Source organism: Arvicanthis niloticus, chromosome 23 (genome assembly GCF_011762505.2).
Source record: "Arvicanthis niloticus isolate mArvNil1 chromosome 23, mArvNil1.pat.X, whole genome shotgun sequence".
Classification (NCBI taxonomy): Eukaryota; Metazoa; Chordata; class Mammalia; order Rodentia; family Muridae; genus Arvicanthis; species Arvicanthis niloticus.
The window spans coordinates 7,327,852-7,399,257 of record NC_133430.1 but is presented as its reverse complement, the minus strand read 5'-3'; the positions used below and the strand labels follow the sequence as shown (position 1 = coordinate 7,399,257).

The 71,406-nt window shown below is 46.1% G+C and overlaps 2 protein-coding genes and 1 non-coding gene across 5 annotated transcripts; 2 read left to right on the top strand and 1 right to left on the bottom strand.

The window, feature by feature from the left end:
• Nucleotides 1–331: 331 nt before the first annotated feature.
• On the bottom strand, nt 332–2,091 carry LOC143436747 (ras-related protein Rap-2a-like). The gene has a single exon (XM_076921097.1). It carries the CDS (start codon nt 1,804–1,806, stop codon nt 1,204–1,206), a length of 603 nt encoding a protein of 200 aa, XP_076777212.1. The 5' UTR covers nt 1,807–2,091; the 3' UTR covers nt 332–1,203.
• Nucleotides 2,092–53,588: 51,497 nt separating this feature from the next.
• On the top strand, nt 53,589–62,726 carry Eif5 (eukaryotic translation initiation factor 5). Of its 3 annotated transcripts, none has more exons than XM_076921095.1 (12): nt 53,589–53,729; nt 54,432–54,626; nt 55,502–55,781; nt 55,895–55,976; nt 56,225–56,397; nt 56,549–56,660; nt 58,184–58,323; nt 58,614–58,772; nt 59,102–59,263; nt 59,528–59,692; nt 60,119–60,253; nt 60,564–62,726. In XM_076921095.1, the coding sequence occupies exons 3-12, from the start codon at nt 55,710–55,712 to the stop codon at nt 60,651–60,653; spliced, it is 1,290 nt and encodes a 429-aa protein (XP_076777210.1). In that variant the 5' UTR covers nt 53,589–53,729; nt 54,432–54,626; nt 55,502–55,709; the 3' UTR covers nt 60,654–62,726. The 3 variants fall into 3 exon arrangements, with proteins under 3 accessions (XP_076777210.1, XP_076777209.1, XP_076777211.1); XM_076921094.1 differs by lacking the exon at nt 53,589–53,729 and adding an exon at nt 54,062–54,316; XM_076921096.1 differs by lacking the exons at nt 53,589–53,729; nt 54,432–54,626 and adding an exon at nt 54,864–55,239.
• Nucleotides 57,189–57,314, top strand: LOC143437225 (small nucleolar RNA SNORA28). Its single transcript, XR_013106837.1, has one exon. It is a non-coding gene; the product is annotated as a small nucleolar RNA SNORA28 (small nucleolar RNA).
• Nucleotides 62,727–71,406: the final 8,680 nt, after the last annotated feature.

Below are 71,406 nucleotides of genomic sequence, written 5' to 3'. Positions count from 1 at the left end.
ACCCCACCATGCAGGTGTTCAGACCAAAAAAAAAATCTGAATCTAGAAAACAAAACAAAAACCCTTTGGCTCCTGGCAGCAATTCTGCAGGAATACTCCAGGAGACAGGGGCCCCTCCTCCTTACAAACATTCATTTCCTGGAAAATAACTCAAAGACAAGGTATGTGAACACTTCAGGAGTTAGTGGCTGGGAGTTGGCTCACTTGTTGCACAAAGCTGAGGTCCCTAAATCTCAGCCAATGTCTGTAATTCCAGTTCTCCTTCAACAAGGTATCACAGGTGAACCCATGAACAACAAAAAACTGACACCCTGTCTCAAACAAGAGGAGAGGACCAAAGCCTGGTCGCCCCCTTCCACATGTGTCCACACAGAATGTACTCACAGAACAGTACACACAAGAAAACGGTTTTTAAAAAGTAAAGCTTTAGTGATGACAGGTGTACTCACACACTAGAAAGGCACGTGTTAAAAAATTACTAACTTATAGTTTTATTTCCAATGCAAGGATGTGGAAACAACTAAATGTCATTTACAAGGTAGGGCCGAGCTATCTTTGTGTGTGTGCACAGTTGTCCCCCGTGCAGTATCCCCTTTCTTTTTTTTTTTTTTTTTTGGTTTTTCGAGACAGGGTTTCTTTGTGTAGTCCTGGCTGTCCTGGAACTCACTCTGTAGACCAGGCTGGCCTCGAACTCAGAAATCCGCCTGCCTCTGCCTCCCAAGTGCTGGGATTAAAGGCGTGCGCCACCACCGCCCAGCACAGTATCCCCTTTCAAACCAACATGGTATAAGTCATAACTATATTTAGGAATTAAATGTTGAGGAAAATCTTACTGCTGAACTCAAGGCTATAAAGGAGAAAACCCTCCTAAAGCGAAGAAAACGTCTCTTCAGTGCACACTTCCCAACCAATCAAAAGTTCACGAGTTGCTATTTACAAAAATTAGACGGGTGGGTGGGAGTCCAGAAACAAACGGATCGAACAAGGTTGTAAATTCTCTCTGCAGTAAAATGTAAATTTTGGTTTCTTCTTGTAGCACAGTCGAAGGTCAAACACAGGGGATGTTGCAAAGTTTTTGTCTAACGTTGAAGAAAGACACGCAGGCAGACTGAAGCACCAACACCCTTTGCGGTGAACATTCAGAAAAGCAGCTGCCACTTGTTTACGGTTGGATAACTTTCTGGGAAAAGGCACCGTGGCGCGCTAGCCAATGAACCTCTCGGCCGGCCACGTCTCCAGGGCGTTGGCGGGGATAAGGGGAGCCTCCTGCCCCGGCGGTGCCAGGGCCTCCATCTCGCGTACCACCTGCGTGAACACGCGATCCACCATCATTTTGCTCTTGGCCGTGATCTCCAGGAACGGGCAGCGCCACTCGCGGGCCAGCGCGCGTCCCTGAGCCGTCAGCACCCGTCGCTCGGCGTCGAGGTCGGCCTTGGTGCCCACCAACACGAGTGGGACTGCGCGCGAGCCCCGCAGCCGGCCCATGCGCTCCCGCAGCGGTCGCACGGCCTGGAACGAAGCCTCGTCGCACACGCTGTAGAGCACCACGAAGCCGTCGCTGTTCCTGATGTACAGGTCCTTAAGGGTGACCAGATGCTCGGCGCCCACCGTGTCCACGATCTCCAGCAGCGCGGGAGCCCGGTTCACCTCGATCACCTTGCTGAACAGCTCCTCTACCGACGGCTCGCAGCGTTCGGGGAAGCGGCCGCACGCGAACTGCGTGGCCAGCGCCGTCTTGCCCACCGCGACGCTGCCCAGCAGCACCACCCGGTAGTCCTTGGCGGGGCGCAGCACCAAACCCTCCATGGCCGGGACAAGGGGACGCGGGGAATGGCGCTGGGAGGCGGCACGGGGAGGACCAGAGGGCGGGGCGCGAGGCCGAGGGCGCGCGCGCGTCCCCGTGGCGCCCGAGAGGAGAGGCCCCGCCGCCGCCGAGGGTCCCTGGATCTCAGCCCCGCGAGTCTCTTCGCCTCAGCTTTGCGCGCTGCTCCCGATCCCACCGCCCCACGCTGCGCCCGGGACTCAGCCTGCCCCACCAGCACCTCCCCTGAGCCTCCTCTCTCCCCTAGGTCCTGCCCGGCCTCCCTCCCACACCCCGCAGACCAGCTGGGACCCCCCCCAGTCAGTCCTGAACTGGCTACCCCAATGAAGGAGCCCCTCGCTTGACAGAACAGAAGGTAATCTGATCCCTTCCTGGCCAACCCATGAAAGACTGGGATTTCGGCAGCATTCCAGATGCGGACGTGCCCTCTGCTCCCTACCGCTGGCCCCTCCAGGCTGGGAGGACCCCACGCTCGGAGGCAGATGAAGAAGCTGGTCAGAGAGGGTCCCAATTCCCTCTTGGTCCCTTCTCCTTGAACTCTGTACAATGCAAACCACACAGACTCTCCCACTTCCCCACCCCCGCTTCCTGGTTTCCCATCCTGGTGAAGACTCCTCACCTCGGCCATCCATACAACTGTGTCACTTTGTGGAAATGAGAACTCACACAACAGCAAGTAGAACCTGGGAAGCGCCAGGCAAAGCCCATGGCCACCTTCTCAGTCCCCTTCCACTCTGGGCTCCCTCACTGACTGCAGAGGAGAAAGCCTGGGCCCCATTTCTGTCGTTGTTTCCCTGAGTGAACTCCCATCCATCTCCTGCAAAACCCAGCTGCCTAGGCTGCCCGCAGTGCTCTGGTGAAATTGAAGTGGTTCAGCAGAGGAAGGTGCTCTTCTATAAATTGTGCAACACACGATCATCCCCAAAAGAACTCTTACAGGGCATTCTGGGACAGGAAGTCAGCAAAAGACTAGCAAGAATGATGAGTAACTAAACAACCCCTGAGACGCTGGAGCTCCATCCAGGTTCACAAGCTTCCTGCAGACAACTTCTGAAGGAACACAGAGCAATCTACAACCTCAGATGTCATACAACAGGCAAGGAAACCCCACACAGTACAACCACACCCCAATCTGTGACCCTGACATCGTCAGGAACAAAATAATAACGTTTTGTCTGAAGAAATAAAAATAAATGACAGGAACTCTCAAGAGACTAGTTTGGGAAAGACTCTACAAGAAAAATGTAGAAGTGAAAATTCAGGGTCTTGTCTTAGTATGTGAACTGACAGATCGTGTGATGTAAGAAATAGATATCCTTCAGGGTCTTTGTCTGGGGGTCTGGAAGCTGGAGGTTAAGAGGTATGGAGCTCATTCCACAAGGAGCTGACTTTTACAGGGCTCACCACCACTACCAAAGGAACATCCAAGGAGGCTCCCATACCAACTCCCCTCCCCCCCAGTTCCCACCCTTGAACATAGCCATCTATGCAACAGGACTACTCACAAGAGTGCTCAAAAACCATCCTGCTGACTGTTGGTGTTCCTTCATAGACTCCAAAGACGCACTTCTGCACCTGTTAGCCCTATGTAATTGCGCATGACCTTGTGGTCTTGGGAGGTGCTTAACTAAATAGTGTGTGCAAGGAAACAGAAGGTAAGTAGGGGGACCCCATCTGTGGGGGAAATTGCTATCCATGCTGGGTGGCTGCTTTAGGTCACCCACTGTCTTGTAGCCCTTTACCCGGGCTCTGTCCCCAAACCAAAGGAACTCCTCGGTTCCCCAAGTTGGGACTTTGGTGGAATCATACTTTGGTTTGCTGTTAATGCCCTATAAGGAAGGGGTAGATGGCTGGGTGATGGTGTGCACACCTTTAATCCCAGCACTTGGGAGGCAGAGGCAGGCGGATCTCTTAGTTTGAGGCCAGCCTGGTCTACAGAGTGAGTTCCAGGACAGCCAGGGCTACACAGAGAAACCCTGTCTCAGAAAAAAAAAAAAAAAAAAAAAAAAAAAAAAAAAAAAAAAAAAGAGAGAGAGACAAACCCAACAACAGAAAAGGAAGGGGTGGATAGTCTATGCCTCTCCAGGTAGAGCTCCTGAAACACACATGAATAAAATGCACACAAAGACATAAACTTGAAAAAGATTTACATATGAATATCACCAGGTTTCACTAGAGCATCTGAACCGTTGAGATTGTCCTGGAACTCACTCTAGACCAAGCTGGCTTTGAACGCCCTCAAGTGCAAGGATCAAGCCCGGCTGCCTTTGAGGTTCCTGTTTTAAATGCACCTCCCTTCACTGGTTCTTGAGTATGTATTCATGCATTGACTGGAGAGGGGACAATCTGTGAGTAGAAGGCTGGGGATCCCAGCCCCATGTGAAGCTCAGGGTGTTTAAGGGCCTGGCAATTGAGTCCTGTCAGTGGCCACTGACTTATTAATCAAGGCTATGGAATAGGACCGTCATAAAAATCTTATCACAAGGGATTTGGAGAACTTCTGAGCTGATGCAGGAGAGTGGGACACCTCCAACATCTGCAATAAGTACCCTGTGAGACCTCACACCTGCACCTCCACATTTCACGAGATGGAAGGTAAACACATGGAAAGTGCTCCCTGGTTTCTATGAACCTTAAAGAGTGTATTTGTAGATGCTGTCCTATGAAGTGTGGAGGGCCCAGTATTGCCACTAGTTCTGAAATGGAGGCAGTGCTGTGGTCTGGACCCTCCAGCTTGCAGAGCCAACAGTCATCGTGTCCGGGATCAGAATTAAATAACAGCCCCTGACTCACAGGCGTGTGGGGAGCTAGTTGGTGTGGAAACCCCCACCGCACTGGAAGTGGTGTGAACAGCAGTTCCTTTAACAGGTTATGGAGTCACTGGAACACTGCTAACAAGATAAAACATCACGTGAAATTATGGACGACGCTGGTTCTCAGCAGCAGCTGCCCATACTGGGGGATGGAGGGAAGGCAGCAGGTCCCTGCAGCAGGACCACAGAAGGTCTTGAATTGATGGGTGGCTGTTTCAGGGTTTGTTATTGCTGAGGCTTTGAAGACCACTGATAAAAGCCAGCCCGCCCCAGTCATTCCTTTTACTATTGGTACAGTGGCTGTTTATTACTTGTCACTGATGAAGTGAAACCATGATCCCACCATAAAGACACAGGCTGCACCTGGCAGTGCCATCTGAGTCCACCTGGGCGCCTGTGTAACAGACTGAGTCTCCCCGCAGATCCTTCACCCTACACCAGCAAAGTGGACTTCACAGGGTAGCATTGAGACATGCGGTTGGCTGTTCATGCAGCCCCGTCCTGACCTCTACTCCCTAATCAGAGTTCCCCGAGTTCACAGCATGGATGTTGATGGCAATATTTATCAATATTTATAACAGCAGCACCCGATCTGGCTTGTAGTTATGGGGCCACCATCTTCCCAACTAGGTAAAGCCTGAGGCCACGAGCAGCCGTGTTTTCTTGCTGCTGCTTGGCTCAAGCCAGCTCAGGCGAGCAAGATGCATCGGCCCTGCCACCCACTAGACATCAGTGTGGGAGATGGCTCTGCCAATCTGCCACGCTGTCTCCACAATGCTTGGCTGAGCCCAGACCATCCCACAATCCACGAGGTACCCAGTAGAAATGAGACTCTAATGATTAAAGATAATCCAATAGCTTTATATATTTGGTAAAGCTCAGTAACAAGATGCCCACGCAATTAGAGGTGTTAACCAATTAACTAACCTATATATAAGTTGTTACCCAGGGCTGCTCTCGATTCATGCATGCGTGGCTCTCCGTGGCTCTCCGTGGCTCTCCGTGGCTCCTACATCTCTGCCTCTTAGCTCTTCCATTTTCTCTCCTTACTCCTCTGACATTAGGTCCTACCAAATTACTGAGTTTATGGTAATTGTTGTGTGTGTGTGGGGGGGGGGTGGATATCCCGCTACACATGGAGCGTGATCTGGGTACAAGTAATCCATCTTTAGAAGTGGATTCAGGGACCAGGAGTGGGGCCCCTGGGCTAGTCAGGAGCATAGCACAGAGAATCCAATGCAGGAATGCACCTGAGCTGGACACTAGAGTAAAATGTACTTTAAAATTGCCCACTGCTCCCCCAGGAATGAAGCACACTTGCTCACAGCATGCACACACAGGCCACATTCACAGCGTGAGCTGGAGAGCTTCTGGGTAGTGGCTGCAGAGAGCCTGGGCTGGCCCAGGCAGGCCACACCTGTGCAGTTAGCCGACTCCTGCAGCCATGACCTGGGCACAAGAATGAACACAATGCATAAGGGGCTGAGCCAGTAGTTGTGCTTTGAAAATACCCCATCATTTGGGGGTGTGACGGGTACTGTGAAGGTCGGTCTCACTTGCTAGTTTGATGAGACGTAGATCACCTGAGAGACAGGCCTGTGGGATGGCTGTGGGTGCCCTGGACTGACATTCCGGGCTGTATAACAGGAAACGAGAGCTGAGCATCTGCATTCTGCTTGCTGGCTAAGGATGTAATGTGAGTAGCTGCCACAAACTCCTGTCAGGTGCTTCTGTCAGGCACTTCGTTACATAGTAACAGGAGACAGGCGTAAGCCCTCAGGTCCTTCCCTACTAGCTTTAGCTGGAGTCTGAAACAAAAGCAAGCTTCTGCATGGCAGTGGATTTGATGGGAATTACTGTTCCCTGACCAAGGTGCCTACACCCCAAGGATGTGTTACTGTACACTTCTGAATCAGAGTTTTTATTGGGAAGGAGCACTAGGTTTTTAGAATCAATAAGTTAAATAAAAACATCCCACACACTTAACGTGATTCATGGGAGTGAATTCCCCACTACTGAATAGCACTTCTCTCACCTCTGCCATCCAGACCATCTTCTGTTTGGGTTTTTGGTTTTTTTTTTTTTTTTTTACTGTGCTTAGCTGTGTCATTCTTAGACTGTACACACTGGTCCCTCCTTTGGACTGCTGTTCCCTCAGGATTCTGCATGATTTGCTTGCTCACTGAATTCAGGTTTCCTGCTGCAATGTCCCTGCCATGCCATGATCATCCCATGATGACTGTTACATGTGGACTGTGTCTCCCTGTAATTCATATGCTGAAATTCTAGCCCTCAGGATCTCAGGTGACCTCTGATAAACAGCCTGGTGTTTACGTGTCCTGGTGGGAGGAAGAAATTGTCCACACCATAGTTGCTAAAAGGAATCCTGCAGCAATATATATATTTAGGAATTGCCAGAGTCTGCTGATCAGTCAATGCAGGAACCACAACTGGGGGAGTATCGTGGTTTTAATGTGCTTGGCCCAAGGACAAGACCCTCATTCTAGCTGCCTGGAGGACAGTATTCGGCTAGCAGCCTTCAGATGAAGATGTAGAACTCTCAGCTCTGCCTGCACCATGCCTGCCTGGATACTGCCATGTTCTTGCCTTCATGATAATGGACTGAACCTCTGAACCTGTAAGCCAGCCCAGTTATATGTTGACTTTATAAGAGTTACCTTGGTCATGGTGTCTGCTCACAGCAATAAAACCCTAACTAAGACAGAGAGTGAGGATGATTATAGGAAAGGCAGAAAGAAGATGTAAAAGACAGATATAGGAGGGTTGCTGGTCCATATCGAACCAGCTGCGAGTGTATTTTTTCAGTGTCTTTTAAAGGCAAGCAACAGAAAATATGACCAATTCCAGGAATATAAACAATGACCACAAATGCTTACATGTAAAGTTTATGGTACACAGTATCTATGTTTCACTAAGGCCATTTCCTTCAGGCTAGGACAGTCTCTTAAGAATGTATGCATAAGTGAAGGAACTTGGAAGAGTATAACACACATCTTAACTAAAAACAAAGACAGATATTGGCAGACTCATTCATGATTAATCACAAGTAAGAAGTTATCCAAAGTTAACTCTGGATGTGCTCCCCACATGTTCCCCTTTTTTTTAAAATCAATACAAGCCAAAGCTGTCTCCGTTATTGGCATAGAAAGATTATGCCTGTCTTAGGAGTCCCCTCAAGAAGTGTTTCATCAGTACATGAATCCTAGGATTCATGCCCTGTCTTCAGTTGATCCACATCTGAGAGAAGTGGTGGTCTTTTTTTTTTTTTTTTTTAATCTATAAGAGCAGCATACCTTATCAGTCACAGAGAAGAAAGTTGTGCCTGTCCTAGGCTGCCATCTGAAAACTCAGCTCTTATCCATCATTGGCACATGAATAATCTTGTATTCATAGTCTGTCTTAGGTTGAAAAAGGTTTTTCAAGATAATCTTACCTGTCACTGACTACCAACTTCTGCTAGGGAAGACATTGGTGCTTGAATTCATGTAACTCTGCTTTGATATCTGTAAACACTCTAATGATTCCTCTCAAAAGAACAAGTAATAGACATGCCATAAAAAAGCCAAATTATGCTATGCCCAATAAGAGAGATATAACAATGACCATGAAGGGAAAACAGCTTGTAACTTTTTCAAAATATCATTTGCAATGCCAGCAGCATCAAAATACAAAGGTCTAGTAGGTTGGCCTAACACTCCTTGTATTCTAATGCTAACTGCTGGCCTCCAAGATTTGGAATCAGCACGTAGCTTCTAGGAACCTGCCCCTAGTTAATTCTAATTGGTAAATAAAGATGCCAGCAGCCAATATCTGGGAAGAAGAAAGAGAGGTGGGGTTTAGGTGTCCCTGGCTAGGGACCATGAGGAAAGAGAGCAAAGGGAGTTGCCATGCCTTAGGTGAGGTGCAGGAGGGAGAACCAAGGCCACCATGTAAAAGGGCCAAAAGAACATGGCTCAGAGGGCTGCTCAATTGGGTCAAGAGCAGCCAAGATAGAACATAGAAATTAGTAAGTAGGAACTCAAAGTTATTGGTGGAAGGTAGATTCTAACAGCATAGAAGTTAGGCAGTTCCCCAGCTATTGTGCTGCTTAAGGCATACTAAAATATAAAGGCTGTGTGTGTGTGTTTTATCTGAGAACATAAATGGTCAATGGCAGGAAGGAACCCCATCCCAGGATCTATTAAAATATCCATACTACATAAAGACTTTGCATTTCTTAAACTTACAACCTCCTTATGCAGGGCTAAGAAATCTAAAGAAGTATTAGTATTATGAAGAAATACCTTGAAGGTGCCTTTTTACTCTGGTCCAATTAGACTGACTTCCATTATACATATTTGGAGTTATACAAATCCATAGATATTGTGCATGACATTCCAAATGGCTCTGACTTGCATTCCTAGTACCTTATCTCCCATTATCTGTATTATGTTATACAATGTATCAATTCTTTGTTCTAGTGGTCAGTCCAAATCCTCTTGTATGCTTGGTTACATTTTCTGCAAGACGATTTAAAAAACTAGCTATTTGTAACTCTTGTGCTAAAGCTAATGCAGAAGTAGTAGCATTGGCTATAAGAGTTATTAGAGCAACAACAGGCAATGATCTGCCCAACCATATCTTTGCTCCTTGCCAGAGTATAATCTAATTCTTCCAATATTTTTTAAGCCTTTTTCAGAACACGAGGGTTCAGATGAATTTACAGGAATCATAATAAAAGCTGCTTGGTGTACCACCATTACAGATAGACCATCATCTAGTACAGAAACACAACTGGACAAAAGACAATTAAAACAAGAAACATTGAACTAATTATCAGAGCCAATAACAAAGGTAACACTCCCAATTAATAAAAGATTAGGTGGGGTAACGCAGGATGCTACATTTACCTAAACCTCAGAACCTGTTCCATTTTCATCCACAGCAAACATAACATCAAACAAGGCAGCTACCAATTTCCACGTGTCTCTGAAAATGTTCATAACCAGCTCTCCAAATGCCCACTGTTGTGGGACTGTGCAAGGATAGCTTGGTTCCTGGTCAAGCGCAGGCCTCAAACCGGGGACCCTAATGGGACAATGGCAGGTGTTTAGCCACGCCCCAAGACTCCAGGCTCCTGACACATGACCAAGACCTCCATTGATCAGTGCCTTGCCCCTACCAGACCCTCCACAGGTAGAGGGCATGACTACAGGCCTCAGGCCCTCAAGAGACTTCCATATTAATGAGATACCTAAAGGCCAGAGGGTGTAGCCAATTAAATATTCCTTCCCAGACCCTCCTCCTTACAAATGGTATTTAACCAAAGGCCCGCCCTGGGGATGTGGGGGGGGTACAGCAAGATTCATCTACCATCCACCATGAAAATAAAGCTTATAAAACCATGGGCTTCCTCCTGTCTTTGGGGTCTGCCTTGGGGAACTGTAGAGAAGGTCTCAACTATTGAGCTGCTGCCTAATCCCCCCCAGGAGGACTTCTCTGCATTCCAGCCACAGGGACTGTCAATTCAACCAAGCTAGCTGACCCTGCCAAACGAGTACAACAACCAAGAGTCTCTTTCCCCCAGGGTGCTGTCAGGGCCTCTCTTTCCCCCTTCCTCTTGAGTCTCTGTTCATCCTCAACCCCCCAGCGGCATCTGGGAGCCCCAATGGAGACCACTGGCCTCCGGGTCCACTCAAGAGCCCTGCCCCCCCCCCCCTGTGGAACTTCAGACTGAGACCAATCCACCCCTGGGTGGAGCCCCGAGCAGCTGCTTAGCCCAGAGTCTGCCCACACCAAGTGGAAGAAGCTCAGTCAAAATTCCCGTGCTTTTGCCTCTCTGATCCGTGGCAGACACGCGGGAACCACAACACAGCCCAACAGGATCCCGCACCCACGCAAGAGCTAACAACACCACACACTGTCATTTCCTTCTGTCCAATATTGGACTGATTTCCAGACTAGCACATGACTGAGTCGGGATAACCGGTCACATTAAAGGAAAGAGGAAGGCCATTATAACACTTTCTCCATTTGATTGGTTTTTCAAAGGCAGGTTCCACAGTCTCTGTGTTCTCTCCCAAGGTCTAAAAGCCTGAGGCAAGGCAGCTTGTCCAGTCTGAGATATAGGTATTCCCATCTTTTTTTTTTTTTTTTTTTTTTTTTTTTTTGGTTTTTCGAGACACGGTTTCTCTGTGTAGCCCTGGCTGTCCTGGAACTCACTCTGTAGACCAGGCTGGCCTCGAACTCAGAAACCCACCTGCCTCTGCCTCCCAAGTGCTGGGATTAAAGGCATGTGCCACCACTGCCCGGCTTAAGTATTCCCATCTTAATGCTTTGCACTACAGTCTTCGAGATATTCTTCTTCCAAGTCTGAGGGCGCACAGAAACACATACTACATTGGTCCTGTTTCTAGTCAAACAAATGGATAGGCCCTGAGCCATAGCAGTATAATTCACCAGTTTGGAATACTTTCTACTCTCAGACCAAGGGAATCCAACAGCTGAGAATTATTAGAGGTCACAAGTTCTTCTGGCCTTGACCATACAGAAGAATGTAGCAAAGGTGGGTCAGGCACATATGCCCAGTACAGCTTCCTCATCACCATCATCAGGGCACTCAGCAAGGTCACATTCAGCATCATTTTGGGGCCAAGCATCAGATGTCTCAACAATCGCTCTGCCAGCCACCGTGCTCCTTCAGCATCCTGTGGGAAAACACAAACATGCCCTTGACCCCATATTAGTACCGGATCAGGACCATGCCACGCCAATAAGCAGATCCTTCCATTTCACTTGGGCATAAGTATGCCTATTGTAGGGTGTTATAGACACGCAGCAGCAGAGAGTCCTTTGGTATCCAAGGTCAAAAACTTCAAAATAAAATTCTGTGTGAAGAAGTGTACAGTGCCTCCCCCTTTTCTGTAACTGATTTTTAGAGCTCTATGGGCTCAATCCATAATTCCATGTCCTTGAGGACATGTGAAACTCTACATATTATATAGATTATAACTTATATTTTATAAATATAATTCATATTTAATTCATATTTTAACATATATAATTAATATTATAACAGTATTTAATTTTTATCTAAGGTATTTAATTAATATCTAATGCCTATTGTTTATATTTACTGTTAATAATACATATTAATGTACATAAATCATATTCAGTGAATATAATTTAGATTTAACTTATATAATTTATATCTAATGTATAATTTATATGTAATGTGGATAATTTATAAGTATACATGCATGTGTGAATATCTATGTAGTTATTAGGGATGGATTACCTTCTGATAACACATGAATAAAATTACATTTTATATACTTTTTCAATGTATATAAATTCTAATAACTTTATAATATGTTATTTTATATAATTTATGTTTGGGGCTACCTGCTGGATTGGATCAGAGCAGGCAGGTGTACTTATCTGAAGTCCATTTGATCTGTGATAGGTGGCTCCAAGTCTTGGGACTCTTGACTCCCTGAAGCTTATGTGAACTTTAGTTTGCAAAAGGATGTACATTAGCATTTACTAGGGTATTGAAGTCCATATTTTAGAAATATAATTAACAGGGTCTGTTAGACAACAGGAGTAGACTCATGCCTTTGAGACCTAGTAAGAGCTATGCGTTTGGGTTAAAAGGAGCAGAACATGTTTTTCCTCAATCCAAAGGGCTAGATATACAGATTGAACAGAGGTGTTTTTAGCATGATGGGAAGCATCATACGTTTATATTCAGAAGACAACCAAAGGGACATTAAAATCTTGAGCTCGTGACTGACTTGTAAACTGCCAGTCTTCCATTAGCTTATCAGAACTCCACTGATCAATGCTAAAACTCTGAACATTGAAATTACAGTAGCATGAAGGGGAAATATGAAACATGTCCCCCTTCCTATATCTTAAATCACTTCTTACATCTCTATTACTTGCATTTATGTGGCTTAAAACATCTTTGTAGACCCTCTGACACTTATGACTTGCATTTATCAACTTTAAGCATCTTTCATCTGAAACAGTTGTTTCTTTCTGAATCAGCATCATCCAACTTCTTTTACACCCTCCAACCTTCATCATTTACATTTACCAGTCTCAAACATTTTCCAGAAACATTTTTTTCTTAGACCTTAACCTGGTGGATTGGATCATGAATCACCTGAACCAGAGCTCACGCTTTCCGCTTGAGAGCCAGTCGCTCAGGACTCGCTCAGCAACCTGCTCTGCTCCACGGAGGCGCATCCAACCCTGCCTGGCAGTTCCCTCCATGCTCATCCAGCCTCCGGCCATCCTGCTGGCTATCATTTCTGCTCCTACAGGGGTCAGCAGGCATGGACACAGGATTTAAATTTTGAAAATTGATTAACCGACGGGCAGTGGTGGCGCTCGCCTTTAATCCCAGCACTTGGGAGGCAGAGGCAGGCAGATTTCTGAGTTCGAGGACAGCCTGGTCTACAGAGTGAGTTCCAGGACAGCCAGGGCTACACAGAGAAACCCTGTCTCGAAAAAAAAAAAAAAAAAAAAAATTTGATTAACCTATGATCTAATAATATCAGAGAACTTCCTAGAAACACTTTGAAAAAGCTGAAATATTGAAAGACATTGGCTTTGGTTTTATTTGTGTTTGTTTCAGCTGCAAACAGGTTTTAGTTCAAGTTCACTTCATACCAACATTTTCCTAGCTGTGCCTAGCCTAGAACACTAGAAAATAACCAAAACTGAGGCTGTATGGAAAACTGTAATAGAAATATGATACTTTCTGAATTAATGTAATACAACCGGGAGAACTGGAGAGATGGCTCAGTGGCTTAAAGCACTTACTGTTCTTGCAGAGGACCTGAGTCTGGGTCCCAGAACCCAAAGGGCAGCTCAGTAACTCCAGTTCCGGGGGATCCAGTGCCCTCTCCTGGCCTTCTCAAGCACTGCATCTAAGTGGTGCACAGACATACATACAGGCATTCAAACGTAAACATAAAGTAAACATATACATATATATCTATGCATGTGTACACACACATACACACACATACACAGTTAGGGGGGCTGATGGAGAGATGGCTCAGTGGTTAAGAGCACCTGATGCTCTTGCAGGACCATCTCTAACACCAGTTCCAGGAGATGAGATATTCTCTTTTGGCCTCTTTGGACACTGCATGCATGTGGTAGACATGCATACATTTAGGCAAAACATATGATAACACATAGACATATAATAAAATACATGTACATATAATAAAAATAACTAAAAGTTTAAAATCTTAAACACACACACATGCGCACACACACATACACGCAATGAGATAGCTCAGCATGTAAGGACACTGGTTGCACAAGCCTGAGAGCCTGAGTTCAGGCACCAGAACCACATAAAGTTGTAATAAGAGAACTGATGCCAGAAAAAACTAAGCTCCTGAGAGAACACCACTTCCCGTTCAAAGGCTTTGGCTAACACCTCAAGTACTGAGGGCTACCTGGAAACTAACAAGGGCAGCAGCTAGAGACACTCTACATGACAAGAAGTAGGCAAATCTCATGCAACCTGGCGTGTTCTTTAAAGATTTGTTTTAAGCCAGGCAATGGTGGCATGCACCTTTAATGCCACCACTCAGGAGGCAGAAGCAGAGGCAAGTGGTCCTCCAAGTTTGAGGCCAGCCTGGTCTATAGAGAGAATTTCAGGACAGCCAGGGCTATACAAAGAAACCCTGTCTCAAAACAAAACAAAGCCAATAAACAAATAGACAAACAAATACTTGTTTTTATATTTGTGTATGTGTGGGTATAACTGTGTTTGTGTATGCTATGTGTGTGGAGGGTATCCATAGTCATCAGAAAAGGGCATTAGATCCCTAAAACTGGAATTGGAGTTGTGTGCTACCAGAAGTGTGGGACCCTAATGGCTATAATCCACCTTATGCGCCCCACCTTCACCATACCAGGCATTCCCCAATGTTCAGGCGCCAAAAATGTTGAGGCCCAAGCTGCCCTACTTTAGGCAGCCAAAAATGTTGCATCCCTCTCCACTCCACGCTTGGCAGCCACTGTATCCCGGCCCAAGCTGCCACTCCGGTATGTGGGTCAGGGTTCAGCAAGAGAGAGAGTGAGGACGGACTCGAAGAATGGAGACCAGACACAGTGTGATTCAATCCCATTTATTCTTCAGTCTCTCTTCCTAGTCAAAGTCCCAAGTCTTAAGTTCCTAGTTCCTAGTTCCTAGTTCCTAGTTCCTAGTTCCTAGTTCCTAGTTGTACTCCTTTTGTTCTCTTCCGGGTGTCTAATGTCTACTCCTACCCCTAGTGTCTGAATCTCTGTTACTCCAATTGTTCTGAACTCTCTTGTCTGCCTCTCGCCTTTTATATGTCTCACTTCTAAGCCACGCCTTTTGGTCACACCTTTAAGTCATGCCCTTAGGTCTTGTCTCCAAATCTGATCTCTAAGTCACACCTTTAAGTCACACACCTTTAATCTTACACACCTTTAATCTCACACACCCAAGGGAAGTCCTGGGTATCTAAACCAAGATGTTATCAGAGTGTTCTCAGCTGTTGTAGGCTATTGTAATACAAGTCTCATGTCAGGGTATATGGCTCAAGATGGCTGCAAAGCTGATAGCCGCTTTCTGCTAAAAGTCAGCTCCCAACACCCCAACAGATAAAAACTGATAATGGGCCTGCCTTTACCAGCTCCCAATTCAAAACCTTCTGCTCACAGTGAGAAATCCCCCACTACACAAGGATTCCTTACAACCCCTATAGCCAAGGGAAAATAGAAAGAACACATCAAACCCTAAAAGCCCATCTGAAAAACAAAAACCAAACAAACAAAAATGCTTACCCCCCCCCAACATATAATTGGTGATGGCTCTGACTATTCTAAATACATTCAATATTTACAAGAGCGGCAAACGTCTCCCCCATCTCCCTCCACTGGCACTCACCAGGGATAACTCCTCTCATTCTAGGACAATGGTGTGATCCCTCGGATGGAATTTGGAAGGGACCAGACCCCTCCTCACTACTAGAAAGGGTTTCATTTGTGACCTTCCACAGGACCAGCTTAGGCCTACTTGGGTCCCGGTCAGAAATGCTCAACACCAGCCCACCAACCAAGAGGATGGCCCACCTCTCACTGACAGATAAAGGACTGAGGAGGCAGAGGAGGCGCCACCCCCAATAGAACAAGATCTCCTGGCAGGACATCCATGACCTAGCTGTGCTCTCCACGGGCTTCCCTGTCCTCTGCTCTGTAGCCAATATACGTTATTTTTCTTCAGTCTAGCTCTCTAGCACCCGGCCTCTTCCTAAGCCCACAATACCCACCAATGGAGATCCTTAGCTAGGGAGACCTATAACAGACACACCAAAATCATAGGCACCCAGGACTGTCCACTTGAGGGTGCCGGACCAGGACTGAGATTCCCCTACACCCTGACTCCATCTCCCTCCAACTACCCTCAGCCCTTTCCTCTGCTTTCCTTACCAGGACGCAGGTGACTGCCTCCAGAAGGCCTCCATAGACGGAGGCTGCAGATTTTGGAGTTGCTGAATTGAATCCACAGGTCAAGGTGGCACCATGCTCACCAACATTATTAATACTCATTTTCAGCTTTCCATTGATGATCCCTGGGACAAGTGATGATGAATGGGAGTTGTAGGTACGTCCTACCCTAACAGCCAAGCCAAATACCCAGTAGCTGACCTATACTCCTGCCAGCGCGCCCTCTGCCTCCGGGTTGGTCTTTACCCATGTTAGCATTCTTTAACAGGAGAAACAAACTCAAAAGGAGGGTCAAGCGACCCTCTCCCGGCTACAATGTATCCAAATATACAGCCCGCCTCCTCCCCCTAACCCTTCCCCCTAACTCTCTCAATGCCTTTTCTTCTGCACTTTCCCCTCCCAGCCACTATAAGCAGCTTGTTCCCATTAACCCCCGTGGCCCTTACCCACACAAAACTTACTCCTTTTAATATATCCTCCCCCTTTGCCTCCTAGGCCCTCTTCAAGGTCCTGTCCTACACATTCCTGTAACATCACCATCACCAAGCCAATATGTGTTAGCTCCCCTTCTCCCACCCCCACCTCCCATCCCCCGTGCTCCTCTCAGGTGCAGTAGCATTACCAGCTTCTACGTTACCACCCTCCCCCCCATTCAAGGGTTCTGCACCCTTGTAATGATTGTTCCCCAGGTTTATGAGCCCAAAGGACGCACTTTACAGCTAGTAGGGGACTGGAAGAGAAGGGAGGTCTTCATCCCTCTGCTCACAGGACTGTGTTTCACCATCTCACAGAGCGGCCACAGAGCCGCTGGAGCAGCTTTTGGCCTAACACACCATCTGGCTGGTGATTTCCAGGATACGCTTCTCCAGGCTATACCTTCCACCTTGGACAGTCTCGAGTCCCTCCATCGACGGATCTCCTCCCTAGCAGGGGTTGTTCTTCATAACTGGACTTATTGACTGCTGTGCAGGGGGCGTGGCTTGCATTGGGGGCGTGGCTTGCATTGTGTGGGGGGAGGAAGAATGTGGTTCCTCTGTCAATGAATCTGGGCTGGTGGAACAAAACATACACATGCTCAAAGATCTCCAGCGAGATCTCTGGCCATGCTATGCACCTAGCACCCCTACCCCATGGTATTGGAATCCCCTGATGGTTTGGCACCTCCTCTTCCTTGGTCCTGCATTGGTTCTTGAGACCCTTCTCCTCCTAGCACCCTGCCTCATCCAATTTCTAAAACGACAGATAAGTAGCACTGCAAAAAACACTGCCAATCAGGTTCTGGTCCAATATCAAACCATTCCCAACGTGGATGTTGACTATGATGATACTGCCCCTTTAAGGGAGGAGCTGTGGGACCTTAATGGCCCAGGGTTACAGAGAAAGGGTCAAGGGGCCTTCAACCCTGAATACCTCAAACTTGAGGACAGCAGGAGTTGGCTCTCTCCTGCCTCCCAATCTGTTCCATAAATCCAGCTCCCCCCCCCCCATCCTAGAAAGAATTTATTACCCTGATAGTTATTAAGTTTCACTCCTTGTTTGACCTTATAGGGTTCCTACACACACACACACACTAATAGCTCCTGAGTATGCCCCTGCCCCCTGCTCTGGCCAATAGTACACACACAGCCACATAAACCTTGCCCCAGAGACCCGGGCCATCCCGCCCCAAGGGGCATAAGCACCCCTCCTCCATAAATGGAACCATTTCTCTGAAGCTGTTCCCAGGCCTGTCATTGCCCAACCCAGACCCTGCACTGCACTCACCTGCACCCAGCTAGGCTTCCCCCGCTTTAGTCCAGCTGGTTGCAGAATGGGCCTAGCTACCCTGAGGGGAAGCAGACACAGGGTGGTGCAGAAGTGTGTGCTGAGAAGTAAACTCGGGTCCTCTGGAAGAGCAGTGTCTCCCACTTAACCTCTAAGCCCTCTCCCCTACCCCAGGCAGTTTTTAAAAAGGTAACCAGGTATGGTAGCTCACACCTCTAGTCCCAGTACTCAGGAGTCAGAGGCAGCTAGATCTCTGTGAGTTTGAGACCAGCCTGGTCTACATAGTGAGTTCTAGGCCATCCAGGGCTACAAAGTAAGAACCTGCCTTTTAAAAAAGAGTTGCAGGTAAGTCTCTGCCCAGGGTACACGCCTCATAATGCTCCTGTAGATAGGCCCTTCTCTCCTCCCGCCCATGTGACTATGGCATTCAAACAGCACTACCGTGAACCACCAAGGGGACCCTAGAGACCCCATCAAGCAACAGACTGCAAAGGGCAGCATGTCAGAATGACCCCCACAAGTTTAGGCATTGTCTCCCTTTCTTTTATTCTGCACTTCTCCCCACACAGGGTTTTTCTGTACAGCCTTGGCTATCCTGGAACCTGCTCTATAGCCCAGTGCTGAGATTAAAGGCACGCACCACCACCACCGACCCCCTTTCTATCCTAACTCTACTGACAAATACTATCCAACTTTGACACTGTGCTAAAACCCAGGGAAATGTGAGCTTTGTTTAGTGACTTCTGTCTCTGCGAACACACACATGGAAGTAGGAAAAGCAACAGCAGAAGGTGGAGACCAACAGGGGCTTTACGAATTTTTCAATTTCCTAGTCAATGTCAATCATGCAGAGGTTAAGAGCATTTGCTACTGTCTCAGAGGACCTGGGTTCTATCACCAGCACCCACATGGTGGCTCACAGCCATCAATAACTGCAGTTCCAAGGGATTTGATCCCTTCTTCTGATTTCCTTAGGCATCAGGCGTGCACATGGTGCATACACACACACACACACACACACACACACACATGGTACACACACACACACACACACACACACAGTGGAAACTTAAGGGTCCTTTGGAAAGTCAAGTGTGTTGGATGATGTTTTGCTGGGGCGAACAGGTGAAGGAGTGTTTTCCTGAAGTGGACACAGGTGAAAGACTAAGGCAGACTCGTGAAGGAACGTTTCACCGAAGCAGACACAGAGAGAGGATGTTCTGCTAAAGCAAGTGTCAGAAGCCAGGACCCTCACCCCCTACTTCTCCCCACCTGCACAATGTCCCCTGCAGCTTCATCTCCCTACCAACCACAAGGTTCTGCTTAATAGTTACAAATAGATTTTTAGATGTAAAGCAGTGTACCGTATCTTTTGAAGTGAGCAGTTAGACCTCCATTGTTTCAAGGCACAGGCCAAGAAGATTCTGTACTTTCCCATCACCTGGATCCCTCTTACCCCTCCCTTTGAAAAATGTATTATAAATAAGCACTTTGTGCCCAAATATATGACTATTGACAAGCATTTGCTTCCTTGAGTCCATTCTCTCTCTCGCCCGTTCTTCTAGGTTGTAATTCTCCTCGTCCCTCACGAATAACCTAGGACCTGCAGGTCGGGTCAAGCAAGCACGTGAAAGGACACACGATGAAGAATTCTTTGCTAATGACACGCATGCATTAGTTCGCCTTACATTTCATAATTGAGCACATTTGTCAAGATTCCATAGAGAGAAATGCACAAAAAAAAACTTCTGGTGGTGTGCTGCAGTTTCTTGCCACTTCCTCAGACTCAGGCTGATTGGCAAAGTGATGTCAGCTGTGACAGATGCATGTGCTGAGGCAAGACCCCTGGAGGACAGCAGTGCTTGGAGGATGCTCTGCCCATCACAGCAGAACAGGAAGCAGGAAGCATGGGGCCAGAAGCTTCAAAGCCCGGTGATCTAATTCTCCCAGCAAAGCTCACAAAAGCCAAGGCTCAAACACACCAGGAGGAAAGGACTCTGGTAAATTGTTTACAGCACTCAAGGCAGTTCACGCGCGCGGCACTTCCACACAAGGCAGTTCTGCTGCACACAATGGACTGTCCCCAGCACAGATGCCGTGATGAAACAGCTACCAAGAGCCGAGTCTGAACTGCTGATGTCTGTGGGCCAAACAATCCCTAAGCAAGTTACAGTGATGAACTGTGCGCACGCTGTGGTCTGCGGCGAACCCTTCTGGAAAGACTCAAAAGTGAACAGAACTTAGCTCTGGGGTAAAAGACAAGAAGGAAGACCAAGCTTTTCATTCTAGACTTTTCTGTACTATAGAACTCTACCGTGTGACTTCATTTCCCTTAGGCACCAATGTGCTGCTTATAGGGAAAGACGAAGTCATTTCAATTCCTTTGTACTTCCTGGGTTTATTTAAAAAAGAAGGAAGGAAGGAAGGAAACGAAACAAAACCAAAAACGGGAGGGGACAAAGCCAAGTATGGTGGCACATCAAATCCCAGTACTAAGGAGGTAGAGGCGGGAAGATCAGGAGTTCCAGTTTGTTCCCGGCTGTACAGCAAGCTGGAAGCACACTGAGCTCTGCTTGGTCTCAGGTCCTCCACACTCAGGGTCCCTCCCACAGGGTACACTCTCCCCATGGACCGTCCAGTTCTTTCCCCGACTTTCACAAAGTCAGCTGCTTTGCCAGGTTCCCTCACCTGCCAACCATCCTTTCTCTAGAGGGCATCCCTCCTTCCCCATATGTAGAATGAAGGGAAGACTCCCCCCGCCCCCAACACACACACACTACTGAGACAGTGACAGGGATGTGTACTCAGACCTGTCGGCGTTCTCAGAAGCAGGCAACAGAAGCAGCCTTGCAGAAGATGGTTTATCTGGAAATTACCTGGTAGGGAGGAAAGAGCAGCCAGGGCCTCAGCTTTGCCGGGGTTACTCCCTGACTTCCCACACCCACCCAGAACTCACATGACAACCACCACAGCCGCTGACAATCCTCCAGAACCCACACTTCCCAACAGAGTTCACTGCAGACATCTCTGTGACAGAGGTGAAGTAGACCTGTGACTCCCAACCTGGTCACCTGAGACAGTCACAGCAAGGTCTAGTTCTCTGGTGTATGATATTGGGAGCTGGAGAGATGGCTCGATGGTTAAGAGCACTTGTTGCTCCCGCAGAGGACCCAGGTTTGGTTCTTGGCATCCGGAGAGAATCAGAAAAGAAAAGTACAGCGGCGCTCTCCCTGTAGCTGCCCTTGGGTCTACGGATCACAGGTTACCACAAATCGGATCACAAGAGCACACTCTAATAGCGATGGATGTAGGTAGGTGAGCGATGTCCAGTTCCTTCCTCAAAGGATCCCTAAGCCTCTCACAGTCACTACTGGGGTCACGATCAACCAAAGCTCCTGAAGCCCATTCTGTCAAGCAAACACCCAAACCAAAGCATGTGGGTCCTGGAGTCAAACACCCGATGACAAAACCAGTCAGCACTAAGCAAGTCTCAGGAATGCAGCATCAATTTCACCAGGACTACTGTAGTGGATTCGTTCTCTGGTCCCACACTCCAGCCCAAAAGTACTTCTTACATATGCCCACAGAACTGGGACACGACTCCTGGAAGATAATCCCAGGGAACAGCCAGCCAATCCCTGGCTGCGCAGCCAACAGCCAGCAGTAGCTAGAAACCAGAGGATTACAGAGATCACAGCCTGCTTCGCCACCTAGTGGCGAAGGGTTGAAACATCTGTGGGGTTTGATTCACGGTGAACCTGGCTAGGACTTGGCCCAGGGAACCCCAGAAAGCTGGACTGTGTCTTGGGCTTGGAGGGAAGGGGGAGCAGCTGGGAACATTTTTAAAGAATCAGGATGGTGGACATTCAAAGACTCGGAATTCTTTCTAGAAGAACCCTCTGGGGAGAGAACAAAGACAGAAATGACAGTTCTTAGCACTCCCTGGCACTATGGGGCTTCAGAAAATGATGTCATCGTAGTCTCACAAGAACCCTCACAGACAAATTAGTACAGTGCCTCCTCACCATTTACTCTAACCTTTAGCAAGGTACACATTTATCAACTGTGACTCAACACACACCCACAAATTTGAATGAGACCCCACATACTCCCTTATGAACCCTCTGAAGGTTTTTAAGTGTGTATTCCACCTGACAACTATAAGAGTACTCATTTTAAAATAACTGCTAAGTGGTGGAGTCGCGAGGTGGCGCATACCTTTAATCCCAGTACTCAGGAGGCAGAGGCAAATCTCTTGAGTTTGAGGCCAGCCTGGTCTACATAGTGAGTTCCAGGACAGCCAGGGCTATGCATGGAGACCCTGTCTCAAAAAATACAAATTATAAAGGGGCCCAGAGAGGTAGGTAGGTCCGTGTTTTTGAGCTCTTGCTGAGCAATTGTGAAGACCAGAGCTCAGCCTCCTGCACCCACATGTTAAGCTAGGTGTCCCTGGACGCCAGCAACCCCATCTGCGAGATGGGAGGAGGCAGGAGGATTGGTGGGGTTTAACGAATTCCATCCTACCCAATAAAACTCGAACTCCACGTTCAGGAAAAGACTCTGCCACAAAGGATACATGAAGGGGACTGGAGGATACTATCCCTCTTCTAGACTCCTTGAGAGTACCGTTCTCAACCTCCGAGATGTGGTGACCCTTTAATATGGTTCTCAACGTCCGCGATGTGGCAACCCCTTAATACAGTTACCACAGGGGTTGTAGTGACCCCCAACCATAAATTATTTTATTGCTACTTCATAACCATAATTTTGCTACTGTTAGGAATCCGATGTGATTACTGTTATGCACATATCTGATATGTGATCCGAAGGGGGGGTCTTGACACACAGGTTGAGAAACATTGGTATATTGCTATTCACACATATATAACTATGCCACACACATACAAATAGATAATTTATGCTGATGAGGTGATACAAACCTGTAACACAAGCTCTCAGAAGCTGAGGCAGGAGGGTTTCACGTTTTAAGCCCTCGTCTCAAAAAATACATTTGTTATTCTGTTTATAAGTTCAGGTGAGGGGCTAGGGAGATGGCTCAGCGGTTAAGAGCACTGTGTGCTCCTACAGAGGTCGTGAGTTCAATTCCCAGCAACCACATGGTGGCTCACAACCATCTATTATGTGATCTGGCGCCCTCTTCTGGTGTGCAGGTGTACATGCAGACAGAGCACTCATATATGTAAAATAAATAAATTTTAAAAAATAAGTTCCAGTTGATTGTATGAGGGATTCAGTCTCATTTATCAGCTGTTCTAAATAAAAACTCTTAAATCTTTTTGTATATTTAATTGCTTTAAATACAATTGAACAGCTGACAAAATATTCTCTAATGTGCAAGACAGGTCTCTTTTTTAAATTTTATTTTAGCCGGGAGGGAGGCAGAGGTAGGCAGATCTCTGAGTTTGAGGCCAGCCGGTCTACAGATCAAGTTCCAGAACAACCAGGGCTACAAAGAGAAACTAGTTTGAAAAACCCAACAAAAATATCTATGTTATGGCTGGGAAGTGGACTCGATGGTTAATAGCACTGGATTCTCTTCTATAGGACCTGGGTTTGATTCCCAGCATCCACATAGTAGCTCACAAGCATTCATAGGTCCAGTCCTAGGGGATCTCCTGGCCTCTTCTGGCCTCTGTAGCCACTGCATGTATATGTCATGCAAACACACATGCAGGAAAAAACACTCACACATATAAAAATTAAAGAGGAATACATTTTAAAAGTTTATATTATTTTTCACACGTGCGTTGGGGGTAGAATATATACATCTGAGTGTAAGTGCCCACAGATGCTGGAGGCATCAGCTCTCCCTAGAGCTGGAGTTACAGGGGGTGGGGATTGGTGCTGAGTACCAAACTCAGGTCCTCTGCAAGAACAGTAGACACTCTGTTGAGAGCTTTTGGTGCCGCTTCTAGGCATTTGGCACTGGGCTCAGACAAGGAAGTAGACTCAGGTAAGAATATTAGAAACAGTGAGCATGGGGCTTTGTTTACTGCTTTGCTTAATTACTACCTTGTGTGACCTCTTGACTTACTACTTCGCTTGATTACTTTGTCTTTGATCTAAGAACTGACCGTGTGCTTTGGATGTACCTAGAATGATATCAGACTGGGAAGGAATAAAGCTGCTTTAGCCGCAGCTCTGGCGGGAGTCATGTTATAGTTTTGTCTAATTGGGTTTTTTGTTGTTGTTGTTCAGGCCTCACTCCCTCCTTTGAGACCGGGTTGGGTTGACTGACTAAGCTGGCTTGATCATACTCTTAGCTTCTGAGCCATTTCTCTAGACGCCAGGATAGATCTTAAATCCTAAAACACTGGCCAAATTCTCCTAGATCCCTCAAATCACAAAAGCATGAGACCCAATGAAAGTAGTCATTTTACCTCCCCCTTCCAGGGATGGGGCTTCGTGTCTACAAGAGGCAAAGGATTGGGGGCTGGAGGGATGGCTCAGCAGTTAAGAGGACTGACTGCTCTTCCGAAGGTCCTGAGTTCAAATCTCAGCAACCACATGGTGGCTCACAACCATCTGTAATGGGATCTGATGCCCTCTTATGGGTGTCTGAAGACAGATACAGTGGACTTACATATAATAAATAAATAAACCTAAAGGGAGGGGGGAAAAAGAGACAAAGGTTTCATTTCAGTGGTGCTGGTCTCAGGTTGATCACAGCTGATTCTTCTGCCCAAGATGACTAGAAACCACAGATTCTTAATTCAAAAATATCATAGGAACGATGTTAAAAGTTGTTACGGGACTCTCACACTTCTCTCTGAAAGCTTCCCTCTGAAATGCCACAAGTCTCCATCTGTCTGATCTCCACAGAGCATCTTCCAGATTCCACAGAGCAGTCATCTAAGCTCTGGTACTCAAGGGCTTTTCCAGCCCTATGCTCTGAAATCCTTCCACAAGCCTCTCCCAGAACAACACACTCGGGGCCTTTCCAGCAATATCCCAATTAATGTGTGTGTGTGTGTGTTTATGTTATGTCAGGGTGTGTACCAGTTCTGTTCTAGTTTGCTTTCTGGGATAAGGGATCTAAAGCAACTTGAGGGGAAAGGTTTTGTTTCACCTGTCATCTTACTGTCCCTCATAAGGGGGAATCAGGGCAGGAATCTGAGGCAGGAACCTAGAGACAGGAACTAAAGCAGAACCATGGAGCAATGCTGCTCACTGGGTTGCTTCTTTCAGCTTGCTTTTTACCTATCCCAGGACTGCCTGTCCAGGGTGGCACTGCTCACAATGGACTAGACCTTGCTGTCCATCATTAACCAAGAGGATGCACTATGGACTTGGCTCGACGGCCAGTCTGATGGAGGTGTTTTCTCAGGTGAAGGTCTCTCTTTCCAGGTGACTTGGCTTGTGTCCAGCAGGGGTTGGTGGGAGTGAGCAAGGATGATAATAAAGGGTAATGGGGAGTGTGAATACGATTACAAACATTACACATGTCTGCTAACACTTCAGAGTAAACCCATGATTAAGAATAATTAAAATGTGATCATTAATACGTCATAGCACAGACAACCTCAAAAGGAAAATGTCTTGATTATGAAGCATGAAAAATAGTGCCTCCAACAGAAGGATAGGCCAAAGATTCCAAAGGCTTCTCCCAGATGTCACAAGTTGACAGTGCTGACACAAGGCTGGAGCTGGAGAGAAGTGTGCTGAGGCCTGGGATCAGTACTTACGGGATGGAACGCTGCAAGCTCATACAAGACAAGTGATGAGCAGACAGTGGCATCCAAAGGTCACCGCTGTCAGATCCACAGACACGACACTAGGCTTGAGATGTTCTTTTGTTGTTTAATTTTAAATGTTTTTAACTTAATTTTTAAAAGATTTTATTTTTTAGTTACACGTAGATGTGTATGGATATGTGCATGTCAGTGCAAGTGTCTGTGAAAACCAAAAGAAAATAGCAGATTTCTTGTGATCTGCCTGCCTGATGTGGGTGCTGGGAATTGGACCCAGAACCTCAGAAAGAACAGCCAGGACTTTAACCTCCGAGCCATCTCTCCAGCCCCTGAAATGTTCACATTCTTATCAAGACATCAGTGACCCTGGGTGTCACTCTCCCTTCATTTTACTTCTTTATTGGTTTTCTTTTGTTAAAGATTTTTTTAAATATATATGTTGCAGAGCGATGGTAGCATATACCTTTGATCCCAGCACTTCTCAGAAGGCAGAAGCTGACAGATCTCTGTGAGTTCGAAGCCAACCTGGTCAGCAAAGTGAGTTCCAGAACAGCTAGAGCTACAAAAAAAAATCTTAAAAATATGTGTGTGTGTGTATGCGTGTGTGTGTGTGTGTGTGTGTGTGTTTGTATGTGTATAAATAAGTGTGTATGTGTGTTTGTATGTGTAAATGTATACATGTATATGTATGTATGAATGTGTCACCTGCATATCTGTAGATGTACCACATATGTGCAACGCTCATGGAGGCCAGGACAGAAGAAAGCCTCAAACAGAGGTTCAAGGTGGTGGGAGCTCCCAGGTGGGTGCTGGAAACCAAACCCCAGTGTCTGCCAGAGCAGTAAGTGTTTTCAACTGCTGGGCTGTCTCCACAGTCCATGCAGATTGCTTCTAAGATGGCTGGACATGAGAACGCATGAAGGATCCACTGGATCCAGGCAGCTAGCTGGATGCTAAGAATGAAGAGTGTGGCCTGGTGGTCGTGGTGCATGCCTTTAATGCCAGCACTCAGGAGGCAGAGGCAGGCGGATCTCTGAGTCTGAGGCCAGCCTGGTCTACAGAGGGAGTTCCAATTACAACTGCGGCACTGCCATTACTTAAAATAATGTTTTCCTTGCAGTACACCTATTTATTTATGTTTGTTGTATGGTAGCACTGTGTTTCTGAGCGAGTCTCCAAGTGCACACTGGATTTGATTCTCCTGTCTCAGTTTTAAGAATAGCTGAGACTACAGGTAATCCAGGGCTCAATGACAAGTCAGGCAAAGAGCAGGTGACCATGACAACCAAAGGCCTTGGTGCATCTGTTTGCTGTGCTCCTGTGACTGTCCAACCCAGTTCCACAACAAACAGTTTTCTTTCAAAACTAAACAGGGGGGCTGGAGAGATGGCTGTGCCTGAGGACCTGAGTTTGGATCCCCAGCTCCCACATAAAAAGTCGTATGTGGTGCGGGACACTTGTAATCCTGGCTGCCAGGTGGAGCCAGGAGGATCCTAGAGGCCTTGGTGGTTAGAGATACTGTATCCAAAAAAAAAAAATGGTGGCAAGAAACGGAGGACACCCAGCATCAACCTCTGTCCTCCAGCACGCAAACCAAACAAAAGAGTGAGTCAGCACTGGGAAGTTACACACCTAGGACATGTAGATCACACACACACACAGGAAGTTACACACCTAGAAATATGAACATGTAGATCACATACAGAGGAAGTTACACACCTAGAAATATGAACATGTAGATCACATACAGAGGAAGTTACATACCTAGGGGTGTGAACATGTGGGTCCCACACACAGCCACCCCCATCCCCCATTCTCACACCTAGGAGTGTGAGCATGGTGGGTCCCCAACATAGCAGCCCCCATCCCCATTCCACACCTAGGACTGTGAACATGTGGGTCTCTCCAAAACAGCAACCCCATCCCCCATTTCTCACCTAGGAGTGTGAACATGTGGGTCCCGCACACAGCAGCCCCCATCCCCATTCTACACCTAGGAGTGTGAACATGTAAGTCTCCCCACACAACAGCCTCCATCCCCCATTCCACACCTAGGAGTGTGAACATGTGAGTCCCCCACACAGCAGCCCCAATCCCCCACTCCACACCTAGGAGTGTGAACATGTGAGTTCCCCACACAGCAGCCCCCATCCGCATTCCCACACAGGATGAGTTTACCTTGCTCACCTGCCTTGGTCCTCAACAACCTTTTTTACTGCCTCTCAACAGTGGACAGGAAGAGCAGGTACCCAGGGATGGCACCATGAGCTAAGCCATTCTTGCTCTGAATCCCTTCCTTGAATTCAGAAGAGAGCATCCGCCAGGAGTCCTGAGATCAAGGCTCTGACCTAAGACAGCAGTACAGCAGGAGCTGGCTTGGCTTTTCCCTTTAGGTAGACCTGACTGAGGTCTGGCCTGTCAAGTGTGGTGAGATCTTCCTCAGGCCCTTCCACAGTGACCAGCTAGCTCTGCGCCCAGCTAAGATCAATGTCCAATAAGCAAGGAGCAATGACCCCAAGTGATTCTTCCCCCTTGAGAAGCTCTCTGCCAGAAGACCGATGCAAGTGCATCCACACACCTCACCATACACACAGATAGGCCCAAGGCTGAGTCCCTCTAACGCTTTCCCAAAGGCTTGAGACCCAATATAAGATGTACATTTTATAGTATCGCTCAAGAACTGAGTGTACACACTCTCACGTCAGAAAACACTGAAGCCTTGTGGACAGTAGCAGACCGGGGTCTGAGGTCATACAACTGGGCCTCTTACCAGGGCCAACAGCACAGTGACGTCCTATGAAGAATAGGGGCCAGTTTTCTGGAAGGAAGACATTGGGACCTAAGCCACCTGCCACCTAGGGGCCTGGGGGTCCCCTCTTCCAGGTCAGTTGGAAATGTGGAAATCCAGGACCCAGGCTCAGCCTCTGTTCCTTATCCTAGGCTGAAGACACTTCTGCGGGGGTTGAAGGCATTGACTCCTGAGTGAGTTTAAGGGGGTGCAGGCAGAGCATAGAGACGTGTATGCTAGCCAAGTAGCCTGTGTGACATGTAACTATCACAGAAGTCCTCCTACATGCTGCACCTTACTGTGCCCTTTCTTTCTATATCCTCCGGCGATGGCAATGCTTAGAACATGCCACTCTGAGAGTTCAGATAGTAACATTACAGAGAAAGCCTATATCAAGTCTCATGTGGTTGGGCAGAGCTAAAAACCCAACACTTGGGAGGTAGAGGAAGGGGGAGTCAAGAGTTCAAGGCCACCCTGAGCAACATAGCAACCACGTGCCAGAAAGCCAAGAGCTGTCGTTGGAGCTCAGTGCTAGGTGCTTGCCTGGGGCTGAGGCTGGAACAAGCTGGGTATAAAGGTGCATGCCTGTAATTTGAGCACTCAGGAGCAGAGGTAGCAGAATCATCATGAGTTCAAGGACAACCTAGGCTATGTAGAAAGACCCTGTCTTGGCTCCCCATCAAGAAAAAGTGGGCTGGGGCTATAACTCAGTTGATAGTGTTTACCAAGCATGTACAAGTCCCTGGGTTTGGTCTCTAGTATTTCATATAAACTAGGCAGGTGTGCACTGTGTGTGATCCCAACACTAGAGAGAGTAGTAAGAAGATCAGGAAGTTCAAGACCATCCTTGGCTATATAGTGAATTTGAGGCCACCCTGGGCTGCATGAGACTCCATTTCAAAAACAAAAATAAATAAACAGTATAACTCACCAAATAGTAAAATTAAAAAGCAAATATCGTGCTGGAGAGATGGCTCAGTGGTTAAGAGCACTGACTGCTCTTCCAAAGGTCCTGAGCTCACAATCATCTGTAACGGGATCCAATGTCCTCTTCTGGTGTGTCTGAAGACAGCTACAGTGGACTCATATACATAAATAAATCTTAAAAAAAAAAAAAGCAAACATCGAAGGCCAAAACTTGTGCTAACAGTGATGTCACACACCTTTAATCCCAGCACTCAAAAGGCAGAGGCAGGTGGAGCTCTAAGTTCGAGGCCAGCCTGGTCTACAGAGCAAGTTCTAGGATAGCCAGGACTGTTTTGAAAAAGAAAAAAAGAAGCCTAAGCTTGTGGCCAAATCCACCCCTGCCACCTGACAGCCCTCCTCAGCATTGCCCACTGCCTGCTGCCTGAGCTAGAAACGTCTTTGAGCAAATAGCATGTTTGTGAACAGCTGACCCAAATTCCCGACCTGACGGAGGACATCTCCCAGGCAGTTGAGGAAGTGCTCGGATGAATTTAAATGTTACTCTCTGAAGCAGAAAGGCTGGATGGCAAGGTCAGGCTGCTTTTCCCAAGGGCGGGGGGGTTGGGTGAGGACATCAGTGCCAACACTCTCCAAAGGCCGCAGCCCTAAGCTGGCAGTGCCCCATCAGCTCATGGCCACTCCTTCAAGCTCGAGGCCATCTGCAGAAGGATATATGCTTTAAACCTTAATTATCCTGTGTTTTATCCAGTCCCTGTGACCTGATTTTTTTCTATCCTCAGAGACCTACAAGGTAGAAGTAGAATTTTCTGTTTTAATCATAACGCTCATCAAATGAGGGCATGACCCTTAAGCAAAAGACAGGCACATCGGGAAGCAGGAAGGAGGCTGTGACAGACATAACAGCCAAGGCCATTGTCCCCTTGGCCTTTCATCTACCATGTGGAATCGGGGATACAGACAGGCCCAGGCCAGTCAAATCTAAGGGTGTGTGTTGGCATGAGATTCACCTCCCTCCTCCCAAGCTCCAGGGAATGTAAATGGTCCAGGAAATCCACACTTCCCACAGCCAGTGACCTAGTGTGGCAAGAATACTAAGACTGGCAGCCCTGAGGAGTCACGATAGTCAATCCTGGGCCCATAATTCGACGGTGGCCTTGCTTAGGTGGCTTGACCCCTGAGGATACTGCCAACCTTGTATCCTTCCTTGGAGGCTAACCTAGTCTCCCTCCCTAGGGAAAGCACACCTTGACCTGCAGGCATAGTCTGGGCTCAACCACCTACTCCACCAAACAAGCCTAGCAGAGTAGCTGATATCTCTGCGTGTGTGCAAAGCCAAATACCACACAGGGCAGGACTAGTCTAAAGGAGACAGGCCATGGACTGTGTTCTACGTGATGCTGGCTGCAGTGGAATGTCAGGACCAGACTACTAAACAGAGCAGGCAGGGTGAGGGGAGATATGAGCAACCCACAAATAACAATAGGAAAGTGTGGCAGAAAAAGGATGCAAGGAAAGCACAGCTGGAAATTCAGAATACAACAAAGAGTACAGGGCCGGCTGGACACTGCCGAGGCACACATCAGCAGATGGGAAGATCTCAGGGAGGACACTTCCTAGAAGAAGGACTAAGATGGAAACAGAAACTGAAAGTGCCAAGCAAGAGATGGAGAGAGAAGGGCAGTGCCAACCAGGCGTGGTGACTCAGGTTGACACAGCGTAGACCTTAAGGCCAGCTTGGCCTATGCGTGGCCCCATCTCAAAACAACAACAAAAGGGAAGGAATGCTGGGAAAGGGGATAGAGAAGGAACACAAGTCCCAGCCAGCCATGGCGGTGCACACCTCTAATCCCCCAATTTGGGAGGTGAGAGCAGGTGATCACAGGCTCTAAGCCAGCCTAGCTCCATCGGGGATGTTATTTTGAATAGAGAATTTCTCTCAATCCATTTTCTTTTTTAGGTGTGTGTGTGTGTGTGTGTGTGTGTGTGTGTGTGTGTGTGTGTGTGTGTGTGTGAAGGTTCCCACCAGTTCCCACCAAAGCCAGAAGATGGCAGTGCATCCCTTAGAGCTAGAGTTAAGAGGCAGCCGTGAGCCACCTAATGGGGGTTCTGGGAACTGAACGCAGGCCCTCTGGAGGAGCAGCAAGTGCTTAACCACTGAGCCATTGCTCCAACCCCTCTACCAATCCCTAAGATAAAGATTTTATGCTGTAATTTTTTTGTTGTTGATTTTTGAGACAAAAAAAGTAGACCAGGCTGACCTGAAATTCGCTGGCTTCCCAAGTAAGGTGTGAGCCACCACAGCCAGCATTGCAAAAACTTTTAAAGCCATACAAATTAGTTTACACTGAGGCCAGCCTGGGCTAGGTAAGACCTGGTCTCAAAATAAATAAACAAATAATAAATAAATGGATTTATTAGGTTGGCTTGTATAACAGGACTGAAGAGTCCAGCAGTGGCTGGCTGTGCTCTGGAGAGGCAGAGAACCCAGAAGTTTCTCATCCTGGGAAGTTGGACACCTCCACACTCCTACTGAGATGCTGAAAGTTTAGAAACTCCCTGGAGAGCCACCAGTTTTGAGCAGTTTTGAGTCCATATTGGACCACTGAAGAAGCTAGAGTCTGATGTCAGCAAACAGTCTGTCACTCCAGCCAATCAGGAAGCAGCAAAGGTAGGTACCTGCCACACTGCTTTTTCCTAGAAGTCTTTATCTGGGCCACTGGCTGGAAGGTGCCACCCATATTCGTTATGGGACTGGCCTTCTAGGTCACTGTCCCTTGGGGCAATTTTCTCTAGAATCTGTCCCCCTCAGACATCCAGGGGAGTTTCACTGATGCTAGGTACCTGCTAGCTCAGTCAAGCTGACAGACCAACCATCATTCCTACAGAATAAACTGAAGAAACAGAAAAACCCTAGCGAAGGCCAAATGGAGAAACATCTAGATGTTACTGAGAAGCTGAGGCACTGAGCAAAAAGGAAGGCTGTGGACAGTTGTCTCTCTTGCTCTGCATGGGTTATCCCACAGGTTTTAAACATCAGAAGACTAGAAAGAACAACAGAAAAGAGTTGGACATATTTCCTGTCTGCGATCTCAACACTTGGGAGACAGAGGCAGGTGGATCTCTGAATTCAAAGCCAGCCTCAAAACAAACAAACAGGAGCCCACTGTGGTGACACAGGCCTTTAATCCCAGCACCCCAAGAAGCAGAGGCAGGAGAATCTCTGTGAGTTGGTGGGCAGCTTGTTCTATACAGTAAGCTCTAGAACAGCCAGGGCTATGTAGGGAAACCTTGTCACAGAAACAAAAATTAACAAAAACAAACCAAATCAAAAACCAAAAAGAAATACAGAAAAGGTTCTGCAAACTGCTCTCACAGTTAATGTGGTAGAGAGGTCAAATATTTCAATAATTACAGTAGACTAAGCCGCAGACACGGGCAGACACACTGAATGGTTTTTTGTTTTGTTTTGTTTTGTTTTTTGTTTTTTGTTTTTTGTTTTTTGAGATAGGGTTTCTCTGTGTAGCCCTGGCTATCCTGGAACTCACTCTGTAGACCAGGCTGGCCTCAAACTCAGAAATTCGCCTGCCTCTGCCTCCCAAGTGCTGGGATTAAAGGCGTGCGCCACCACCACCCGGCCACACTGAATGTTTTAACCTGATACAGTTATGCTGTTGGCCGCAGACACACATGAAGGATGTGTATGGAGACTGAACAGTTCTGAACCAGCAGGAAGCAGGTGCTAAGCAGATGAAGCAATGTCAGCCCAAAGAGACGTTTGCAGAGTTTGGTTAGGGACAGAGGCAACTCACCAAGATGATGAGGTAGTTCAAAATCAGTGCGTCCCAGTGATATAGCCTCACAAAAACATGACTGTCAAAAGGCCCCGATGGACACAGCCATCACTTAGTGGGAGACTGTTGTTTGGTTGGGTTTTTTTAAAGTTTGGTTTTTTGTTTGTTTGTTTTGTTTTGTTTTGTTTTGTTTTTTTATGTTTGTGAGTACACTGTTGATGTCGTCAGACACACCAGAAGAGGACAGCAGATCCCATTACAGATAGTTTCAAACCACCATGTGGTTGCTGGGAATTGAACTCAGGACCTCTGGAAGAGCAGTCGGTGCTCTTAGCCACTGAGCCATCTCTCCAGCCCAAGATTGTTGCTTTTGTTATTTGTTTTCTGATGCTAGTCTTGTTATACAGTTCTGGCTGGCTTGGAAGTCACTATGTGGCCACAGAGTGGCTTTGAACTACAAGACATCTTCCTGCCTCAGCCTCTGGCATGTCAGAATTATGGGTGTGAGTCACTCTACCTGGCTTGGATTTCAACACTTCACACTACAGTGGCTTCATTATTTCTATTGGATAATTACTTTCTAGTGCTGTGGATCAAACCCATGGTTGTGTATATGCCAAGCAAACATTCTACCACTAAGCTATAACATTTAAATATCAATCGTTCAAATATTACATCAATCCTAATATTAAAGGTGTATACCACATCAATCCTAGATCTTGGGAAGCAGAGACAGGAGGATCCCAATGAGTTCCAATCCAGCCTAGCTGGTCTACATAGTGAGACTCTGTCTCAGAACCTTCATTATAATCAAGAACTTATATCTGAAAAGCACAGGACAGTGTGTCCTTCACCTGAGAATCTCAGAACCCACAAAGGAATACACATAATAGGTGCTTTCAAAATCCTGCCCTGAGCTTCCTGGACCTTAACATGTTGCGAAATGTAGATGTCACAGTACCAAGAGCAGATCTGATGGAGAACATGAGCTCAGACCATGTGACACTACATAAGCTACACCTAATACAACAGAGGAACTTAAAACCCTCTCTGCAGAATGGGTAGAGCCTGCCTTTAATCCCAGCACTGAGAGGCAGAGGGAGGGAAAGAACCTAACATGCAGGCATGGGAAGCCACCCTAACCCTCTGAGACCCAGGACAGAGACTATGTTCTAGGCTACTAAGTACAACTGGAAATACTTGTTCCATTCATAGGAAAAGAAGGTGCACTGAGATCAGCCAGGGTGACAAATAAATAATAATACAAATAGCACCAGAAAAGCCAGCTGATGCCTTCCCTGGCATGTGTGGCTTTGATATGAGTGGTTTGGGAGTCGGTAACAGTATCAGACATGTTTGTCATGAGAAGATAAGTGGCCCCCACTGGAGGCTCTCCCAAGGTACACAGAACTCACAGCCCAGAGAGGCTCCAGCTCCAGAATAAAATCACCAGCTCCTCCAAAGGCCCAGCTCAGCCATCAAGTGGAAGCAGCTCCTATAAACAAACCAGTCTCTTTGTAAGCAAGGCAAATTGATCAAGTCTCTTCCACTTTCCCAGAACAGATCAACAGTTAGAAGCTGAGTGTGGTGTGAAAAATGAGGCCTCAGATGATGATGCCACTTACAGCACTGAATGAGGGAGTCCCAACATAAGAGCTGCCCCTTGACTGCCCACGAACTCAGACCTTGGAGGTATGCGGGCTCACAGGACTCTTTCCCAGAGTACAGCCACTGGCTCTGCACTCTGGCTCTCAGCTTTGTTCCAGGGACAGAAGCCAGACTCCTCACTTGCCTGCTGCACCAAGTTTAGCCCCTATCATCAAGTGCAGGCCACACAGGCCTCCACAAAGGACCACGAGGCTTCTCTGTGGCTAGGTGAGCTCTGGAGGTAATCTTATACCACCAGGTTGTCTGTGCCAGAAGACTTTAAAGACCCCTCTGGCTTGCATTCAGACAGAATGTGGTGATGCCAGAGTAAGACTTCGGGTGTCTTCCTCTGTTGTTCTCTACTTATTCCCTTGAAACAATCTCTAACTAAGCCTGGAGTCCACCATTTTGACTAAGAGGGCTAGCTAGTGAGCCTTCAGGATCCAAATGTTATTGGTGCAAGAAATAAAGCTAGTTCTCTGTGCATGTTAGGCAAACGCATGCTGAGATACAGTCTCAGTCCTGTTTTTTGTTTGCTTGTTTTTTGAGACAGGTCTTTACTATATAGCTCTGGCTGTCCTAGAACTCACTATGTGTATCAGGCTGGCCCCTAATTTACAGAGCTCCACCTGTTCTGCTTCCCCAATGCTGGGATTAAAGGTGTGAGCTATCTCTGCCCTCCTTCAGTTTTGTTTTGTTTTGGAGAGAGGGCATCCTTAGATGGCCTGGAACTTGCTGTGTTAGCCAGTCTAGCAGACTTTTGGTTCTCTCTGCCACTTTGCTTAGCCTGTGTCCCATCTTAGTGTGTAAGCAACTACTTTAGTGAACAGAGATTGACCACTGAGCCACTAGCTATATCTGAGGCCCGTGGGAGGGGGGGGCACTGTCTTATTTATGATGCCCAACTCTCTTTGGGTTTCAGAATCACATTTAAAACTCTAGTCTTGGTGAGGGGTGCTTCCTGGATCCACAACAGCCAAACACACTCCAGAAAAGTTCATAATTCAGGCCTCGGTGCTGATCCTGGCGCCCTCAGTCCCCCCTCCCCCCCCCAAGACTCCAGACACAGGGCCATTTCTTTTAATTTTTTAAAAAATTGTTTAATAACATTATGCAGGCTGGGCATGGTGGCACATGCCTTTAATCTTGAGAGGCAGAGGCAGGCAGATATCTGTGAGTCTGAGCTCACTATGTAGACCAGGCTAGCCTCGAACTCACAGAGATCTGCCTGTCTCTGCCTTCCAAGTTCTGGGATTAAAGGCGCACATTATTTATACATAAATTCTTCCCTAATTGCATGTGGCCTCATGCTCTTAGGAGGTTCAGGCTGTAGGAGGTTAACTCTGGGGGGGGGGGGGAAGATGACGACTCTACTCACACAGCTATGTCCTGCTGAGTGAGACTTTCAGATGCACCTGCCTTGGGGTCATGCTTTATAAGTAAATCCAGTAAACTCACTGATTCCCAAGTAAGACTGTGAAACTGTACATTGGCTTCTAGTTGATTCCATGTAAGGAAGGTGTAGGTGCTTGCCTATGTCTCCCCAGAGAGAGAGTTTCTACAGTACCATCCCTCATCCACAGACCCCTCATCATGGCTAACCTCATGACATGAACTCTCCCAGATGCCAGAAAGCAGCCAGTGGGATTGCACAGTGTGAGCAGGGAGCCTCCCATGGGCCCTGGTCTCCCTCACACTCTACCTCATGCCCAGGCAGCTGGAGGACAAAACACCTGTCCCAAGTACACTGCTTATATAGTGTCTAGTCAAAAAGGACCAACTACTTGTCCAAAGGCAGAGGCACACATACCCAAGGCAGAGAAAAGTGTTTTGTTTTCTTTAGTCAACAAGTGCATGGAGTTCCTGTCTTTCCCCAGACAGAGTATAACACTAACTTTTATGTCCCACAGGTCTGGGTCTCTAAAATGTCTCATTGCCATGGGTCAGTTGGGAGAACACTTCAATGTCTGCTTTCAAAAGGAGTATCAGGACGCTGTCAAGCACACGATGGGGAGCTCCCTAAAGCCATGAAGGTGGACCAGCTCCTGACAGCACTCTGACCCAGGAGTGGGTCCTGAGAACCCAACAGTCAGTGTCTGCAGCCAGGCAGGACAAGCAGGGACCTGGAGGATGAGTCTTCCTGCTGGCCACAAGCGTTCATAGTCCCGCCCCCTTTTCCCTCACTAGTGACAAATTCATGCAAACCTCCACAGGGTGAAGCATGTCAGCACAGTAAGAACAGGGTACTGTGGGCGCTACTCGAACTTTCTCCAGGTGCAGGGGATTGGAGGGACACAAAACATTTGCCGCTCTCTTCAAAAGGCCCCAGTGACAAACCAACGTTCAATTCCAATAAGTTCACCCCTGGGAAGAATGACATTATTGGGCTTACATAAAGGTCAGTGTGTAGGGGGTTGCAGGCAGGAGAAGAAAGCTTTTCAGAGGCCACATTGGAAGGTGTAGCCAGCATGGATGGCTCCCCATGGGAACATAGAAGGCACTTCCTAGACTGCAGCCCTTCCCTCAGCCCCAACCATGTGCAACCAGGACAGAACTGCATATAGCAGCTGGAATACTCTAATGAGGGAACCCCAAGAGTCAATAATCCCAGCTATGATGATCTTTTGCACACAGACCCAGCTGCCCTCCTGAAGATGGTGTCTGTCTGACTTCAAGAATTGTCCTGGTGCTGGAGAGATGGCTCAGTGGTTAAGAGCACTGACTGCTCTTCCAGAGGTCCTGAGTTCAATTCCCAGCAACGACATGGAGGCTCACAACCATCTGAAATGGAATCTGATGCCCTCTTCTGGTGTGTCTGAAGACAGCTACACTATATATATATATATATATAATAAATAAAATTTTTTAAAAAAGGAATGTCCTGTACAATAGGTGTTGTCCCCTGCAGGGAACACTGTAAAAAATAGCGTAGCCAACATTTTCCACTTACTACCCCAGGCTAGCCATCCTTCTGAATGGACCCCATCTCTGCCCTCCCAAAGCGAGGCTACAGATGGCTGCCATTCTGAAGCCAGACCATAATAAGAGCAAAGTTGCAGTTTCCTCTTCCCTGTCAGTCACTGTGTTGAGGGTTTCAGAAATTCCACTGATTCTCAAACAAGCTTGCCCAGGTAGGTTCCTGCTGTCCCACCTCTCTACTGGACTTTAGCAATATGCTGGGGTCAGTGAAAGGCCACCCCTCCACAGCACCTGAGGCTCCACAGCACACACACACACACACACACACACACACACACACACACACACACACACACGGTGAGACTTTCCATCCCTAGGACTCCCCATTCAGTTCAAGGTCATCTGGAATTTCTGCTTTGGCCTCAAATGGTGAAGCAGGAATCATCATGGAAGCAGATGCAAATGGCAGAGGCTACTTACCTCACGCAGTCAGAAAGCAGAGAGGAAAGAGGGAGGAGTGAGGGCCACCCCAACAACCCTCTTCCTCTAACTAGACCTCACCTGCCACAGTTCTACCACCACCCAAAGGCTCAATGAAACTTTAATCCATCCATGGGTTAAACCTTGGAAACACCTAGACACACCCAGAAGGTGCTTCTGCAATCTCCTTTTCAGCCCTCAATCCAATCAACTCGACAGTTTAGATAAACTATCAGACCACAGAATGAACCAGCCACCCATTCCCCCACCCTGGGCCACTGCCCATCCTTCCTATGCAGTTCATATACCTGCTGTCCTACAACCCCCACCCTGTACTCTTGGGTCTTCCTTGGTTTCCTCCATCTTTCTGTCTTCCTAGGTCCCCAGAGAATTCCTTCAGAGCTCCCTCACCAACCATTGGACTGCCACACTGTCCGTAAATGTTTTGTCATTCCCTAACCCACAGTGAAGGAAGTTTTTCTTGTTATCAGGTCTCGTGGGCAGTCTAAACCAAGGGTTTTACAGGACACTATTGTAACCGCATGCAGAGCACATACTGTGTCTGCTCCATTTCACTTGTTAAAAAATGCTCCTCTGGGAGTTGGAGAGATGGCCCAGTGGTTAAGAGCACTGTCTGCTCTTCCAGAGGTCCTGAGTTCAATTCCCAGCAACCACATGGTGGCTCACAACCATCTGTAATAAGATCCAATTCCCTCTTCTGGTGTGTTTGAAGAAAGTGACAGTGTACTCACATACATAATATAAATAAATAAATCTTTTTTAAAATGCTCTTTTGAGCCAGGCAGTGGTGGCGTACACCTTTAATCCCAGCACTTGGGAGGCAGAGGCAGAGGCAGGGGGATTTCTGAGTTCGAGGCCAGCCTGGTCTACAGAGTGAGTTCCAGGACAGCCAGGGCTACACAGAGAAACCCTGTCTCAAAAAACAAACAAACAAACCCCCCCCAAAAAAAAAAACAATAAAAATGCTCTTCTGCACAGAACATACAAAACCAAAACTTGACTCCCAAGGTAAGTTACAGAGTGTGGGTAGGTTTATATGTAGTAGCAAATATGCCAGAATTCTATTAACTCCAAGTCTCATAATAGATGCTAAACTGAGAGCCAAAGAAACTTTTGGCTTCTTCAAGACATGTAAATTTCACAAAAGGTCATAGGTCATGATTTCTATATAATGCTAACAAACAAATCCCTTTGGCATTTTAACCCAAAGAACAAATAAAAATAAGTGCAAGGCTGGGCACACCTTTAATCCCAGAACTCCAGAGACAGACAGAGCTCTGAGTTTGAGGGCAACCCAGTCTACAGTGTGAGTTCCAGGACATCCTGGGCTACACAGAAAAACCTTGTCTATAAAAAAAGAAAAAAAAAAAGGAAGAAAGGAAGAAGGAAGGGAGGGAGGGAGGGAGGGAGGGAGGGAGGGAGGGAGGGAGGGAAGAAGGGAGGAAGAAATGCAATTCTAAGAAGCTAGCAAGCACATATAGTAAGTACGCAGATCAAAGTGTCTGCCAAACAGTTTGAGGTTTAGTTGTGAAGTGGCGGCTATTATTAGAAAAGTATCAGGCTCGTGGTAGACAGTAAGATGAAATAAAATAAATTTATTTATGTTTTTAAAAGATTTAAATTCAAATTTGGAAGGCATTTTTTTTTTTTTAAATCTAGCGGGGGAAATATTGCTAGCCAGTGGTGAGGTAGAAGACGGTCCTTAAATTGTCTAAATTGAGATTTCCCCGCCAGCCCTGGCTCAATGCGCTGTCTCTTAGTTGAGTTTCTTTTCTGAAAAGTAGAAGTTGGGACTGAAGGCTCCTGTTCCTCTTTCCAGACGTTAAGTTTCCCATTTCGCATCAGAAATTGCAAACTAGTACCCACCAGCTAGACACCACCCACCTTGTTTGGTCTGTGGACTTTTGTTTTGGTTTTCTTTGTTTTTGGTTTTTCGAGACAGGGTTTCTCTGTGTAGCCCTGGCTGTCCTGGAACTCACTCTGTAGACCAGGCTGGCCTCGAACTCAGAAATCCGCCTGCCTCTGCCTCCCAAGTGCTGGGATTAAAGGTGTGCACCACCACCGCCAGGCTGGTCTGTGGACTTTTAATCTGAGGGTTTGTTTATCTTCAGTAACTGAATGTGATGTCTTATTTAGTTAGATGCTTTTAGAGTCACTCCATAGCTCAGCAGCCCTGGACCTGCGATCCTCCTGTAAGAGCCTCCAAGTACTGAGGTTGCGGCCTTGTCCTGTCGAGTGTAACGCCTGTAGATCAGTCCTGCAGCTTGCTGCTGTCCCTGACATTCTTAGTGTTACACCCAGTCTGTCTCACTCTGACACCACCTGCCCCCAAACCTGGAAGGACTTGAGTTTACAGCACCTGGCCTCTCAGGAGCTGCTGCTGCTCACCAGGTGATGGAAACCAGTTAGCAGCAGCAGGGGGCTGATGGAGAACTTTATCTTACAATGAACTAGCTGGCAATGATGGCCAGGATCCTCACCCCATAGGGCCATCTTGCCAGGGAAGCTGATCTAGAGATGTTTTCTGAGTGACCGCTGACTGATGGGTGAAGTGGAAACTTCTGGGTTCTTTGGAAAGTGGGTTATGTCGAATGATGGTTTGCTGGGGCACACAGGTGAGAGGATGTCTTGCTAGAGCAGACATAGATGTTTTGCTATAGCAAACACGGGAAGAGACGCATGACGCTCAGAGGAAATGTCAATATGACCCCACAAACAATGGGAGCCGAACCATTGGTTTGCTTTGCTCTTCCTTGTTATCCTTCACTAATGACACTCTTGTATTGCTTCACCTTACAATGCATAGCTGAGCTCTGCTTGTGGTGATGCCTTAGAGAGAAACTCACCAAAGAACTTCCTGAGGCTTCTGCGGGCTTCCTGCCACTTCTGTGGCCTGGGGCAGGTTGGTGAGCCTTGTGGTTTCTTCTGGTTTGAACTGCCCTTGCTGGTTCGTGTGTGGTGACTGCCAAGTGGACTGGACTAGAGCTGCTGCTTCGTATTTAGTGTTTGCTACTGGACAGAACTGCTGATCTCCTGACAACAAAGATCGAACTTGCCCTCAAAGATCTATTTCTAAACAGGTCTACTTCCCCTGTGTCCTAATAAACCTTTCTCTTCCATTACCTCTGGTGGGTGGTGGCCTAGAGGAGAGGTTGAACCCTTATTAACGTAGGTTGAGAAAAATGTATGCCTTCAGAAGGGTGCCTACTCACAGTCAGTCATGCACATCTGATCCTGATGGCCAAGGTACGAAATGTTTCTCGGCTTTGCACTTCTCAGTAATAAAGACCATTATTTCTTTGGGCTGTTCTCATTACGAAATAGTTTGCCCACATGCAGTTCCTGACATATTATGCAATGGACAGGTTAGGAGGCCACTAACCAAGCCCTTCTGCTAGTGGCCAAATGCAGGCTAAGAAAAGAAGACCGGTTTTACTTGGTTACTCTAGAAAGCAAGTGAGTTGTTGTGAGGTAACCATAGGATGCAGTAAGATCTGGTCTCAGGGCTCAGCCTCTTTCAGCTTCACTTAAACCTTGCTGGAGACTGAGAATACATCAGCCACTTTCTGTGGCTGTGACAAAATACCAAGACCAGAGGCAACTTAAGAGACTTTGTTTTTACTTACAGTTCCAGAAGGCCAGATGTCCAAAATAATGACAGGGAAGGTGTGTCAGTGGGAACAAGGGGCTGAGAGACCACATCTCAAACACACATTGTTAGCAGAGTGGCATCTGGATAGTGGGGTCAAGCTAGAAACACTAAAAGCTCACTCACCTCTAGTGAGCAAAACTCTACCACTTAAAGCATCCATGACCTCCCTGAACACCACCACCAATGTGGAGGTGACACTGAGTGCTGAATTCTTAAGCCTTTGGGGGACATTTCTCATTTGTACCACTACAGCTGATCTTAATTTACTTGTCTTTTACCTACGTTGCTGAGTAATTTCCTGGCTTTATTTTGTATTTGTTTATCTTACTATGTGTCTGAATGGTTTGCCTGTGTGCACATATGTGCAGTATGTGCGTGCCTGTTGGATCCCCTTGAACTGGGATGACAGATGGTTGTGAGCCACCAAGTGGGTGCTGGGAATTGAACCCTGACCTTCTACAAGAGTAACAAGTAATCACTGAGCCATCTCTCTGGACCAGATTTCATGGCTTTAAAAATAATTTTTGAGGGGCTGAAAAGATGGCTCAGCAGCCAAGAGCACTGGCTGTCCTTCCAAAGGTCGCAGCAACTACATGGTGACTTACAACCATCTATAAAGGGATCTGATATGTTTTTCTGCCATGCAGGCATTCATGCAAATAGAATACTCATATACATACATACACACACACATACATAAATACTTTTTAAAAAGTTTTTTGTATTATCATTGGTATGTGCTGGCTAACAATAGCTCAGAGCACTAACAAGGCTCTTCACAATCACAGGACACTAAAGTGGCCCTTCACGATCACAGGGCACTAATGTGGCCCTTCACAGTCAAAGACCTAAGACAGAGCCTTTTTGCTGTTTGCCAAAGAACAGTTATTTAATATGGAAAAAAAAAAGACAGAAAGCAAATTTTGTACAAATAATCTTTGCACTGTACATGTGTGGACTGTAGAAAGATGAACTTCACCTCCCATCCTCTGTGCAGACGTGGCTACAGTCACTCTGGCTGCTGTTGTAAAGCTGTGACAGGGTCTTAGATGGGAAAATAGAAATATAGGTGCATGACACACACTAGTACTTATCATCAAGTGTGCCTTGTGAGCGCTGCTATGTGACATCCATCCCTTTCCTTCCCAGAACCATTCTTCATCTTGCAAACCAACACTCTGAGACAGTAGAGGACAGTCCATGCCCTGGCCATCACCCTGTGCACTGCACAAGTTTGGTGTTTTAGGGATCTTGTGTGAATGAGACAGGTTTTTAGTTTTTCGAGACAGATTTCTTTGGGTCCTTTCCTAATCCTTTATTTTGTGGCATGATGGGTGAACTTTGGAGATAACCTGCTAAGGAGACGCAGCCTGTCATGGCTTTACAATCAACTGGGATTTTAAGGCAGCAAAAGCATGTGTTAAAATCAGTTATGATGGATCACTGAGGTAGCTCAGTGGCTAAAGACACCTGCCCCCAGGTCTGATGACCTAAGTCCCATCCCTGGGACCCACATGGTGGAAGGAGAGGACAGACTTTCAGAAGATGTCCTCTGGCTTCCACACATGCACCCACACATATGCAAACTAGTAAATGTTAAAAAAAAAAAATTTTAAGGGCCTGACTCTGTATGTTAACCAAAAAATAATAATACATGAACAACAACAAAGAAAAGGCTACGAACTTTGTAAATCTCTGGCAAGAGAGACTGCCTTCTGTACAAAACACCCAGTACAGAAGCAGCCTTGTGAACTGACCCAAGGAAGTGCTCTGAGCACGTAAGCGCCACTCACCCTTGAATAGCACAGAAAGTCACGTTGGGAGAGCTGGACGTGGGAGCTCACCTAATTTAAGAAAACTCAAAGTGAACCCACTCTTTCCTTAAGAATTCTGCAGTCCCATCTGGTACTTGCTATATTTACTCAAGCTGAACCAAAAACTAAAGGCTATTTAGAGCATGTTGTTAGAGCTTCTGAAAGGTCCTTCCATCTACTAGAGACTATCACAGACACACAGAAATGAACTCAAAGACGATGTTTAAAAACAGCACCCCTGGCCAGGTTGAGAGTCAGCTATAGCTTGTGCACCATACCTTCAGCATGACCCTGGGAGGCTCCAGCACCCTGAAGACGCTTGTTCTACCTCACAGGGGTGCTTGGAAATGAGGTTCAGACCCCACTGCGAACACCAGACCTGAGGGTGGTTTCCTGCTGTAACAATGAACAAGCATGGTGGGGAAGGACACGGTTTGCCAAGCTTCACCTTCAGACTCAGAAGCCTGCTTTGTTCATACCAAGTGACCTTGGTCAAACTTCATAACATCTCTGGGCTTCAGTTTCCTTATCTGCAAAGAGTTTAACAAGAGAATTTATACCTAGGAGGACTGTTGCAGGGTGTGTATGAGGTAACATATATGAAGCACGGAGCCAACTGGAGATTGACTAGTCGTGCTTTTAACTTGGTATAGACGAGTAACACGGGGCATCCTTCATGGGGTAAGCCTTTGCCCCAATGGGTACAGCATTCTTTAAGAAGATGAAGTGCAGACAGGTTCACTCAGAAAGAACGCCATGTGAAGACACAGACACGCGAGGACATGCAAACCGCGTGACAGCCGAAGTGCAGAGCGTGGCTGGTTTTTTCAATAATTTAATCTTTTTTTTGAAACAGTCTTGCTTTGTAGCACAGGCTAGCCTTCTAGTCTCAGTCCCTCTTCCTCCTCCCTAGTGCTGGGATCATAGGCATGTACCATCATTGTCAAGATTAGAACTTTAGCTGAGCGTGGTGGTATATGCCATTAACCCCAGCACTTGGGAAGCAGAGGTAGGTGGTTCTCTGCGAGTTCCAGGCCAGCTGGGGTTACATAGTGAGACTCTATCTTAAATAATAATAATAATAATAATAATAATAATAGAGTTTGCATAGATCAGAAAGATGGCTCATCAGTTAAAGGTACTTGCCACCAAACCTAACGACCAGGGTTTTATTCCCAGGACCCCTATAGTAGGAGAGAAATAACTCCCTCAAGTTAAGTTGTCTTCTGGCTTCCACTGATAGTGTGTGTGTGTGTGTGTGTGTGTGTGTGTGTGTGTGTGTGCATGTAATAAATAAATAAATAAATAAAACATAATTTGGGGGAAAAAAAGAGCTTTGTAAATACAAGCAAGGGTCACCAAAGATTGCCAGCCTCCACTGGAAGCAGGACAGACAGCATAGCCTTGAGATCTAGGACCCACTTACCACTTACTTAAGGTAGCTCCAACCTGGGAAAGTTCATTTCTGATGCCTTAATTCCAGCACTACGTGGTGCTTTGTTACCTCTGATGCTTAATCTCAACTGTCAATGTAATGAGATACAGGATCACATGGGAAGCAAGCCTCTGGGCAAGCATCTTCACTAGGTTAATATGATGAAAAGCCCACTGCAGACTTTCCATGCCACACTCCTGTGATCATGCCCACTCTACCAAGATAAACTGTACCCTGAACCTAAAGCCAAAGCAAACCCTTCCTCTCTTAAATTGCTTCTGTCAGGAGATTTTATCACAGCAACAGGAAAGGAAATTAATACGGTGCTCCAGTCTCTCTGGTTTCCTGTTCAGAGGCGTGATCTGCTAATCCCACTATGTGTGTGATCACTTATACATGTTGCCTTTATGACACTGAACTGGTTGGGGTTGGGGATTTAGCTCAGTGGTAGAGCATTTGCCTAGCAAGCGCAAGGCCCTGGGTTCGGTCCTTAGCTCCGGAAAAAGAGAGAGAGAGAGAGAGAGAGAGAGAGAGAGAGAGAGAGAGAGAGAGAGAGAAAATGACACTGAACTGGTGGGACCACTTGTATTTTCAGTTTCCGACACTATTCAATAAATAGATCTCTTCATTCTTTAAAAAAGAAAAAAAAGCTAGCCCGCCTCAGCTATTTCTTTATGTAAGAATATATATACCATATAGTAAGAATATAATATACTATTTCACAGACTGAAATAGTATGTTGAATGTTCAAATTCTGTAAGGCTGGAACATAGAGAACATGTAAGTGTATGAATAAAATGAATAAAGATGAACAGAGGTAAAGCAAGCAACAGTGAATGATGGAGCAAGTGTGGGTCCGTGCACACCTCGGTGGGGACAGTACACAGGTGTGGGTCCGTGCACACCTCGGTGGGGACAGTACACAGGTGTGGGTCCGTGCACACCTCGGTGGGGACAGTACACAGGTGTGGGTCCGTGCACACTTGGACAGGGACAGTGCACAGGTGTGGGTCCATGCACACCTGGATGGACACAGTGTACAGGTGTGGGTCCATGCACACCTGGATGGACACAGTGCACAGGTGTGGGTCCATGCACACCTGGACAGGGACCAGTGCCAGGTGTGGGTCCATGCACACTGGATGGACACAGTGTACATACTTGGGCAGAGCTCAAGCACACTTGGATGGGGACAGTGGTGCTCACGCATGAGCTCTCAGGACCTACACTAGGACTCTGATCGTCTGGTTAAGACAAGACTACACAAGTTGTCTTATGAGAATGTTCATTGTGGTGATGGTTCAAATCTTCCAAGTGCGTGTGTGTGTGTGTGTGTGTGTGTGTGTGTGTAAAATGCTCCATTTTTAAGATTCTAATTTTTACTTTCTGTGTACTGATGTTTTGCCCGCATGTAAGTAAGTGTACCACATGCTTGCCTTTAGAGCAGTGGCTGTCAACTTTCCTACACTACGACCCTTTAATACCTCATGTTGTGGTGACTCTCAAACATAAAATTATTTTTGTTGCTACTTTCTAACTGTAATTTTGCTAGTGTTGTGAATCGTAAATAGTTTGGAGATAGAGATTTGCCAAATGGATCGTGGCCCCCAGGTTGAGAAGCACTGCCTTAGGGGCTGGAAGAGGCATTTGATGTCCTGGAACTGGAGTTAAGGATAGTTGTGAGCCACTGTGTGGGTGCTAGAAACCCAGGACCTTGCAAGAATAATACATACTCTTAACAACTAAGTCACCTCTGTAGCCCCAAACCTCCTAATCTTTAAAATCTTAGCTCCCCGCCGGGTGGTGGTGGCACACGCCTTTAATCCCAGCACTTGGGAGGCAGAGGCAGGCGGATTTCTGAGTTCGAGGCCAGCCTGGTCTACAGAGTGAGTTCCAGGACAGCCAGGGCTACACAGAGAAACCCTGTCTCGAAAAAAAAAAAAAAAAAAAAAAAAAAAGTTAGCTCCCCAGAACCTCTAATATCTGTGTGCATTGCTGGACAGAATGCACAGTGGCCGATGAGTGACATCACCAGTGGTACCCACACAGGATATGCATCCTCACAGGTCTGTAGCAAACCGTAAGGCACTAGGTGCCCAGTCTCCCCCTCCCAGGACTGCACCCAGACCCTGCCTTCCTTCTCATCTGTCTTAAACAGAACATCAGAATAATCAAATCAGGAGTAAGGGAAGAGAAACACACTGCCAGAAGCTGGATGCACCAAGCAGGTCAACCTGTCCCTAACAGTGGGACAAACCCAGAAGCCAGTGGGTGGCAGAACACTGTAGTCTTGCACAGGTGTGTGCTAAGCACACCCTGAGCAACAGTTTCCATGACGTGAAGGGAGAGTGTGCACATGGACCTCACTGGGCCTGGTGACCAGAGCACCTCAAGGTCATGCTGATTCTAACAAACATAACCCAGTCCCCACATGTACCACTAGACATGGGGCTTGCTTCCACAGCACACTGAGTCACAGGCCTGCCTCTTCGCTTGCCTCTCTTTGCACACTGACTGCCCTGGGGGACCTAGAGAAAGCTCCTAAGTCTGTGGTCTTTGGGGGATCCAAAGTTAAAGAACATGGAGCTTTTAGGCAAGTGCTGTCCTGAGATTCATGACACCCACAGCCTCTGGGAAATTGCCAGAGATCTGTTTTCTATCCTGCCTAGGAGAAATACCTTCTGCAAGTCCCAATTGGTTGATTTAACAACATTTTAAATGATATTTGTTTAGTAGTATGGTGGCCATGTACATGCTGCAATGTGCCTGTGGAGGACACACTACAAATGACAACGGGAGCAATGCAGTTCTCTCCTTCAGATATCTGGGTTCTGGGAAGGAGCTGACTTGCAGTAAGCCCAAGATGCTTTTGCCACTGAGCTATCTTGCTAGCCCCCAATCTGTGGTTTGATAAGCTTTGGCCCCAAGAAAACCCAAGTCCCACAAAGGGAAACAGGAGAGCTTTCTTCTAAGAAATGAACCGCTCCTAGAGGCTGGAGAAGTGTGCAGTGGTGCTCGCTGTGCAAGCATGAGGACCAGAGTTTGGTCTCAGGCGCCCACATAAATGGAAGCCAGATACGGCTGTATGTGCTGTAACCCAGCATTAGAGGGCAGAGCTGGGCAGATACTGAGAGCTGGTAAGATTCCACTTCAGTAAGAGACTTCCTCTCGATGGTGGCACACACCTTTAATCCCAGCACTGGGGAGGCAGAGGCAGGTGGATCTCTGAAAACTCAAGGCCAGCCTGGTCTACAGAAAGTGTTCCAGGATAGCCAGGGCTACACAAAGAAACACTGTCTCAACGCCACCCTGCAAAAGAGAGAGACTAAGACAGAAAGCGGCTTCCTCTCAAGGTAACAGAGTAAAGAGTGATAAAGACACCTATCTTTAGCTTCTGGCCTCCCCATTGACCTGCACGCTCATAGGAAAACAACACACACACACACACACACTATGCAGGGGTGTGGTAGGAGGTGTGGAGATAGATCCCAGAAGCTAGCCATACATATTGGTACTTAGTATCAGGTGGAGATGACTCACAGACCCCAGGTACCCCCAAGTGCAAAAATCTATCCAGACATATTCCCAGGGGGTGTAGCCTGATACTCCAATAACAGGGACCTACTTCCCACATATCATTAGGGATCAGGGGTCACCCACAGACCAGTAATGCCTTCATCTGGGTGGGCAAATCACTGCACTCCTGGCTTATTAGGAACGAGGGGAGGAAATGGGTGTGCTGCTTTCCTAGACACTTGCTTGCAGGGGGCTGCCAGACCCAGAATAAAGTAGCAATCCTAGGGTCTCAGGCAGGAGGATTGAGCATTGGGCAAGACCTCCACAAGTGCCTGCAGTGCTTACACCAAGCACTCCTGTGGCCACTAGCAGTGTGGGGGTGGGGACTCAGTCCAGGGAACATGTACCTGAAGCAGTACCTGGCCCAGTGTGGAGCAACGATCAAGCCAGGAACCTTCCTTGTTCCTGAGACAGCCAATGTGAGAGCAGAGACAAGGTTCTCACTCCTGAAGTCCCAGCATCCGTGTGGGAGAGAAGGCTGACTCACACCATTCTGCACTTCTTCCTCTTTCCAGGAATGGCAGACAAGGCTCTGCTTGCAGTCAGAGCCCTGCTTTGGAGGAGGAGGGTACCACTTCACCTGGATGCCCCACAGACACTCCTGCTTCCTGCTCTAGGCCTCCACAAAACCAGATTATCTTGTTCTTCTCAAAAGCAAGATCTCTGACTTCAAACTGTGAGGACTGATAAGCAAAGCTGGCAGGGACAAGTAAACAGAACCCTCAGTGAAGTGATGTGCATCCCAGCAGTTGTGGAATAGAGGAGGGTGGAGTAGGCAGGTCATAAAGGCAGAAGGCATCCTGCTAGGGCAACTGCTGGGTCCTTTGGGGTCTCATGTCACATATTTACAGTGTAATTCATAACAGTAGAAAAATTACAGTTATGAAGTAGCAACAAAACAGAGCCCCACAAATGGTTGGGGCCACCACAATCTGAGGAACTATATTAAAAGAAAAGGGTCACAGCATTGAGAAGGTTGAGAACCACTGTGCCAGAGGGTCAGAAATTCAGGGACAAGCTTTAGTGGGGTGTTCACCAATCAAGCACACACACACATATACAAACCAAATACAGAAAATGAAAAGCAAATGTGCACACTGAGGAAATGGATATGCTTGTCTACCTTTGCATAAAGAACTAAATCTCAGCTAAATATTTGATGTTGTAGGACATAAAGTATCAATGATTTGGATGATCAATATTTTGATTTGATAACCATAATTGCTAAGAATGCTACTTTATATGCATTTGTAGTAAAAAAAAAAAAATGGCAGAAATACATTTACGGCAACTACAAAAATTGGAAATGTTGTCCTAATCCTAAACCATTATTCACTAGGCAGTTTTGTTTTTTGGATTTTGGGGTGGGGGGTGGTGTTTCAAGACAGGGCTTTTCTGTACAGCCCTGGCTGGAATAAGATCTGTAGACCAGGCAGACCTCAAAACTCAGAGATCTGCCTGCCTCTACCTCCTGAGTGCTAGAATTAAAGGTGTGCACACCACTTCACTATGCAGTACTTTATGAAACACAAGCAACTCAATTAGGTTTGGGGGTTGTTTTGTTTTGTTTGAGACAAGGTTTCTCTGTATAGCCCTGGGACTCACTCTGTAGACTAGGCTGGCCTTGAAATCACAGAGCTCTGCCTGCCTTCCACTATCACACACAACCAGTGGTGAAATTACCACACCCAGCCTCAATTTTTTTTAAAGACAGACTCACATGTAGTCAAAGAACAATTTTTAATTTTAGTATTACATTTATGTATTTATTTATTTATGTTATTGGGATTGACACGTGCTGCTCTGTGGAAATCAGCTCTCTCTTTCTATCATGTGAGTCCTCGGGATCAGACTTAGGTTATCAGTCTTTGCCAGAAGCTCCTTTACCTACTAAGCCATCTATCTCACTAGCTCCTACATAGCATTTTAAAAATAAATAAAGCATTCTAGACAGGTGTGGTTGTATATACATTTAATCCCAGCACTCAGAAATCAAAGAGGTAGTTGAATCTCCATGAGTTCTAGACTAGTCTAGTAGTCAGTTCCAGGCTGAGCAGGACTTTATACTGAGACATTTTCTCAAAATAAATAAGTAAATAAAATAATTCTAGCACAATATATGCTCATTTGATACATGAAGAATGGCATTCCTCTGCCAGAATGAAACCATTGTTTCTATAAGAGCAATAACTTTATATTTACAGTGAAAACACTGCCCTTCATAACTCCCGATGTCCTCTAATCTGAGAGGAGGTGACTCAGGCAGCTTTTGTTGACATTGCATGGTGTGTCAGCATATGCAGGGCACTCTGCACACACCACGTGCTCAGCGCCTAGGCTGCGGAGAAGCCGAGCAATGTTAACATGGGCAATGATGTGCCGAGCAATGTTAACATGGGCAATGATGTACCAACACTTCAAAGTCATATGTTTTTAAATTAATTTTTGAGCCTGGTCTACAGAGTGAGTTCCAGGACAGCCAGGACTACACAGAGAAACCCTGTCTCGAAAAAAAACAAAAAAAAAAAAATTAATTTTTGGTCATTTAGGGATCAATGCCTTTTACTGTTGCCATATCTCCGTCCTGTTGTGGCATTGCAACCCACGGTCTAAGAAGCTGTGATTTAGGGTACCAGCCTTTAAGGCAGCCAAGGCTCCTGTACTCACCAGATAATGCTCACTCCCCTTTGGCATCTCTGATGCCTTTCTTCTCTGTGCACACTGAGGTATAGGCCAGTGTGCTAGAAGAAAATTTATTCTCCTGTTCTCTAGCTCCTCCTCAAGCAAAAGTCAGTGTCTGAAGTAAACATGTGTAGCCTTAAAATCTGACAGACAGATGTCATAAAGGGGGTGGAGCAGTTAACCAAGCAGGTGGCTCTTCAAAGTGGCTCTATCTTAGTCTCCTCAATGGCCTGCTACTCAGAAACACATAGTTTTAGCCCAGGAAGAGTTGTTTTTAAAACTCAGGGGATTAATTCAAACTAAACAGACTCAGAGACACCAATGTCTAAACAACTAGCCAGTCAATTTCCTCATTTATCTCTTCAGCAACTATTCATGTCAGCTATCCAGTGCCAAAATGCACAACCGATGGACAAGGATTTCATAAGCACCAAGTGTCCATCACTTAACAAACTGTAAGTACCTGACTGAGGAAATAACATCCAAATGACGTGGGGACAGAAATAGCAGGGGAAATGATGCAATAAGTTTGGCGTCAAACAAGCCGGCGTTCAAAAGCTGCCACCAAATATTAAAGGGTGTCGTCACCTGTAAAGTATAGGTATAACAACACCCTTACCAGACTATTAGTCGGTTACATATAAACTGCCTGGTTACACTTCTGTATTTACTAGGGATAGCTATGTCATATGCTGACCCAGAGAAGCTCTGAGATCCAAGAGAACTGGATACACGTGCTAGTTCTCTAAGTTACAGAGAAAATGACCTTGGAAAAGCAGCTTTGTTCCCCTACTCCTTGGGCTTCAATTTTCTTGGTTGTAAAATGGGGATAAAAAGTCCTCAGTATTCAAAGTCTTATCAAAGTTGTAGGATATAAGAATTTGATAAACAGCATGATTAAGAGTACCTACTAAGCCAGGCAGTGGTGGCGCACGCCTTTAATCCCAGCACTTGGGAGGCAGAGGCAGGTGGATTTCTGAGTTCGAGGCCAGCCTGGTCTACAGAGTGAGTTCCAGGACAGCCAAGACTACACAGAGAAACCCTGTCTCAAAAAACCAAAAAAAAAAAAGTACGTACTAATGTAAGTAAATGAAATTAATTAAAAAATTTAAAAAGCACTTAGCTGGGCGTGCACTACCTATCTATAGTTCCCCTACTAGGCAAGTTGAGGGATGAAGACAGCTGAGTTTGGGGCCAGGCTGAGCCACATAGTGAGACAGCATCAAAGTTATTCTTAGAAGTTGTCCATAATAACATAGCAGTGTAGCATACACTAAAAATTAAAGTCAAAACTAGTGCAAGCTTTTATATTTTCACCTAATCTGTGGCTGTCCTGGAACTCATTATATAGATTAGGCCATCCTTTAACAGAGACATGCCTGCCTCTGCCTCCCAAATGCTAGGATTAAAGGCACATTTGGCTACTACACGCTTTTAAAATGAAATTAAACATCAGGCCATCAAACATACAGAAAAGACTACTTTGTATATCGTTACCAAAAATACTTTTCTGAGACAAGCCTCTTACCTCAGACTAGTTTCACATCCTTTTCTGAGAGTTTCTAAAATATTGCCATTTGAGTTCAGCCAAGCAAAAACTCAATCTGTTCCAATACTGCTAAGTCATGATCCACGGTTCACAGAGATCTATCCTTCCACTTTAGCGACGGGGAACCTGGATAAGCAGAGAGCCGTGTGCGCGTTTGCCTTAAAAACTGTACAAGCATGTACTGTGAAATAAAAGCTACAGAAAGGACACAAATCTTTCCATTCTGCATCGTGTCTTTATTCTGCCCCACGGACACAGTCAATTAGCTTTACAGGGCTCATAAGTCATGGGAAAATAACCTTGGATTCGGGCAAATCAAAATTGATCTTTCCATTTTAAAACCTTCTTACAAATTCGACTGGCTTAGAACAAAGGGCAGCCCCTCTTCCATAATACTGCTCTCTGTCCCCGTGCAGGAAACCACGCAGCTGCTAAGCCAGGCTGCTGCTCTCAAGAAGCCTTAGGAAGGTGGAACAGGTATTTCTATATTATTTTAGCTGGACTCTGGTATGGTTTCAAGGCTCGATAGAAACTTTTACCAAAAAACGAAGTTTTTTAAAACAATGGCAGTGTGTCTACACAACAAAAAAAGTCGGGGATCTTCTTCCGAACCTAGGTTGTCAGTAAATACAACACTGTTGCCTCATCGGGCACACCTGCCCGGAGCCACGGTCACCAGCCTGGACTTCACAAACTGGGTCGGGCTGAACAGAGTGGCCCGACGTGGCGGCTGAGCACCGAGGAGGGGATGGCCAAACGCTGAGGCACAGCCGGACGTTACTGGGGTCGAGACCACACCACGATGCGCGAGGGCCCAAGTTACACACAAAAGGTGGCGTTCCCATCGCGGGAAACCTCAGAGCCACAAACACGGAGTCTCGGCTGGTCAGCGGCCTTGCTTCCCGAGCTCAGGGAGAGAGGCACCATATGGGATGACAGACACGGGCCGGGTAGTAGAAAGGGTGGTAGGGAAGAGGCAGGGGGAGCCGCACTTTCCGGAACTCCTAGCGAGGTCTAGACCAGCAGTTAGGTCCCGCGTGGCCCACAGAGATACACCGTGGATATACGCAGCCCCGCCCCGCGGGGGGAACTAGGCAAGCGCCATATTGCCTGAACGCTTAAGCCCGCAGGGAGCCCTGCTATCGCGAGACCGCGAAGGCCTCTGGGAAGGACAGAGGGGGAAGGGAAGGGAAGGAAGCTGGGACTGGCAGGAGGCGGGCCGAGACCACGAGTGGAGCCCCAGGAAGTGGAGGGCGGGGAAACGTGAGATTGCCGTGCCTCCCAGCCAATGACAAGAGAAGTTGGGAGGGCCTGCGGCCAATAAGCAGTGGCTGCCCGCCGCAGGGGGCGGGATCCGGGGCCGAGGGTAGCTTGAGCGCGGCGGCGGCGTTGTTCAGTCAGAGCGAGAACATTCCAGAGGTGAGTCCTCGGGGGGCGGTGGCCCGTGCCCCTGCCCAGCGCTCCCGCCCCTCCACCCCGCGGGCCGCCGGCGGGGGCAGGCGCCGCCCGCGGCTCACAGCCGTGTCCCCGCCAGGTCGCCAGGTTCGGCGCTGCTGGTGTGGACGCGGACGTCGCTGGGACAGTCCCTCCCGCTGCTCGGCGGCGGCACCTGCCCAGCCGCCCCTCCGCTCGCCGCCGGCCCCGCCGCTCCGGACCCGGTTTCCAGCGCCTCTTCCTCCCAGTCCCGGGCGAGCCGCGTTGGGTTTATGTCTTTATTTTGACGAAAACGGTGAGTCGCGGGCGGCGGGCCATGGCGGCGGCAAGATGGCGGGCGCGGCCGCGTGACCTGCCGCGCGTGTGGCGCAGTTTGGGGGGGGCCGGTCTCTGCGGGAGCGAGCGCGCGCGCGCGCCGTGCCGGGCTGAGTCAGCCCGGGGCGCGTTTGTGACTCAGGGAGGGCCGCAACCTCTGCCCCGCCGGCCGCCGGAAGAGGGAGGCCGGGCGCTAGGCTCTGACTGTCGCGTAGCCATGGGGACGAGGGCGAAGGTCGGCCGTGCGCCGAGGGAGCGAGCGAAGGGAGCCCGGGCGCGGCTTCGGCCGCGTTCCTCGTGCTCCGACGGAGCCAATGGCTCCTGGCCTGGACGCGCCTCCCTGAAGCCACCGGAGTCGCCGAAGCCGCAACTTCGCGGTTGGCAGATCGGGCTCGACGTTTCCGGTTTTCCCACGATGGCAGCCCGGGGAAGCGCCATTGGAGAAGTTGGTGGCCCGCGGGCTTGAACTGAGGGAGAGAAGGGCCCGGATCCCCCTTTTCTTCGGCAGTTACAACGCGGTCGCTCGGCAGGGGCCGCCTATGACTCGCCGCTGGTCTTTGACCTGACAAACTCCCAGCAGCTGAGGGAGCAGGGTTTGTGTTTCGTGTGTTGTTCTCCTCCTTTCGAACATTTCCCTGCCACAGTCACAACTCTTGTCAAGATGGTGGCCTGCTGGGTTCCTGGAGTTGTGCTTTGTTACATGGGAATGTCAGCTGTTTTCTCACAAGAACTGGGGCTTTTTTTAAATCTAGGAGTGTTAGTTCTGTGAGCTGCTCAGGGAACAGGAAGTTATTCCGGGTAGGAATGATACTAAACCTGTAGGGTTGTTGTGTGTTTTCTTCTTTTCTCTTTCAGAGCTGTTGCGCAGCCATTGGTACCTGTATTGGGGAAACATAGCATACAAGCAAGAAGCTTACAGCCTCAGTGGCCAAAATTTTTTCATGTCAGAGACCGAGAACTCTTGCAGTCGTTTATGTCATCCCTTCTTCTCCAGACAGAAGATACCAAAAAGTTGCAATCAAAGATCTGTTCATCTTATTGATAAAGTCACTAATAAGCCAAAATGTCTGTCAACGTCAACCGCAGCGTGTCAGACCAGTTCTATCGCTACAAGATGCCCCGTTTGATTGCTAAGGTAGTGCTGATTTTTATTTTAGTAGTCTGTTGGTCCGCACACTCTTGATAGGTTTTGAAAGATTGCATTTTACAGGGAAGACAGTGCAAAATTGAAATTCTTATTTTCTTTAGGTTGAGGGCAAAGGAAATGGAATCAAGACAGTTATAGTCAACATGGTTGACGTTGCAAAGGCGCTTAATCGGCCTCCAACGTGTAAGTAAGCTTGGAGAAGCCTGAAAAGGTATATTATGGATATAGTTTTTACAGTCTTTGAGCTATATATCTTTCTTCAATCATGTTAATTAGCAAGTTGGAACTGCGGACCTACTTGATTGGGTGTCATTAAACCACCCTGGCTGTATATCAATTGCCCTGTAATTTTAACACATGGTGAGTTTTTAGATATTCATGTGCAGCCAGTGCTTTAGTTAACTATAATGAAATGTCTTGTCTTTATATAGATCCCACCAAATATTTTGGTTGTGAGCTGGGAGCACAGACCCAGTTTGATGTTAAGAATGACCGTTACATTGTCAATGGATCTCATGAGGCGAATAAGCTGCAAGACATGTTGGATGGATTCATTAAAAAATTTGTTCTTTGTCCTGAGTGTGAGAATCCTGAAACAGATCTGGTGAGTGCCTTTAAGGTTTTTTCAAGACTACCATGAAGAAAATTTGGATTAAACTAGTTAGTGTTTTAGATGTCTTCTGGCACTTTTATAATGTAACAAAAACTTATCGTCTTAAACTGTTGATGACACTTGTTTTTACTTTTCTTGATAGCATGTCAATCCAAAGAAGCAAACAATAGGTAATTCTTGTAAAGCCTGTGGGTACCGAGGCATGCTTGACACACATCATAAACTCTGTACATTCATTCTCAAAAACCCACCTGGTAAGTCTTTTTAATAAGTTGACTAGTAGGATTTTAAAAATTAAAATTTTTGTTACTATATAAATGCTACAGTATGAGCTCTTAGTCATAAGTGAATTTTATTGTTTGTGTGTGCATGTGGTTTTTCAAGACATGGTTTTTCTGTACCTCTGGCTCAACAGAAACTTGCTCTGTAGATTAGGCTGCCCTCTGAATCTTTTTTGGTTTTTCAAGACAGGGTTTGTAACCCTGGCTGTCCTGGAACTCTGTAGACCAGGCTGGCCTCAGAAATCCCAAGTGCTGGGATTAAATAAAGGTGTGTGCTACCACTACCCGGTGTGCCCTCTGTATTTTAAGTTCTGGGATTAACTGCATTTACCACCATGCCTGTCTCTGGACTTTGTGACTTTTAACTGAGTATAAATAAGACATTGAAAGATGTCCTATTTTATGTAGCAATAAGAGTGAGAAAAAGGCTGCTAATCCAGAGGTCTGCTGTTGTTAGGGTCAAGGCTTATCTATTAAGTTACAGTGACTTTAAAGCATTGCAAGCAACACTCTGTGGCAGATGAACAAAACTGTCTGACACAATTTGAGCTTGCTATAGCAAGAAAGTCTAACCTATTCCGGTGTTCTCCTCCCCATGAGACAAGCCGTTATATAGGCTCAAACAAACTTTTTATAATTATTGGATTGATCTGGTTTTAGATGTGGTTTCTTTTAAATTCATGGGGCAAACTACCTAATATAATATAAACATTCTAATCTTTAGTTTAGCCCCAATACTGTGTATCAGTGCTGTTTCACCATATAACCTGTGAAATGTAGTTAGTAAATTTATTTGATCCCTGAATCACTTCAGAATTGGGAGGGGGGGGGGGTTGTTTTTTAAAGACAAGGTTCCTCTGTGTAACATCCCTAGCTGTCCTGGAACTCACTTTGAAACCAGGCTGGCCTAAATCTCAAATCAATTGCAGCTGCCTCCCAAGTGCTGGGATGAAAGTCATGCAGGGTTGGTTTGGTTTTTTGTTTTTAAAGATTGATTTATTTTATACATAAGAGTACACCATTGCTCTCTTAAGACACAGCAGAAGAGGGCATCAGACCCCATTACAGATGGTTGTGAGCCGCCATTAGGTTGCTGGGAATTGAACTCAGGACCTTTGGAAGCGTAGTTGATGCTCTTAACTGCCAAACCATCTCTCCAGCTCACAGGATTGTTTTAAGTGTGTTTTTGTGTGGGTGTTCTGTATGCATATATGTCTGCACCACATGCATACAGTGCCCTGGAGAGGAGGGCATTGAATCCCCTGGAACTCGAGTTATGGATTGTTGTGAGCCACCATATGGGTGCTGGAAATCTGAACTTCCTTCTGCAGGAATAAGCCCTCTTAATTGCTAACCAGATACTGCTTTCAGAATTCTAAGTGGCGTTTTATCATGTTGCCTTTTTCTGCAGAGAACTATGATGGTAAGAGGGTGGTATTTAAGTCTGATAGTGATACATAAACCATAGGACTAAGTTAACTCTTATTTTCCTGTAGAGAATAGTGACATTGGTACAGGAAAGAAAGAAAAGGAAAAGAAAAATAGAAAGGGCAAGGACAAGGAAAATGGCTCTGTATCCACCAGTGAGACACCACCACCTCCACCACCGAATGAAATTAGTCCTCCACATGCTGTGGTGAGTATAGTACTCTTAAACTAGTGTGAAACTCCTGGTATTTGCTTAAAGTCATTTTTTTTAATTGATTAATGTAGTGTGCTTAGTTAAAGCAGTGTGCTATTGGTTGGTTGGTAGGTTGAATTGAACTAAACTGAATATTTTTTAGAATTATTTTCCCTGTAGCATTTTGTTTTTTTGTTTGCACTAATGTGAAAGATAACATTTTCTGAGCTGATGACATGGTCTATGGGCAGAGGTGCCTGATCCTGTCAATGTGACTAATTTCTAATAATCTTGGCTTTTGACAGGAAGAAGAGGAAGATGATGATTGGGGGGAGGATACAACTGAGGAGGCTCAAAGGCGCAGAATGGATGAAATCAGTGACCATGCAAAAGGTCTGACACTTAGCGATGATTTGGAAAGAACTGTAGAAGAGCGCGTTAACATCCTGTTCGATTTTGTTAAGGTAAATTTGTATAGTTAAATTTTTCTCTGGTATCTTTGAATTTATTGGTGTCTTTTGTTCTCAGTCAGGGTCTCTAGCCCTGACTTTCCTTGGGCTCACAGAGACCCTAAGTCTGCTAGGACTAAAGGCATATGCCACTACACCCTGCCACCATTTGAATATTGATGGAGGCTTATATTTGCTTTCTTGTTTATTCAAGAAACATAAACAGTGGGTGTTGAACTGTCCCTGGCAAGTGATAAATTGGGTAGAAATCTTGGAGAACAAGAGCTGCTCTCAAGTATAGCAAAATTTGCCTATATTTTATTGAAATAATTTTTTATTTCCAGAAAAAGAAAGAAGAGGGCATTATTGATTCATCTGATAAAGAAATTGTGGCTGAGGCAGAAAGACTGGATGTAAAAGCCATGGGTCCTCTTGTTTTGACCGAAGTTCTCTTTGATGAGAAGATAAGAGAGCAAATCAAGAAATACAGGCGCCATTTTCTAAGAGTAAGAGACTTTTTTTAGCTTGATTATTCATGATTGTCACCTTAAGACTTAGGGCTTTAAATTTCTTCAGACCACTATATTGTCATCCTGAAAATAGATAATCCCCACTTTACCAAGTCTGGGAGCACCTGTAAATGGTAAAGGGTGTCTGCATTGACCTTTTGGAGCCACTGGTTCATATGCTGTGCTTTAGGAAAGTGAATGTGCTTAGGTACAGAATTGTTGTAGAACAGGTAGATGATTGTTGATGCTGTCTACCTGCAGTTTTGTCATAACAACAAAAAGGCTCAGCGGTACCTTCTTCATGGTTTGGAATGTGTGGTGGCGATGCATCAAGCTCAGCTGATCTCCAAGATTCCTCATATCTTGAAGGAGATGTATGATGCAGACCTATTAGAAGAGGAGGTCATTATCAGCTGGTCAGAAAAGGTAAGGAGCATATAAGTTGTGTTATGGTGCTTCAGAAGCGGGGCATAAGTTATGAGGAAGTTGTGTCTAATATCTATTGCATGAAGTTAAATTCCTATGCTTATTTGATATGGTTTGTAAGTCCCATTATAGTTAAGGTGACAGAGTTTTGGGGTTTTGGTTGTGTGTTTTTTTTGTTTGTTTTTGTTTTTGTTTTTTTTTTTACTTTTAATGTGTATTCTATCTACTGAAGATTTAGCATATGACCCTAATCTTTAAATAGCTGATTCATTGTTCAAGTAAGTAATTTAATTATGAGCCACCATGTGGTTGCTGGGAGTTGAACTCAGGACCTCTGGAAGAGCAGTCAATGCTCTTAACCTCTGAGCCCCCTAAGTAATTTAATCATTTTCAAATCTTCACTGAAAAAATTCTGGACTTTTTTAGGCCTCTAAGAAATATGTCTCAAAAGAACTTGCCAAAGAGATTCGTGTCAAAGCAGAGCCATTTATTAAATGGTTGAAGGAAGCAGAGGAAGAATCTTCTGGTGGTGAGGAAGAAGATGAAGATGAAAATATTGAGGTAAATATAAAAACATGTTGAGTATTTGGTTGGCTGACAATGGGTATTGGGTATCTACCACATACAAACAGGGTGTGTGTGACTCTGGCTACCCTGGAACTTGAGAGCTGCCTGCTGCCTCTACCTCTGAAGGGCTGGGATTAAAGGTATGCACCAGAGGCTCTCTTAGTTTCTAGGACAAAGAAACTCTGCCTCCAAAAAAAAAATCAATTAAAAAAAATTCATGGCTTAGAGGGAGTAAAATACTGTCATTCTCTCAAGTGAAACAAAGTTGTAATAGAATAATACAGTCCTGTATTTCTATTGCCAGGTGGTATATTCAAAGACTGCCAGTGTACCAAAAGTTGAAACTGTGAAGTCTGACAACAAGGATGATGACATTGATATTGACGCCATTTAAAAAGGATGGATGCAACTTAGCTTAACAGTGTAATGCTGCAAATTTTTCTCCATTATCAGCCAGAAGTGCAACATGTATGTGCAAGAGCTAAAGTGGCTTAACATCATGCTACACTTGATACTAAAAAGCTATTACTGTGAGTGGTCTATAATTAAGCCCAGTGAGACATCTAGGGAGTCCATACATATCAGTGAGCAGTTGTAGTTTGCTTATTTATAGCATGTTTCTTTCGGAAAAACTAGTGGTGGACACATTTGGATCACATTTATACAGTTACAAAAAAAAATAAAGATTTGATTTTGGTCATTCTTCAGACTTTGGGCTATGGGTGGCTTATACTGAAGTAATTGACTACTTTTAGGATGTTATACCATTTAACTTAGGCTCCTTGAGTTTGGTAGGTTGTTAGGTGCTGAAAACTTAAAGAATACAAACAAATAAAATGACCTTACTCAGCCATTAAGAAATGAAGTATTTTGAAGTTGTATCTCCAACCCTAGTTCATTCAGATTGGCAACTGACAATACTTGTCATTCTAAGGAAATTTGATGATTAAATGACAGTGTGACATCCTCATGAGAAGTAAAAATGACCTGTGTGTCTTATGGTTTAAGAGCAAATTTTGAAACTTGAGTTGTGGTTTTTCAGTTTGTGTACACTCACCCCAAATTGTAGTCTTTCGAGTTGTGTGCATTGCACGTTGGATAAGCCAGGGAAATTATTAACAAATAAGTATTTTGTGTGTATTTAGTGGTTGCTTTGTACTGAGAGAAAAGCTTTGAGGTGTGATTAAATCATAAACTGATTCTATTTGGGAGAAACAGGAAAAAAGGTGCACTTAATCTCTAGCTAAAACAGCATAATTTTTTCAACTTTTACCCTTAAATTATAATTTCAAGATGTTTAGACATACTGTATCTTGTGTTTGTGTTCCCCCCTCCCCAATATTATGGTTTATTCTTTAATGCCTTTTAATTTGGATATAATAGCTTGTACTTTAGATTTTGGTTGCTATCTTGCCAAAATAAGTGTTACTGTTTTTTCAAGCTTGATCCCCTTCCCCAATTGTCTTATTTAAAGAGAAAGTTAAACTCATACTTCTGAGTCGGAGCCTGTATTTTGGTGTAAGACTTGGGATATTTTTTACTTCACATTGAATATAGCTGGATACCTGAGAAGTCTGGTGATGGCCACTGGGTGGGTATAGCTAGCTAAGGCCTGACCAGCCCATTCAGAGCCTTGGACTTCAGACACAAAAGTGAGTTTCTTACTTGCTGGTGTAAGCTCTATCTGGGGTCCTGACTATATTTGAATACTTGTCTTCAATATTAAAAACATAGCACATTTCTTTCCACAAAAGTGCATTTTGGGAGTTAAAAAACCCATGTGGTTAATTTGTGTGTACCGTGCTAGCTCATACATTATTTGGATCTTATTCTTTGTGTCATCCATCTCACAGATTATAAGACTAATAAACATGTTAAAAAAAAACATTCTGCATTGAAATCATACAAACATTTGGTAAAATTAAAACCTTAATAAAGAGTCTGAGTGTGGAACAGGAGCCATATACCTGGAATGGTAACAAGGGAATGTGCTGTGTCACACCAAAGAAGTACTTGAAAAGTCACTTGTCTCCTGGGTTTCAGATTCTTTGTTGCATGGCCAGCCCATCCATTTGTCATCATTTTTTGAGATTCTCAAGTAGATCAGCACATTTGGCCTCAGGTTGGCAAGATTTTGTCTTAGAGCTGTTGCTTTAAAGGGAAACAGTCGGGTCTTAGACCACTTAGAAAGGTCTTGGTCTTCTGTTGATTCTGGTGTCAAACCAGTGGGGTTCAAATTTCATACAATCTGGGTTTTATTCGTGGAGGTTAACCAGATAAGAGTAATCCTTCATTGCTCTATTGAGGTGTCTTAAAAAGTTTCCTGTTTCAAACAGCTACATTACTTGATTAAAACAATGTTAAAATTAAATTTCTGTCTGCTTTAATATGGAAAAGATATGTTTTCATTTTATTGTAAGTAAAAAGCACTGTGAATGCTATCCAAGATTATAACTCATGGTTTGGATTTGAGTGTTGGTATTCTGTTGAGAAGTATGTCAGCCCTATGCATGAAAACATGTTAATTTCATTGGGTCACTGGCTTTTTTTATATAGAGAATGAATTGTATAGATTGAAAAAAAATTTTTTTTTTTTAAACAAAAAGCCAAGTTTGCTAGGGAATTCTGATTCCAGTGAGTCTAGCTTCTCTTTTTTCAGACAGGGTTTCTCTGTATAGCCCTGGCTGGCCTGGAACTCAAATCTGCCTGCCTCTGCCACCCAAGTGCTGGGATCAAAGGTGTGCACCACCACTGCCCAGCCAGTCTAGCCTCTTTTATCCCCTGGTTTCTTGTGCATTTTTTTTCTTTTCTTTTCATCAAGGCCTAGCTTGTGGGCACTGAGACAGACCTTGAACTCCTGGTTTCACCTCTCAGATGTTCCACCATACCTAGACTTGAGCATTATTATGTATTACACACATAAAGGCCAGGGCACAAGCCATGTAAGTCTCCATTGTGAGTCCTGGAAATCCAACTCAGGTTGTCAGAATTGACAGTACTAACTTTCAACCACCTTACCAGCCTCCCATGTAAATGATACTCTTGAGTGGGATTGTTCTGGGTAAATGATTAGCCAGAGTTCTTATTGCCCCTTCTTCATTGGAATTTAGTCCTGTGAACCTTATGGGTCTTGGAAATTTGGTGCTTATGCCCATTTACAGTAATGACAAACATTTTTCTTTCATCTGCACTGATTTTTGCCTGTGCATATCTGTAAGGATGTCAGATCCCCTGAAACGGGGGTTGTAGAGGTACTGGGAATTAAACCTGGGTTCTCTGGAAGGACCAGTATTGAGCCATGAATTTCTCCAGCTCTCTTACACAGAGCTTTCTGGTTTTTAAGACCAGGTTTCTCTGGTCTGGCTCTACTCTGTAGACTAAGGCTGGCTTCAAACTCTGCACGCCTCTGCCTTTAAGCCCTAGGATAAAAGGTGTACAATTGTAATTAGTGTAAGAACCAGTACATGGAGCTGGCTGGGCCTGAACAAGAATGTGCCCAGTGTTAAAGAGGCCAATACCAGCTGGAAAGATACCTGTTTTTGTGTGCCTGTTACCTGCACAAAGAATAATCAGCCTTAACCTGGAATGTGACCTCCATGTACCTGATGGGGGTAGTAACCCATGTGCAACCCTTTGAAGCTCACCTAGAGTGTCATAAGACCAAGGACTGGAGCAGGCTACCAAGAAAAGGCTCCCACTTGTATTCTCCAGTTTCACTGAAAAGTGTGTCTTACATCAGGAGTGGTTGGGAGGGAAATGTTTTCCTAGAAATAATACAATTATTGATAGCCTTGACTGTAGAGACAGTATTGCTTGATTTTAAAGCAGAACTAACTGGTGGATACAAAGCAGTAGAAAAGTGCCCGAATTTGCACCATGTTCTCTGGGTGGTAGTGATATGGTAGTTCAGGCATCATGGTAACATATCACTGTGGGGAACCTGACAGGGGATACTGTTGAACTTTATAGTAAGGCTAAAATCTTTTGTTTTTAGTTTTTTGAGACATGGGTTTCTCTGTATAACCTTGGCTGTTCTGGAACTCACTCTAGACCAGGCTGGCCTCAAACTCAGAAATCCGCCTGCCTCTGCCCCCCAAGTGCTGGGATTAAAGGTGTGCGCCACCACTGCCTGGCATGAATCTGACCCCTGCCATCCCCAGATGCTATTATAGGTGTATGTCACCACACCTGGCTTATATAAAGCAAGACCTAGTCAGAGAACAATAAAATACTACATACCCACTAGAAAAAAAAATGTAACAGCCATTGTACATAAAATTGCAAGATGGGCTAAACTCAGAGATACAAGGGGTTGGAGATAGGAGGGATTGTATACTGTGGACCTGGGGTTGGGATGGCCCTAGTGCTCCATGTGGACATGGAGACCTGACAGACCAAACCTGAAGCAGAAGCCTGGTTGCACAGCAGTTCAGAAGGGGTTTCTGGGTCCTGCACTGCCCACCCAGGTGCTGAGAAGTACAGAAAGAAATTAGCCAGATCCCAAGGAGGCCTTAGAGAGCTCTGCATAAAGCTAGAGTGGTTTGCTAGACTGCTGAAACAAAAGAGGACCATACCAGACTGGGGGCTCACCCTGGCTTCTCAAGTATTCAGCTAGATATGAGGCTCTGTGGCTGAGGTCAGCCTCTTGCTGAGCAGCTTGGGCTCGGCAGAGTTCTTCAGTGAGTTCCTGATCAAATGAGGGCTAGCTGCTCTTAACAGAACCTAGGTTCTATTCCCAGCACCTATAGCTCACAAGCATCCATAACTCCAGTTCAGGGGGTTCCAATACCCTCTGTCCTCATATATTATGGGTGTACACACATAAATGGAGCAAACATCCCTACATAAAATAGTAATAGATAAATCTTGGCCAGGCATAGAGGCAGAGGCAGGTGGATCTTTGTGAATTTGAGAGCAGCCTGGTCTGCATAGATGCAACATAGGACGTACAACAACCAAGGTTATGTAGAGATCCCTGTTTCAAAAAACAAGCCGGGTGGTGGTGGCGCACGCCTTTAATCCCAGCACTTGGGAGGCAGAGGCAGGCGGATTTCTGAGTTCGAGGCCAGCCTGGTCTACAGAGTGAGTTCCAGGACAGCCAGGACTACACAGAGAAACCCTGTCTCGAAAAACCAAAAAAAAAAAAAAAAGAAAAGAAAAAAAAAGACAGTTTACAGAAGACTGGAGTTAAGTTCCTAGCACCCATGTCAGGTGCCACCTGTAACTCTAGTTCCAAGGGATCTGCTGCCCTTCTCTGGCCTCCATAGGTACCATTCTCATGTGCACAAAGACACACAAATACAGATACAATCAAGAGAAAATTTTAATTTTAGCTAACCATAGTGACACTTTTAATCCCAGCACTCAGGAGGCTGATAGGTCTCTGAGTTCAAGGCCAGCCTAGGCTACAGAGCGAGTTCAGAGACATCAGGACTACATAAAGAGAACCCTGTCTCCAAAAAAATAAAATTTATATGCATTATGCATGTGTCTTACTATGTGCAGGTGGCTGCTGAGAGCAGAAGGTGTCAGGCCTAGAGTTATATGCAGCTGTGAAGCACTTGTTATGGGTTCTGGGAACTGAACTCTAGTTCTTTGAAAGAACACCACACCCTCTTACCACTGAGCCATCTCCAGCCCTTGATCAGTGTATTTTATCACAGCAATAGAAAACACTAGGACACCAGCTGCTATCAATAACAACATGCTAAGAAATGAAATAAAGCATTCTCATCCTTTTAGTAGTAACTACCAGTGCCATCTTTTTTTTTTTAACAAGACTGAGATCTAAAGGCAAAACAAAAAACCAGAACAAAACAAAGCACCATTACCAAAAGCAACTTTGAGAGAAAAGGATTTATTTCAGTTTATATGTCCCAATTGCAGTTTAAATGTAAGAAATTCAAAGCAGGAACCTGGAGGTGGGAACTGAAAGAGACCATGGAGAAATGCTGCTCACTGACTTACTCCCCAAGGCTGCTTCAGTTTGCTCTCTTATACCTCCCAAGACTAACTGTTCAGGAATCTCATTGTCCTCAGTAGTCTGTTCCTTCCCACATCAATCATGATTCTAAGAAACGCCCCACAGACTTGCTCACGGATAGAGGTAGTTCCTTAACTGAGGCTTCCTCTTCCTAGATAATCCAGTTGGCAAAACATGAACCAGCACAGCTTGAATTTGAGGAAATGTCTGGGCAATGGTCACTTGAGGATTCCCTGGGATTTCCTTTAAGGAACTTTTTTTCACCATTGGTGGTGCTCTCTGCACACAACCCACCCCTTCTTTGGCTTCAAGCTGCACTCCCCTGAAGAGAACTGCCTCAGCAGAAAGGTGGCCAGGTTTGAGAAGTCAGCAAGCCATGCCTTTCTGGCACTGGCAGGCACAGGCGAGGGTGTGGGAGTGGGGGGCGGAAGTATTTCATCAGTGTATAAAATGCAGCACTCCTTGCCTCAAGCTAGGATCAACTCTAGAATTCAGTCTGTGGCCCTTGTGGTGGCTCTTCTCGGTTATCAACTTGACTGCACCTGGAACTAACGAAAACCCAAGTGGCTGTGGATATCTGTGAGGGACTTTTTAATTAAATCACCTGAAGTGGGAAGACCCACTTTTCATCCAGACCTTTTGAGGTGGGATGATACAGCTTTAATCCAGATCTTTGGAGGTGGAAAAAAAAATCCACTTCTCTGGACCATATTTTCTACTGGCAGCCTATAAAATGTAGATGGAAGAAACAAGGCTTGTTCTCTTTGCTTCCTATCACTGGCATTAGAGCCTACATCTTTGGGATTCCAGCATATATTGAAGACCAGCTGAAAACTATTGGATTCTTGGAGCTTCTGTTGGTAGACGGCCATTGTTAGACTAGCTGGACCACAGCTAGAAGCCATTCTGATAAACCATACATATATACATACATACTATAAGCTGTGTTCCTTTAGAGAACCCTGACTAGGATAGCCCTCCTCCCTCACAACTCTGCTCACATCTTTCCTTATACACCTTCCTTATACACCTTCCTTATACACCTTCTCCTGAGAGCAATATATAATGAATCCCTGCTTGGAGGCTTCACTTGAATGAAGTCAGTTGGGTCCAGACATGGTCCGATGAAGCAGTGGCGGATGGACTTGTTGCCAGTCCCTGAGGCTGCTGCCCCACTGCTCACTTCGAGGTCCCTGCAAGAAGGCAGCAGTATCCATCCTGCTTCTGCAGAGCTATGCTTCTGCTCCGTCACAAATCTCTAAGGGACCTGACCTATCTGTAAGACAGCACACTTGCTAAACTCTACCATGGTGTCCTGTTGGAGCTGACGAGCAGGTGAGAAGGCTGGCATGAGATGCTCTTGCTCCAGAGGACATCGAGAACTCATCAGGAGCCTCCTTATGTTCTCACCTTTCCAAGTGAGGCCTGCAGAAGTAAAAGGTAGATAATTGTACCTGGCGCCTTCTACCACTAGGAGGGAGTAGTACAGCGCTGCTTCCTGGGCCGCATTAGTGTTTGGAGGCAGCAGATTTCGAACTTGGGAATGAGGATCCAATCCTTCCAGTCTCTGGGCACGGGAAGACTATTTTAAACTGGGTTAGGAGCAAAAGAAGGGCTGAACAGCAGTGCAGGCAGCAAGTCCAGCTGAGGATGTGTGCCGCTCTCCATGTTTGGGAAAAGATCCTGAAGCGCCTATGTCCGTGGCTTCTAGAGGTAGGGCCTTTGAGAGGTTCATGATGGCCCCTCCTGCTGGTATGAACTCCTTCATAAGAAGAGGGAGAGATTGAAGTTAGCAGCCCCTCCATCTGCTGTCCTTGTGATGTCCTGTACCATCCAAAAGGCCCTTTGCCTTCACTAGGCATTTGGACTTCCAAACCTTCAGGACCATGAGCAATGAGGCTTCCTCCCCTCCACAAGTACTAGAGACTGCATCACCATGCCTAACTAACATTCTATTTCTTCTTCTTCCTTCCTTCTATATGCATTGGTGTTTTGCCTGCATGTATATTTGTGTGAGGGTGTCAGATCTTGGAGTTACAGACAGTTGGAGCTGCCATGTGGGTGCTGGGATTTGAACCCAGGTCCTCTGGAAAAGCAGTAAGTGGTCTTAACCACTGAGCTATCTCTCCAGCCCCTGCATTCTATTGTTTAATGTGGGGGAAATCAGAGAACAACTTGTGAGAGTGTTCTAGTACATGGGTCTGAGGAACGGAACTCAGGCTGTAAAGCTTAGTAGCAAGTGCCTTAGCTAATACAGTGTACTAATAATAACGTGACAGGCTGGAATAATTAAAGCTCATGGCAGTGACCTGTGCCTATTACTTGAATGTGCTGCAGGAGCCCAGGAACTTGGTGCTGGCATAGGCACCATAGTGTGACTTCCATGTAAACAAAACAAAGTAAAATAAAATAAGCCAGGCAGTGGTGGCACACACCTTTAATCCCAGCACTTGGGAGGCAGAAGTAGGCAAATTTCTAAGTTCGAGGCCAGCCTAGTGTACAGAGTGAGTTCCAGAACAGCCAGAGCTACACAGAGAAACCCTGTCTTGAAAAACCAAAAAATAAAATAAATACAATAAAATCCAAAGCTGAGCAGGGTAGTGGTGGCTCACACATTTAATCCCAGCATTTGGGAGGCAGAGGCAGGTGGATTTCTGTGACTTTGAGACCAGCCTAGTCTATGTAGTGAGTTCCAGCACAGCTAGAGTTACATAGTAAGACTCTGTCTCAAACAAACAAACAAACAAACAAACAAACAAAGAGAACCCCACAAAAATGTAAAAGCTAGGTGAGGCATGGTCACATACATTTTAGTTCCAGCACTAGAAGGTAGAGGCAGGCAGATTTCTGAGTTCAGGGCCAGCCTATATAGTGAGTTCCTGACTGTCTGCCTTGCTACTGGCGTGCCCAACCACATGGCTGGCAAGCTGCTCAGGAGAGGCAGAACATAGTCCATAATGGGGGTTCCTGTTCCCCCACTGTGGAAAACAGTTGGGAAGGGGAAAAGTGGGGGGGGGGGGGTCCATGTCTGAGCTTCTCCTCAGGGCATCTACAAGCCAAACAGGAAGGGGATGGCTGGGGGGGGGGGGCAGAATCTAGTTTGTGAGTGCCCACAACCTGGTTGGTGAGTGAGTGCCAAGAGTACGTGAGGGGCTGGAAGAGAAAAGGCCTTCCTTCTCCAGGACATTTAGGGGAAGCAATCCTTGATGAAGAGATGGTCTTGCTTGTCCAAACCATTTTCTTTGATGGTGGACCTTACTCAGGGTGAACCAGGGATTAAATACCTTTTGTGGGAAGAAATGCCCAGGAAGGGAAGCTCATTGCCAGAACACTGGGGGCCTTTCTAGATACCTCATTAGCATGGAGAGCTCCAGGTTTTTATAGTAAGGTAACTGATTGCCATGGTCCTCTCAGTGGGGTGTCACAGTTACATGTTCCAGGTCAGGTAGTTTAGCAGGGAGCTGGCCCCACTCCTGTCATTCTCAATTCTGAGATTCCCGGGGTCTGAGCACGCTCAGCTTTCCAGTTCTTCTGTCTGGTGGCACAGTCCACTTGCCCCACGACACGAGTTCCAGGCCAGCCAGAGATATGTAGTGAGTACTTTTTTATCTTTAAAAAAGTTAAAAAGTAAAATTATAATACTAATAAAAAGCAATTTTCAGATCTTTAATTTGGTTTTACTGTACAGAAGGGTCTCTTCCCTGCTTTGTGTTTAATTTGTTTTATTTTTAACTTGTTTGGTTTTGTTTGGGGGAATTGAAGGGTATTAAGAAAATCTGGCTTTATAATGCCAGTGTGGGGATGGAGAGGGAAGTGATAATTTATTTGTTTGTTTGGGTGGTTGGGGTTTTTCTTCTTCTTCTTCTTCTTCTTTTTTTTTTTTTTTTTTTTTTTTTTTTTCGAGACAGGGTTTCTCTGTATAGCCCTGGCTGTCCTGGAACTCACTTTGTAGACCAGGCTGGCCTTGAATTTGGAAATTTTCCTGCTTCTGCCTCCCAAGTGCTGGGATTAAAGGTGTGTGCCACCACTGCCCGGCTTGGTTGGTTTTTCTTTTTTTTTTTTTTTCTTTCTTTTTTTTTTTTTTTTTTTTTGGTTTTTCGAGACAGGGTTTCTCTGTTTAGTCCTGGCTGTCCTGAAACTCACTCTGTAGACCAGGCTGGCCTCGAACTCAGAAATCCGCCTGTCTCTGCCTCCCAAGTGCTGGGATTAAAGGCGTGCGCCACCACCGCCTGGCCGGTTGGTTTTTCAAGATAAGGTTTCTCTCTATGTAGCCCTGTCTGTCTTGAAACTCATTCTGTAGACAAGGCTGGCCTCAAATTCACAGAGATCCCCTGTCTCTGCTTCCTGAGGGCTGGAATTAAAGGTGTGAGCCATCACTATCTGGCAGGAAGTGGTATTTTAAAAGCATTACAGGATTATGAGTGTCCTTCTGTGATGGTTAGTCTCTGTCAACCAGATTTAGAAGCACCTAGGAGACACGTCTCTGAACATGTCTGTGCAGGCCTTTCCAGAGAAGATAACAGTGGAGGAAAGATATACCCTGACTATGCATCTGCCAACTGCTGGCCTTCACACTCATTCACATTCACACACACACACATACACACACACACACACACACACACACACAATGTATGTAATTAAAATAAAAACAAATCTTAAAAATTCTTTAGTTGGTCATGGTAGCACACCCCTTTAATCCCAACACTTGGGGGCAGAGGCAGGCAGATCTCTGTGAGTTAGAGGCCAAGCTGGTTTACATAGTGAGGTCTAGGACAGCCAGGTCTATGTACAAAGACCCTGTTTCAAAAAACAAAAAACAAAAACAGGGGCTGGAGAGATGGCTCAATGGTTAAGAGCACTGACTGCTCTTCCAGAGGTCCTGAGTTCAATTCCCAGCAACCACATGGTGGCTCACAACCACCTGTAATGGGATCTGATGCCCTCTTCTGGTATGTGTGAAGACAGCTACAGTGAACTCATAAATAAATAAAATCTTAAAAAAAATAAAAAACAAAAAACAAAAATAAATTTCTTAAAGCCTGGAGTGGTAGCACACACCTGGAATCCCAGCACCTGGGAGATAGAGAGGCAGGAGAATCTCTGAGTTCGAGGCCAGCCTGGTCTACGGAGCGAGTTCCAGGACATCCAAGGCTACACAGAG

Excerpts from the sequence above, each read along its gene's own strand:
- LOC143436747 (XM_076921097.1), bottom strand. The coding sequence starts at position 1,806 with ATGGAGGGTTTGGTGCTGCGCCCCGCCAAGGACTACCGGGTGGTGCTG.
- Eif5 (XM_076921095.1), top strand. The coding sequence starts at position 55,710 with ATGTCTGTCAACGTCAACCGCAGCGTGTCAGACCAGTTCTATCGCTAC. Across the intron at positions 55,782-55,894 it reads TGCCCCGTTTGATTGCTAAG|GTTGAGGGCAAAGGAAATGG; the intron begins GTAGTGCTGATT and ends TATTTTCTTTAG. Across the intron at positions 55,977-56,224 it reads GCTTAATCGGCCTCCAACGT|ATCCCACCAAATATTTTGGT; the intron begins GTAAGTAAGCTT and ends GTCTTTATATAG.